Below are 61,970 nucleotides of genomic sequence, written 5' to 3'. Positions count from 1 at the left end.
TTAGCCAGGAGTGGTGGCACACATCTGTAATCTCAGCTACTCAGGAGGCTGTGAGGCAGGAGAATCACTTGAACTAGGGAGGCAGAGGTTGCAGTGAGCTGAGATAGCACCACTGCACTCTAGCCTGTGATAGAGTGAGACACTGTCAAAAAAAAAAAAAAAATTAACATTTGTGGCTGATTCTCTTTTCCAGCTCCTTGGTGGTCTTGTTAAGTTTATTAAAGAAAATCTATTGTAAGGAGGCTGGTGGAGACTGAATCATTCACTCAGAAAAATAAGGTCAGTGAATGTATTCTAAACACACCTGAGTTGGTGTCATTGCCATGTCTAGATTCAAGATGACCTGAAAAAGCCAAGGAAAAGGTGAATTCTGAAGTCCTGCGGTAACCGGTGCCTTAGACACAAAAGGGAATGTGCTCCATGCTTCTCATGGAAAACCAGAAGGGCAAAGACAAAGCAAATATTCTTTAAAGCAGATTGGTTTGGCAGAAGGAAAAATGTACAGGATTTGTAATGTCTTTATCTTTCAGTGCACAAAAAGGAACATGGGTAAATGACACAATGGGAGTGAGTTGGTATTGTCATTAACACATGCGAACATATACTCGTGCACACACACAAGCCACGTAACTCATATATTTTCATCTAGCTTAGATAGACTTTTTTTTTAAATAGCAACTAGGAAATAGAGTTTACTGAAAGGAACCTGGCATGAGAAAAAGTAAGACTCGCTGGCTATGCTGTCATTCAGAGAGAAGAGGAAATGGAAATTACTTGTCATAGAAAATCTAAAATTCCCTGAAGTATCAATGGAAACTCATCCTTCGCCTTATATGAAATTAACAAATAAAAAAAAAGCTAGCTATCGAGTAAATTATTTTGTAATTTGTGACTGTGACTTTTTAAGATTAAACAGATTTCTGCTTAGAAACCAAGATTAATGTGTTGTACATAGCAGAAAATATCTGGAATTTTTGCAGGCAGTTTTAATTAGAGAATGAAAATAATCACTAAATCTGCATAATAAGGAGGGTCATCATTTTTCGAGAAGCTTCTCTAATAAAAAATACTGTTTCTGAGTTTTATTTTTATTATTAAGTAGTGACTGAAGAACTGTACACGTTGATATATGTCTCCATTATTCTGTATTTTTATATTTCTTCGAATTATTAAAATAAATCTGAATAACATTTTTTTTGGTTCTGACATTTTGATTCTGATTGTTAAAAGCAACTGACATGTTCTTAGTGTATTGATCCATAGTTTTTAAAGTCTTGGCAGCAATGATTCATGGAAATTGATTTGGTTTTTGTTTTGTTTTGTTTTTGAGACGGAGTCTAGCCCAGGCTGGAGTACAATGACTCGATCTTGGCTCACTGCAACCTTGGCCTCCAGGGTTCAAACAATTGTCCTGCGTCAGCCTCCCGAGCTGGAATTACAGGTGCCCGCCACCACACCCAGCTAATTTTTATATTTTTAGTAAGGACGGGGGTTTCACCACATTGGCCAGGCCGATCTCGAACTTCTGACCTCATGATCTGCCTGTCTCAGCCTCCCAAAGGGCTGGGATTACAAGCATGAGCCACCAGGCCCAGCCAGTAATTGATTTAAATGATCATGCTAAGGTATTTGTTAGTGCCAGGTATATGTTTCCAAATTAATAAAGCACTTCAGGTGTTTCATCTTTGCAAAATTGCAAGTTAAACTTTATAATATTACTTGTTCCTTATGGAATCAAAATTTAGTGTTGTCATGCAACCTATTTTTAATTTTCTTTTGTTTTCCCCAGAACCTTAACTGTTTTGACATGAATAATCTTTTGACAGGAACACTGAATACTAAGGTACTCACTGTAGGCAAAATTTTTCTGTGATGCCCTAACTCTGACTATAATTGAAGTTATGAGTGTAAAGCACCTACATCTTTTCATAATGTGTGGCATTTAAGTTAGTTTATATTTTCTTCTTACAATTACAAAACCGAGTTTTATTTATCTTATTAAAACAAAAACTTGCAGCAAACATAGGAAATCTTTGATATTGGGCACACATTCATTCAGGGACCAACCTTGACTATCTTTCCTTTCATCAGTAATTATCGTGGGTACTTTATCGCTGCATTTCCTGACTCAAACCTGATAACATCTCCAATTCATGGTTACGCTAATATAGTTTGCATATATCAGGTAATTAGTTCCACCTTCTAGAGTCGCTGAGTCACAACACTGTAGTCAGTCTGTTTCGCTTTACCACATAACGGAAATAGACAAATCATTTCAGCACTCCTACGTGAAACTGCCTCTGGGTAAGCTGAATGTAGGTCACAACTGATAGGTCTGTGATGAGAAGCCACGATTTCAGGGTACCCTGTCACCTGCTTGTTGGATTTAACCTTAGCCTCTCTAAAACAAGGCTTTCTTGTTCCAGTGAAAATTTGCCAACATAATAAAACTAAACATTTTGAAGTGAATAACATTTAAAAAGTATATACAAAAACTTTACAGACCTTATGCCATTTAATCTTAAAACAAATTGGTGAGTTATCTTCATCTGCAAGATGAGGAATACAAGCTCAAAGAAGTTCAATTGGCTTGCTCAAGGTGGAGTTAGGATTAGAACACAGGCTACCATAACCCCAAAGCCAGTTGTTCCCAAATTACTTGAGTATCAGAATCATCTGAAAAATTATATATATAGATTTCTAGGCCATCTCTGCATAGTCTCCCTCTGTAAGTCTATTCATATTTGTGGTTTGTTTTTATTTTCTAGGTGGACTTCAGCCAAGAAAAGAAACTAAACCAAACCATTTTTATAAGCCAAGGAATGCGTTAAGTGGTATAATAAATATTATAGCAGCTTATCTTGAGCTGGCTTTCTGAAGTAATTATTTTCTCTGTCAGGCAAATAATATGGAAAGAATAAGAGAGACTGAGGTAGTGTAGCTACAGTGATGGGCTTATAAACCGCCTCCCAGTAAATGGGAGAAGACCTGATTTATGGCATCTGCTGATTTCGGTGGTGTAAATACTCCTACTATGGCCAATTTCAAACTACTGGTAACTTTAACAACTTGCTAACAACATTCTTGAATATCTAATGATTGGCCCATGAGTCAGCTCCAACATATTACTGGCATGTAGACTGAATAGGGGAGAAACTGAACAATTTCCCAGCATTATCTGAATTGTCCATTATGTGGTTTGAATTGGTGTAAATTCCCCAAACGTTACCCTACCTGTTGGTCTCGTGCTGATTTTCAAAGGTGGCTCAGTGTCCCCCAAGTCCTCATTTCTCAATTTCCACATACGCTTTATATGGATCTAGGGCAGAATGAAACCACGGATGGAGACTACTGGGTAGAGCACTTCCTAGAAGAGAAATAGATGCCATCTTTAAGATGACTGCTCCTTTGCTCTTACCTGCCACATGGCAGGGGTAGCAGCATGGGGGGCTGCCTCCTGTGTGAGAGCATCAGGGTGGGAATGAAACATGACACAGGATTTAAAGAAGCTTGGCTCGGATGTGAGGGCGATCTGGCTGTGACATCTGTCACCCCATTGATCGCCAGGGTTGATTCGGCTGATCTGGCCGGCTAGGCGGGTGTCCCCTTCCTCCCTCACCGCTCCATGTGCGTCCCTCCCAAAGCTGCACGCTCGGTCGAAGAGGACGACCATCCCCGATAGAGGAGGACCGGTCTTCGGTCAAGGGTATACGAGTAGCTGTGCTCCCCTGCTAGAACCTCCAAACAAGCTCTCAAAAAGCTTGGCTCTAAGCCTGAGAGCAAAGGGCTGGGTCTTTCTGTGCCTCCACTTGCCATGGGAGAAAGACATGTATGGTTAGATTGCGGGGTCAACATTAGCAAGAAAGTGCATCAGCATGGAGCTGAAGAGACCAGCAGTCTTTTAGTCCATGAGTTAAGCTCATGGGGCAAGTTGGCTTCTCAGAGACCCCATGTGGCCAGACCCATTGGTGCACAACTCGAGCTAGTCCAATGACACAGACTGTTGTTTGGCCTGGAGTAGTCTGTCGGCAGAATCCCACCTTGGGAAACTGAGTGATGGTGGTTTGACAGATTGGGCTCTGAGCACAATAACATGACTACCACCATCAGATATAAAAGTACCAAAAACATATTCCAAAACCAAATAGAAATAATTCTAGGATCATCTACCATTTTATATTATTTGTTCCTTTGGTAAACTTCTAGAAGTCAGGATATTTTGTGGATGTCTGATATGTGCACGCACAATTATAACAAAAATATATAATCCATCCTTGAGCTCCCTAAGTAGCCAATCAACACTGTTCTGCATAAGGACAAGCTCGTTTTGAATATTAATTTGCTTTCATTCTGGTGGAATCCATTTGTACAATAATTCAATGCTCACATACTCTTTTTCCCGACTAGAAAAGGTAGACATTTATCTTCCAAGAAGGCAAAGTGGAAAATTAACTCCCAAATGAATCAACGAGAGAGAGAATTGAATAACAGTGGGACTTGCAATTTTAGCATACACACTTCAAAGGAGTTAACGTGGGTGGATTTCGAGTAAGGAGACCTAGATTTAATTCACCAGCTTTGAGATCTTGGGCCAGTTATTTTATCTGCCTTCCCATCTGTAAAATGAGGATATTTATGCTTAAATCTCATGGTAACATTTCCTCCTACGTACCAAGCATATTTATCATGTTATTTATCCTTAATCCTCAAAACCATCTTTCAAGGGTTAACCTGGGAGTTCAGAATTCCATGGGGATTAGACCAGAAATTAATATGCAAAACCTCCCATGTATGTGTTTTGGTGTATTTTTTTAAGGGCTATCAAAAACAGATACACTGAGAATCTCAATAGCTGGGGTGAAGATGGGGAAGGGGGCAGGGGTAAGAGCAGGTAGGTGTATGCATTTTAGAAAAACCTCTCCTTGCAATTCTGCAGTTGGCTTCCCGTGTGGCTTGTGAGATTTAATTTAGACAAAAAGACCAAGCCACCAGTTTATAAGATTTATTTGGGTATATACTGAATATTCAAAGCAGAAGTTATATTCAAGGTGAATAAAAATGGAATTACCAGGATATTCTGCAGAGAAATGAAAGCGTATATCTATACAAAGACTTGCACACAAATACTGATAGTTTTTTTCATAATAAACCCAAACTGAAAACAATGCCAAAGTCCACCAGCAAGTGAATAAATTAAAAGGGAACATGTGCACCAAAACATGGATGACTCCTAAAAGTATTATGCTGAGTAAAAGCAGGCATAAAGGATGGCTCCATTTATATAAAATTCCTGTAAACTAATTTATACCGACAGAAAGCAGATTACTGGTTGCCTTGGGGACCGGGGTGGAAGGACAGACTAACTGCGAAAGAACATGAAGAAACTTTTAGGGTGATGGAACATAATGTATCATGATTGTGGTGTTAGTTTCACAGATATGTACATCTGTTCAAATTCATTGAGCAGTAATTTTTTTAACAATTGCAGTTTATTGTACAGAGAAGTATGTTTTAATAAAATAAATAAATAATTGAATTTGCAACCCCAGCTCCTGAATACTAGCAAATCTCAAGGAGCAGTTATCATGTAACTAAGACTACTTACTCACCAACTCAAATGCATGTCATCTGAGTTGCCCTTAGTATGAGCGATAAAACAGTATGGGACCCTCAACACTATTCTCTCCCCCAGGCCACTGAATAAAGTTTTTTTTTTTTTTTTTTTGAGACAGAGTTTCGCTCTTGTTACCCAGGCTGAAGTGCAATGGCGCGATCTCGGCTCACTGCAACCTCCACCTCCTGGGTTCAGGCAATTCTCCTGCCTCAGCCTCCTGAGTAGCTCGGATTACAGGCACACGCCACCATGCCCAGCTGAATTTTTGTATTTTTAGTAGAGACGGGGTTTCACCATGTTGAACAGGATGGTCTTGATCTCTTGACCTCGTGATCCACCCGCCTCGGCCTCCCAAAGTGCTGGGATTACAGGCGTGAGCCACCGCGCCCGGCCATGGGTAATTTTTTTTGGAACATTGTTGTTGGTTCTGTTCCCTGATAGACAAGCTTGAATTCAGTAGACCATATAGAAGTTCAAATCGCATTTTAAATATGGTAATTCAAAATTTAGCACGTATTCCTAACTTCAAAAAAAAAAATCAAAGCTAATTATAAATGGAAGGAAGCTTCCTAAATATGATAGAATATTGAATAGAAACCAAGAATAAACATCTTACTAAATGGCATTCCTGTTCATATCAGGACTGTGACTAATATGGTTACTTAGCATTATTATCCAAGATTATTTGGAAGTCCTGGCTAATACATTAAGAGAAACATAGCATAAGTGATATACATATATATATATATATAGAGAGAGAGAGAGAGGGAAAACATTTATTATTATTATTAGCAGATAATATATACTTCCATAGTAAGGAGCTTCTTACAACTAATAAGAGAATTCAGTAAAGTACCTAGACACAAAAAGCAATAATTTTCTTTTATAAGAGCAGCAACCAATTAGAAATTGGAATGGGAGGAAATTACTCATCATAGACAAAAGGTGAGAGACCTAAAAATAAACAAGAAAAATGCAAGACCTACTTGAAAGAAAAGTGTAGAATTTGATAGACAAGCACTTAATAAGACTCAAATAAATGGCAATATATACTATGAATCATAATATTACACATGTATCAATCCTTTTTAAATTAATGTGTGAATTTACTATAAATATTTGGTAAATCAGTGCATGCATGAATGTGTCAATACGTGATATAAAGTAGACTTCACAAAATTAAAAGCATGTGTTCTTTCAACTACAGTGCTTCCACTACAATCTTTTATGTTGGCATGTGAGCAACTTTAAAAAATGTCATAATGAAAAAAAATTTAAATCTGCAGGGAAGTTTTAGTGACAATCAATGTTTTTTAATCATAAAGAAAATATCCATTGTAAGCTTTAGCTTTATCTGACAAAATGAAACCTTTAATTTCCTTAAATGATTAGAATAGTAAATGCTGGAAATAAGTAGCTCGAAATTAATTTTCTTCCATAAGGGAATAGAACATAGGTAGTATATTGAATTAATCTATAGGGTTTTCCCCTGTATTTGACTTTATATTTTTAGTTAAATTTTCTGTTCCCAAAACTGGAATTGTCTTATAATTGCCTGGTGACAAATTCCTTGCTATCTTTCGTAGCACCTGGAATAGTATGCCTGTACAGTAAGCACTTAATAAATGCCCTTGGGAGAAATTAATCTAATGTAACTAAATAGCGTACAGAGAAAGTGAGGCTTCTTTTGTGATGTTTATCTTGCACTTAGCTACTTTACTAAATTATCTTATTATGGAACAATTGTTCTTAAACAGCAATGTCTGAAATAGTAAGTGAAATACTCAGTGTTGCTGTGGTCACTCACCTTAATCAGGTTGACTCCTCACTCGAAATTTGATTCAGATGTCAAGACAAATGATAGCACACATGCACCAAGAGAATATGAAAATGTTTATTAATCACATAATGATGCTTTCTGGGGAGGGCAGGGAATGCCTCCAGGCAGGTCTGAATATGGCTTGAGAAGAGGGAAGAAACACCACTAGTCTGGAGTGGGGGCTCGAAGGGGACTCAGAGGGAGCTCCCTCGTAAGGACTAGGATTTGGGTGGTTTGAACTTCCCACTGGTGCTAAAGGTACACCCAGTTTTCCCATCAACTTGCCTAGATACACGCAGGATTTTTTTTTTTTTAATCAACCTAGTGCACCTGGATTCTGTTGTTAACTTGCCCAGATAAGGAGCAGAAGGGGAAGAGAAAAAGGTAGTGTTTGAAAGCTGTCCGCAGTCAAACAAACAAAAATGGAGTTAGACTGTTGGTTACAAATGCATTTTTTTAGTTTGAAAATGTGGAATTTCACTTGTGCAACTATTTATTCATTGTGATATGTCCTTAGGACAGTAAAAGTCTTTGTCCTTTACATTGTTATTGAAGACATGGGTCTAGAACACAAACTGATTGTTTGGCCAAGTAGAAAAAAACTCATGATTTCCAGGTAGATTTTACCAGCTAGCGACTAGATACTGCTTTTACTGTGGAAAACATGTAACAACTCTGAGATTCAGTTTTCCTAACAAGAAATGTATGATGTCTTCACTTCATAATGAGGACTGAACTAGCCAATATATGTAAAACACTTAGCACACAGTATAGCACATGCCACATACACAAAAAAGACATTTAATTTTTTCTGTTGTTACTGCTGCTATTCAGAGAAGATGGAGAAACTGACGTAGACATAAAGATAACACTATCTAAATAAATAGAAGAGAATGTCTCATTGTAAAAATGTGAGTGCTTCTCAAATTAATATACACATTTAACACATTTCCAATCCCAATCCCAACCAGTTTTGGAAAGGATAAACAAAATTATTGAGAAATTATAGTATAGAATAAATGTGAGACTTGCCAAGAAAATGTGAAAAACAATAATTAATAAAAAGTTGCCTACAAAATGTCAAAACTTAATATGCAACTAGTAAGATTAAAACAATATGAGCCTGACATAGTAACTAAAACACAGTGGAATGGACTAGGGGGATTTCGAATGCAGGTTTCAATTTAATTTGTTTTCTCTGTAATCCTTTGTATCTCATTCTATACATTTTAAAAGATTACAACGAGGAATGCTCTATAAGACTCCATCAGTCTGTCAGAGGGATACTTAGCACAATAGGGTTAAATTAAAAAGTTTAAGAGCCCTCTAGAAACACTAAGTAGAAATTATTGAGGAAATTAGTAGTCTAAAGCGGCATTACAAATTACCTTAAAGCCCATGGCCTAAAACATTAATGTTTATTATCCCACGGTTTCTGTGGGCTCACAATCTAGGTGTGGCTGAGCTGGTACTGTCTCAGCGTCACTCACAAGGCTAAAGTTTTACCTCCAGGGTAAGCAGGGAAAGGGTAAGCACCTTCCAGTTCATGCCAGTGGTTGTCAGCAGGACTCAGTTCCTACCAGGCTTTTAGAGTGAACTCAAGCTTCACTTCTTCCCTGATTGTTGACACAAATTGTTACATTGGGAGAAGATATTTATGCTCTTGTAACATATAAGACATGAATATCCTTTATATGGGGTATATATGATATATATGTGTGTATATATGACATGACATATATATGATATATATGTGTGTGTATATATCTTATATATGACATGTCATATATACTATGTCATATATAATATAGACTATATATCATATATACTATATATGATATATATACTGTATAGCATATATAGCATATATTTAGAATATATGATATATAAATATGATATATGATATATCCTATCATATGTGATATATACCATATATTCTATCTATAACATATAGAATGTATACACTATATATCATATAAACACTATAAATCAATGTAGTGTATATGATATATAGAATACATCGTATATGATATATGTATGATATATAGTATACATATAGTATATATATCATACATATGCATGATATATATAAGATATATAGCTTATATATAAAGGATATATATAGAGAGAGATGTCAAGAATAAAATATATCTCATATAGATATACATACACACTCATATGACTTTGATGTGAAAATAGGGCATGTGTAAGTTTCTCCTTAATATGTAATGCTGAGCTGTCTCCAAAGCATTTGTAGTATCTTGCTCACCAGCCGGCATTTTGATAGTTCTAGTTGCTTCAAACCTCATCAACATTTAGTATTCTCAAAGTCTCTAAGTTTTGCCAATCTTTAGGTATAAAATTGTAACTCATAGTTTCAATTTGCCTTTTCCAATAACTTGAGGTTGAGCAAATTTTTATGTATTTATGAGCCACTTGTACTTTCTTTTGTAGAAAATTCCTATTTATTCTCCTATTTCTCTATTTTGTTTCTTATCTTTTTTACTTATTCCATATATTCTGTATAGTAATCTTTTGTTATATGTATTACTAGCTATTATTATCTTATTAATTGGTTTTTACCTTAGAAATATTTGTAAACCAATTTTTGGTTCTAGCTTAATAACATCCATAATTTTTTTTCAGAGCAGAAATCCTGTATATCACATGGAAATGTGATGCCATGAAAATGTTTTGAGGGAAATAATGTTTCAGGCTGAGGAATTAAGAAGTGCAAAGACCTGAGGCAGCTTTAAACAAAGTAACTTTTAAAACCATTTTGCTGTGTAATATATCATAAAACTTATTTTTTGCACAAAAGACCTAGAAGAATTGTTAATGCAGTTTGGTTTTCTTTTAGCACTTTTCTGCTCTATAAACACCTTTGAAATAACCACAGATTAATCATAAACAAGCCCTGTAAGTACATTTGCTTTAACGGTTTAGTGCTAGCCCACCACTGTAGTTCAATACAAGTTACTGAAATCTTCCAATGTGATTGAAATTTGCCATTTATATATTCAAAAACATGTTAAACCCTGACTCTCTGTTAGAGATTCTTTTAGGTGATTTCGATAAAATGGAAAACAAACAGGCAAAGTCCCTGTTTCTGCAGAGTATGTATTTATGTGGAGACAAATATTAGACAAATACACAAATAACAATATACTAATATAAATGATTATAAAAGCAATGTATAATATGTGAGCAATTATAAAATATCAGATACAATATTTGTGACAGTGTTAGAAATAAGATCTGTAGAGAAAAGTTAAGCAGAGAATTGACTGGGTAGTCAGGGATTGAAGTGAGTGATGTCATGTTATGTCTGGAAAGAGAATCTTTCAGGCTAAGGACGCTACAAGTACAAAGACCTTGAGACAGGAGCATGGACAACATGCTCAAAGAAAGCAAAGTCAGTAAGGAATGGTAGCAAATGAGACAAAAGGGAGAGAATGCAAGATGAGCATGAGAGCACAGGTCACATAGGGCCTGATGCTGTGTACCCTGTCACTTACTTTAGCTTTATTCTAAGTATGATGGGGAACTTTGGAGAGTTTTGAATTAGAGAATGTTGTGATCTGACGTACATTCTGGATGCTGTGTGGAGAATAGGTGGTAGGTGGCAACATTAAGAAGAGATGCAGTACACTAGTTAGAAGGCACTTGCTTTAGTGCAGGAAAAGAATGGTGGCTCCTCAGACAAGGGTGGCCGTGGTGAGATTGTGACTAGCAGGTATCCGTTGAGGTGGACCCAGGTGAGCTGACTAATAAATCTGTTGTAAGCTGTAAGAGAGGACCAAAGATGAGTCCTAGGTTTTTAAACAGAACAACTGCAAATGTTGGAACAATTTAATAGAATAGTAAATTGTTAAGAACATGCATACTTGGGCTTGGCATGGTAATCAAGGGATCAATATGAGGCATATTAACTTTGAAGTGCTTATAAGCAGTTGAGCAAAGATGCTGAGTAGAAACTGAATATGAGTATAAAGTTTAGGAGAAAGGCAGAGATGAGAGGTCAAAGTTGGGATACATCAGTATATGGATAACACCTAAAGCCGTGAAACTCAAGGACATTGTCGAGAAAAAGAGCGTGAATTGAAATAAAGACCAATCTCTGGGGCATTCTCCCATTTATAAATGGGAAGAAAGGGACAATGCAGCAGGAATGAATAAGAAGGAGCAGCCACCATATTGGAAGAAATCAGAACTGCAATTGCATAGTATCCCAGAAGCTGATTTGGTCAAAGACTTTTTTAAATTGTGAGATTCTTGAGAGCAGTGGTATTCTAGGACTTAGCTATACATAGATACATGTCATAAATGAATGGACAACAGGGTGAAACATCTAAGAAAGTGATAACACTCTCTCCATCTACTGGGTTAACAAGGCACAGATATTAGAGATTTAACACCCTAACAGGAACAGAACATCGCTGACCTACTTTTTCTCCCTCTGTTTCATGTAAATTGCAGATTCACACATTGCCAGCTCTTAACAACATAGCACTCTTGCTCCCAGAGAAGCAGCCGTAGATACTGGAGGCTGTTAGAACTAGAGGTGATACCCAGCTGTGCCCTGTCTCCACCATGTGGACCACCCACCAAGCAGAGGCTTATGTGTATCCATCCACTGGCCCCAGCATCATGTGTTTCTTCTGCACAGGAGGCCACTGGTGAGGGCTGCTACCCCACCCACAGCGAGGCTCTGCTGCTCTCACATCCTGCCTCTTATAGTGGATCTTCTCACTGACCCAGCTCAGAACAATCACCCTCTTTAGCCTCTGCTCCCAAGGCCTACAGTCTTAGCATCCAGCCTCAGTATGTATCAGTTGGACTCTCTCATTGGGAAACTGTTGGCATCTGTCTCCATGGCTTGTCAACATTTAGTATAGCTTCCTTTATTTCTCTGGAGCTAGAAGATCTAACCAGGAGTAATTTATGTCACAACTATCTTAAAGAATTTTTTGTATAATTATGAATAATTATGGGACTTTTATTTGTTTTAGACTTATGCTAAGCCACATTGGAAACAAGCTGCTTACCCATGAGCAAGTGCTGCATTGCAGTATGTCTGAGTTAGCAGAGCCCTTTGTTCTACCAGATAACCACAGCTTTATTGCCCAATCCCTGAGAATGCCATACCCTGCATGCGGAAGCTAGCTCAAGTACAGATGGTGATTAGGAATCATTATTTTAAACTTCTTGATTTCTTCCTGCACATTGGCCTTAACAGGTAATTTAATAAATAGAAAAAGATGTGATTTTTAAAAATCCTCCTTCCTCTCATATTTAGAACTGTGTTCCAGAGATGCATTTTCATAGGGGGCTACTCTGGGTCAATTTGGGACTTTTGACAATCTGGCCATTTGCTTCCCTGAAAAGAATAATTAATTTGCATTCCCAAGTATAGAATATAGGAAGGCCCATTTCACTATATTCTCAGCTAAATTTGGAATTATCTTTTCAAAGTCTTTGCCTATTATGACTGGTAAAAAAAAAAAAGTTACTTTGTTATAATTTTGATTTCTAATTTGGAACACCAGTGAGGTTGCACACTTTTTCTTATGCTTAACTGTCTATTTTGAAATAGTTTTCTGATAACTACTATCTAAATCAGATTTATTCTTGGAAGGTCAATTGTAGGCTGCAGTAACAACAACAATAACTCCAATATTTTCAGGAAGTAAATTCTGGAAGAAACCTTAAGGAATTAACCTAAATACATACCGGAGAATAGCTTATTCATAGAGCAAGTCTGGTACGCTGCAATGTTCTTTTATTAATAGTAAAGTTGGGAGCTAGAACCTTTGGTTCCTGATGCTATTTTTTCTCATATTGGTTATATAGTTTTGATTTTATTTGTGATATTTGTCTGAGGCTAATGATGTAACTTGGGAGGAAAGAACTGAAAGGAAAAGATTCCTTTAGTAATTCTCCTAAAACTTTTATTTTAGAAAACCATTCTAGATTAACTCAGAAACTTTAAAAAAATTCAATAGGCTTTTGGGCAATAGATTGTGTTTGGTTACATGGATAAATTCCTTAGTGTGACTTCTGAGCTGCTGGTATACCCATCACCCAAGCAGTGTACACCATACTCAATGTGTAGTCTTTTATCCCTTATCCCCTTCCCACCTTTCCTCCTGAGTCCCTCAATTTTTTTTTTTTTTTTTTTTTTGAGATGAAGTCTTGCTCTGTCACCTAGGCTGGAGTGCAGTGGTGCGATCTCTGCTCATTACAACCTCTTCCTCTTGGGTTCAAGTGATTCTCCTGCCTTAGCTTCCTTAGTAGCTGGGATTACAGGCACACACCACCATGCCCAGCAATTTTTTGTATTTTTAGTAGAGATGGCTTTCACCATATTGGTCAGGCTAGTCTTGAACTCCTGACCTCATGATCCACCCGCATCCACCTGCCAAAGTGCTTGGATTACAGGCATCAGCCACTGTGCCCAGCCCATTGTATCATTCTTATGCTTGTGCGTCCTCATAGCTTAGCTCTTCAAATGGTGTGACTTTTTTAAACCTCTAGGTCTACCTGGGCTTTCTTGCATTTGTTTATCAGTGCCTACATTTTATAACAGAAAAAACAAAAAAACACTTATTTTCTATTTTCAGGTGAGAGTTAATGATTTGAGGGGTGTGTATGTAGGTAGATAGATATAAAACATGTATACAAATGTATTTGATGGTGAAAAAGCTGAAAAGGTTGGATACAACTTTCCATTTCATCTCCATTTCGTTCTCTTTCACCTCCTCTTCTGTTTTCCCACACAGAACAGCTGCTCAGAAACTTTTCCCTTAGGAAACCTCTCAGCCAACACTCAGATTCAGATCTTCTGGCTTTCAGCTTCTTTTCCTCCTGTGCTCTTTTTTCCTCCCTCCATTTTCAATTCATTCTCTCTCCCTCTCCCCCTCCCTTCATTTTACTCTCCCCTCCCCTGTCTCCCTTCTTCCCTCCTCCATCTCCCTTCTCCCCTCCTAATTCTCAGTTTCAAGAACAAAGGAAACAAACCAGCAAAAGAAAGAGAGAGAGGGGAAGGAAGGTGGATAAAAAAGAAATCCATTTAGTCAGAAGATGAAAATACAGAAGGCCATGTACCTTCACAAGTAAATATTTGAATCTTGTCACACATTCAAATTAAAAAACTATAATAAAAGAGAATTACAAATGCTGAAGTTAGTCCACAGATGAAGGTGGATAAGCCCCAAGCCAAAAAGTGCAAGATCTCTTTTTGGCTTGGGGCATAAGAAATAAAGAGGAGGAAGAAAAGGAAAAAAGTAGTAAAAACAGTTGTAATATTAACTATAATAACAATGATCATCACCGTCATCATCAGAGTAGCAGCAGCAGCAATGATATATTCAGCAGTGCCTGTATTTCTAGCAGTGAATTGGGCAGATTGTTTCATTTTTTTTGTTTCATTTAATTTTCACAACAGATTTGGTGTGGGGGAGAAGAAGCTACTGTAGTCTCAATTTAGCAGATGAAGAAACTGAGGCTTGTGGCAATTTTTAATTATCTCAAGTTTATGCAACCAGGAAGTAGTAGAGCTGGAATCTGAAACCAAGCTGCTTGATACAGGCTGTGCTCATTCTGTTAAGTTGCCTTGCCTCCGGAAGAGGTGGTAGAAAGGGCTGATAACGCTGGTGGTTTTTGTTGGTATGGTTGCTAAGTCTCCTCTTGCACCCTCTTTTGGTAAATTCCCTCTGACTCTTTTCCACTCCTTGTGGTACCTCTGGAGAAGACACCAGGAAGAGGGCTGTACAGACATGCCTGCCTATCAGAATAATTGTGCCATAGCACATGATACAAGTCTGGCCAGCCAGTTGTTATTTTCTGGGACCTTCTATTTCTAGATGCTGCAGGTAAAACTGTGTTCTCTCCTCCAGCGTCACTATGCTAGAATAAGGTAAGCCTGGATCTGCTTTGCCCTCCACGTTTCCCTTGGCCCCCCAGCCAACCCATATGCGAAGACAAATGGTTACAAAAAGACAGAATGAGGCCAACCCACAGGAAGACAAAAAACTGAAAAAACGAACACCAGAGAGCTGCGCAAGTGTGGAAAATAACGAGCAGACTCTTATTCCCGTCCCATAGCCAAATCAACCCCTGGACTTCCAATGTCCTAAGCCAGCAATCCCCGTGTCTTACGTAAGTGCATGGAGGTTGTGTTTCTACCACTTACAACTTAGTTGTAACTATGGCAGCCTTAAAGAATGAGAAGGACTTTGAGGGGCAGCATACTCGCGAAAGAGAGAAGGAAAGGAGTAAAGAGAACAGAGCAGAGAGCTCAGGGCCGTTTTGGAGAACAAAACACCTCGGTTTGGCATCATTGTAAGTTTGTGAGGTGGACAAGTGGGAGTGACATCTGAAGAAACAAAAGTTGGGGGGTGACACTGGAAGTTGCAAGCTGAGTCCTCATGAAAATGTCACTGTTGGTATTGAGTGTGTGAAAATGGAGGCTAGAGTAGGACACAACCCAGAGGCGTTAGGAATATTGTTGGAATTTATTGATTAGCCCATAGCATTTTCATCCATAAAATGCTTTTTTAATCTATTTTTTGTTTGCATGTCTTTAGAATAGGCACACACAATTTTCAGTGGTCCCCAACACTCATTTTCTCACACATTGTCTACTTTCTTCATGTATGGTGTCTACTGTCCCTGGAAATAACTCAAGATACTAGATACTATTCCTACTCTTTGCCTTTTCAGTTCCTGTCATTCTAATCTGGCAAAGTTAAAGTGCAACATTCTTCTAAGTCCTTTACATCACATTGTATTATTTTTATGTGCTGGGAGAGTCCTGTCACTCTTGGGCATTTGATGATTTCATCAAATCATTATGGTTATCATGATCATTTTGGACTGAGGAATGCCCTGTGCTTTCCACGCTGTCTTTCTAAATCCTACCCAAGTTGGAGAACCTTCCTGACACCCCAAGTCCACCAGGTACCTCCTCTGATTCCTTCAAAATATGTTTTTTTAATTGACCTACCCCCCATTGATGGCTGGCAAATTGCTCTAGAGCTCAAGTTCATTTGCAAGTTTAGTGCTTAGTTATACTTTATACTTCTTTTTCTTATCTGTTTCATATACTTAATTTCTGCATATTCAAGGAGATTGTCAATTTCTTAAAGGCAGAGATTATTTCTTAGAACTTTTCATATCTTTCCATAGTGTCAAGGACACCAGGGGACTCTCCAGTAAACTTAATGGTTTATGATAATGTGTCAAGTAATCCACTGTCTGCCAAGAAATCTCAAGTTTACTCATGAACTGTTGGGAGGAAATCTATCTCCTTTCATCTTCCAGAGTTTTGTTATAACATTCAGCTATCATGATAGAATCAAATTTTGGTCAAGATTCAGCTTGAGACAGAATATTTTAATGAATACAGATGGCTTCTAACTTGAATCCAGATCCTCCAAGTCAGAAAAATGGAATGTTCTCAGCTTCTGAGAATGCAAAAAGCCTTAAAGTTTGAGTCAAAGTGGGGCGTAACTTTGATCTTGCCTTCTATGCTCTACAAGCAGTCTTTATATTCAGATGTCTAAAGAGAAGAAAATAAGTTTTGATCTAGTAAGATACATCTTCCAAGGACTCCTGGCTGATTTGTTTCTGTGAAAAGCTTCAGCAACTATATTATTTTCCATTTTAATTAACTTTGAAATGAAAAGGAACCTTAAATAAAACATCTTTCGAATAGAAGTTGAGACTTGATTTTAGGAAAAGAATCATTTTCCAAGGCACTTGCTCTCTCACTTTTTCCTGTTCACCCATATTCCACTAATTCTTAAGGTCTATTTCAAAACTTTCTCTGCAGAGTTCTTGCAGCCATAACAATCTCTTTAAGGCTATTAACCTCAAGTAGTACAGGACGATAGGTATGTTGATAGGTTCATTCACATTGTGTTGAAGGAGGCCTAACGGTTGAGTCCTCTCATGGATATGTTTATACAGATGGTTCAACTTATGATTTTTTTGACCTTTACAATGATGCATGAGTTATATGCATTCAGTAGAAACTATACTCCAAATTTTGAATTTATTTTCCAGGACTAGGGATATGTGGTGTGATAGTGTCTTGCAGTGCCGGGCAGCAGCGGTGAGCTGCAGCTCCCAGTTAGCCACACGATCATGAGTGTAAGTAGCCGGTATGCTACAGTGTACTGTGTTGCCAGAGTATTTTGCCCATCTATAGGCTAATGTAAATGTTCTGAGCACATTTAAGATAGGCTCAGCTAAGTTGTGATGTTTGGTAGGTTAGATGCATTAAATGCATTTTGTTACTTACAATAGGTTTATCAGGATGTAACTCCATCATAAGTCCAGAAGCATCTGTTTTATAAATGGAGTTTTCCACCAGAGGTATCACACATTGAAATTTCAGGCACTGCTGTACTGGCATGGAGAAGACAATTTTGGGTAAAATAAAGGAGCCTTGTGACACTCCTTGAAAAGCACAGGGTAGATCATTACTTTGCAGAGCACCACTGAATTCCCGTTCATAGAGCCTTGTAGGCTGGCGGCTAGAAAGCAAGCAGGGCTTAGCATCTGTGGAAGAGTCGCCCCACATTTCACTGAGTTCATGCACTTGTATGTTGCCCTCAAACTTTTGACTGCAAGAACAGAAATAGGAGTGTAACTTCCAGGCATCTGCAAGTCTTTGCCTGGAGGATGTAAAGCTTACAGCTCCTAAGCCTGTAATAAGCTTTTTACCTTAAAGTGTTTCCTTCTGCCCTCCAGCTATTTTAACAAGGACTATCATTTCACACACTGTTGTCCCAAAAATGTGTTGGTCCTGCATTTAGATGGGAAGAGCTCCCAGCTCTTAAGTCCATAATGGATTCCCATATTAAAACATTTGCTTCACCAGTCTGGTGATTGCGTTCCCACCATCATTTCACATACGTTGTCTTGAAACGTGATGGTGTTTGTAGAGCTCCACTGCATCTACTCTGAACCCAAGTCCTGCACTCCATCTAATAGGACATGGGTGAGATGGTCTGTACTTACACTAAGAGTTGACTTATAATGGATTTTTAAAAACATTGCTTGACTGTGTCCAGAGAAATCCAGTGGTCTTACAAGGCTGGTGTTCCTGATTCTCCCATGTACTCTGAGGTTAAATGAACAATTTGCACAAGATCTTTTGGAAGACATTGTAGAAATCCATGCCCTTTTTTTTTTGAGGCAGAGTCTCACTCTGTCACCCAGGCTGGAGTGCAGTGACACAATCTCAGCTTACTCCAACCTCGGCCTCCTAGATTCAAGAGATTCTCCTGCCTCAGCGTCCTACCACACCTGGCTATTTTTTTTTTTTTTTTGTATTTTTGGTAGACATGGGGTTTCACCATATTGGCCAGGCTGATTCCAAACTCCTGACCTCATGTGATCCGCTAGCACAGCCTCCCAAAGTGCTGGGATTACAGGTGAGAGCCACTGCGTGTGGCCAGAATTCATGTACTTCTCACAAAGTGGGATGAGGAATGTTTAGTTTATGGAAACCATGCATAATCTGATATTCCTCTGTAGATAAGTGACTGTCTGGAACATTTTCATCATAATAGTTTATGTTGCTGAATTTCTAGTATATGACCAGCACTTCACATTTAATACCCTCAACAAACCCAGGGGGAAAGTGATAATATCCCAAGTCTATCCAATTAGTAAGGTCATACTTTTAGAACTGAGATTTAAACCTAGGACTGAGTCAAAAGTCTTTCTACCATATTACATGGCCTGTAGGCATGTATGTTGTTTTAAAGCACCAATTCCTTCCAGGATAGAATCTAAAAGACAATCACGTTAAAGAAGGAAGAGCCACTTAAACACTTATAGAGGATATGGCATTGAAATGGCAGTCGAAAAAACCTGGTTTTGCTCCCAATTGACTGTGTCATCTTAGACATGTCATTTAACCTCTCAGAATCAATTTCTTCAACTAGGCCTGTTTTCTCTTTTATAAAATGGATGATTTGAATTCGATGATTTTTAAGTTTGCGTCAGCCTCTGTGAGGTTTTGTGATTCTATGAAGTAGTTTTTAGTTTACTCTCTAAGACATATTTTTTAACTCCTTGGATCCCTAAGAGATGGTGTTGAGTTTGAACTCATTTTCCATATTCCACTGTGGGTTTCTTTTACCCTATTTGCCCTCACTGCCACAGAGCCTCCGTTCTTGACTTTGGGGGAACTCGCCCCCAGGGTCTGGTGTGTTGGATGCCATATGACCAGTTATCTGCTTCAGGGACCCTTCTTTTATTACATTAGTCTTCATCAATACTTCGCTCCCAGTTGGGCATCCTCAGGGCCCAGGGTCAAGGGGAAAGTGAAAAGGAGGTCTTTTCTCAGTGGTCTGACCTTATCAGGTAGAATGTGCAGTTTCTGCATTCTGCCTCACTCTGTTCAATCTATATTGGCCTCAAATATACCATATTAAGCACCTGCCTCAGGGCCCTTGCACATACTATGCACACTGCCTTCAGTGATCTCTCCAGGTAGATCTCTTCCTTCAGGTCTTAACTCAAATATCTCATTAAACCCTGCCTTGGCCATCTTATCTAAAACTCTAAACTATCTCCTTTCCACCACCACTCCTCCAGTATTCTGACCCTTCCCTTACTTTTCTATAGTATGTTACACACACACACACACACACACACACACACACACACGCATTTTGTATACAAAGATTTATATATATATGTATATATAAAGACATACGTAATATGAAGACATATATATAAAGCCATATATATACATATATGCACCTAACATACTCTGGACTTAGTATATATATTAGTGTAGTATATATATATATATATATTATATATATATATTATATATATATAATATATATATATTATATATATATAATGTGTATAATACACACACACACACACACACACACACACACACATAAAGCCTCTATATTGTGTCTATATTGGATACTGTGTATTTTAGGTAATTTTTCATTGCTCATCTCTCCCATAAGTATCCAAGAAGTTCCATGAAAGCATGGATTCCTGTGTGTTTTGTTCACCATCTACCTCCAGTGCCCAGAACAATGCTTGGCCCATTGTAAGTATCTAGTAAATATTTTTAAATGGAATGCCCAGGATACAGTGGCTGTGGAGTCCTATTATCCCCTCCTTTAAAAATCCTACTTCCTCAAGGTATCCCAAAGGAAAATTAATATTTATAAACTCAAATTTTCTGAATATTACATATGACATATGAATAAAAGCATCGTTAGTAAACTTTAATATTTTTAGATTTCCTTTAATTAAAACATAAGAACAGCATTCTTGTGAAGCAAATACTATTCATTGATGACAAGTTTCCTGGCCCCTTTTCCAACCAGGCTGCAGCCATTGTGCCCTCTTCTATAGAAATTCTGAAGCTGCCACTGTGAAATAGTATTTGTTTTCTGTTTTATACTTAACCTTGAGAGGAGAAAGGGGAAATAAGGAAAGAAGAAAAAAAAAACCCTATACTGCCACTATAATACTAACAATGGAGTGAAATAGGGTATGAAACTCAGTTACATGTATGTGAGTAATTCATTGAAAGAACTTAATTCAAGAAAATATCTAATACATTATTTATCTTATTTGACTCTCTAAATTGTTTGCAAGGTCATTTCTACTCAACTTTGAGAAAGTGTCTCTATTCTCAGATCACTAAGTGCTCAGCATTCAATAAAAAATGGTCTCGGTGAACTTCTCACAGTGTGAGCTCCAAATCGTCCTCGTTCCAAGTGAGAAATTATCTTTTGAAAAATGAAAGATAAGAGACCTACGGGTTATATAAATTTTTCAAAAGCTTTAGATAGATGATGAAAAAGGGCAGATCATATTTTTCCTTGGTAGGGGGCCCCCTCCCCAATTAAAGTATAAAATAAGAATTACCCCAAATCTTAAGCCAAGCTTTAAGAATAAAATGACCATTATATTTTTCTAAGAAAATCATTAAAGTTCTACAGAAATTAAATCATTAATGCCTGCCAATTTTACCAGATAAAATATAAAAATCCCCCCTCACACACACGTGTGCACACACACATAGACACACACAGTTACTGATACACATCGCCATTTGACCTAATACAGAGTAGATGGGTTTATTAGAAGGGCTTTTGATTATATAAATGGCTCTAAAATCCTGATGGTTTAACATAATAAACATTTTTTAATTGCTCAAATCACTTTCCAATGTAGTTCGCAGGTTACAGGGGAAGGGTTCTTCTCCATAGAGTGATTTAGGAGCCCAGCTTGTCCCCCTTGTGACACAGCCATGTTAAAAATGTAGCTGCAAAGCCACCAAGGAAGATGAAGAGAGAAGCGGATCATGCAGAGAAATAATTTATGGTTCACATCATAGGGAGAAAAGGTTCTACTGGCCAAAACCTAGTCATGTGGCCCCACCTCACCATCACGAGTGAGAATATAGCTGGCTTCTTTGAGTCTGACAGAAAGAGAAATGGGCCCTGGTACTGATTACAGTGGACTCTGCAAAAACGTGGTTGTATTTGTATAGCTGCATAGTTCTGAAGTTTTGGATGTGGCTTTGCCACAGAAGCTCACAAAGCAGCCTTCCCCAAATCTCCCTCAACACTTCAGATGGCCTAATTCTCAGATAAGAGAAAATGCTACATTTACTATTTTGTTGTCTTAGCACAGGTCATAGTGCTAGGAAGAAACGACATTGAGTGAAAGAAAAATGGTTGGATTGAGAATGAAAACCATAGATTCCGCTGTTTTTAGCCAAGCCTTCTCTGTGGAGTTGTAAGCCTGGGAGGATTATCAAGTCCCTGGCCCATAAAAATAGCCCCATTCTCCTAACAGCAGACACAGGCCTGTTTCCTTTTTCTGATAATATTAATAGTTATAAAGCAGGTCTTTGACATTTTGGGTTACGATTTGTTCTAAATACCAGATAAAACAAAATATTCCTCTGATTAAACTTCTCAAAGTATTTCACTGTTCTGGGAGTAACCCGTGTGATCAGTGGAAACTGGCTCTATTCTCAGCTACTTGTGAGCCCTGAGGAGTTTCTCCTTGAATTCTTCTGAGGGTTCTTCCAGGAGCCTTAGGCAGGTAGCTCCCTCACATACATGTACTGACTGGTACTCTGCTATATTCAAGAGGGACCCAATGCAGATTCCCAGCGTTCTCTCTCTCTCTACAGCTCCTTCCTCTTCAGTATGCTGCCTTGAGAACTCTAGTGATGTCTGTCTACCCGAAATCTCAGCTCCATGTCCTTAATCGAGGATGTTCAGCAAGCTTTCCCTGGCTTTCCCCGTCTTGTGCTGTGGGGCCTGGAAACTTTTGCAGGCAGTAAGCTAGCATAATCATGGGGCTCACCTCATTCTTTCCTGCCTTGCAGAGATTATTGTCTTTCATTGCTTGATGTTCAGGGTCTTGAAAAACACCTTCATATATTTTGTCCAGTTTTTAAAATTGTTTTAGCAGGAGAGTAAATGCAGTCCCTGTTATTACCATCTTGGGTGGAAGCAGAAGCTTCCCAGTATTACTTAAATGCACTAGCAAATTCCCTAACCTTTCAGAATATAGGGTGTTTTATTTCTGCATAATAGATATTAATTTATAAACCTGCATATATTGTTTTCTCCCAGGCTGACTCATTATTTTTATTGACTTTTCCACTTAAGAAATTCTCAGTTTGAAACCACAACATGTCAAAGCACTTACATTCTCTTCAGTTTGTTTTTTCTTTTTAAGGAGCAATGGCTATCATTTCTCAACATTTCCTTTAGGTAGTAACACATCTTTTGAAGAGATTTGTCAAAATAGCCCAATAAACATTTAGGCTCCCAAATATACTAGAAGGAAAAGATGATGCAGAAAGTCCTCTTGTTTAAGGACTCCCACGTGCAAGTGCACTGGCCTAACATAGTTAATTCTGTTTTCAATTTGAACACTGAGAAGGGGCCAGAAATAGCCCACAGGCTTTTCTGAGCCAGTAAAAGGTACAACTCACTTGAGAATGTGATCTATTAGGAGTGCTTTTTGCCTGCATCACTGACTGTTTGGCTGTTCACACTGGGAAATGTGTTCCTGATGCTGACAGCCTGGCAGACAGACCATCTTGATCAAAGACCTAGTCACAACATTTAGTGCTTTCTGGAAGCAACCTGAGACATTATCAACGGAGTCCCAGATTCTCATGAAAGACAGATGCCTGGTCCTTGAGTATTTTGAACACATTTTAGAAAGCACCATTATGGCAAATTACATTCAAGAAATTTGTTTTTCTAACATAAAATTTTAATTTTGGCCATTTGAACCTGATCTTTAGACTCAAAGTGGTTTCATATCTGCTGAGTCATAACTGCTCTTGGTACACGTAGTCTACCTAGGAAACTGTTTTGATAAGTTGGTTTCTAGATTGGTAACCTGGGAGCCATACCAATTACAGACATGTCTCTCGGTAAAGAATTTGAGTCAGTGTTTCATTGTGTAATAATCTGAACATGATTAAATATTAGCTCTTTAGTGCAAATGTAAAATGCTTTGACATACACTCATTTTGCAACAGCTTTTCTAGAAATGTTCCTATGATTCTACAGGATGGTGTATTTATCCAATGATTCTTACATCTGAACCCAAATCTATCTGAAAGCATCTTTTCAAACATGTTTAGGAGAATTAGAGAGAAACTAAAACTCTCTTTTTGCTGTTGAAAATGCAAAATTCTTTTGACTTTTTTTTGTCTGTTCAATCTTCCCTTACTCTCCTATTTTTCTAAAAAAAAAAAAAAAGAAGAAAGGAAGGAAAGAGAGAAAGGAAAGAAAGAGAAAGAAAGAGAAAGAAAAAGAAAAGAAAGAAAGAAAGAAAATTTCCCCATCCCTAGGGAAGACCAAGACTGGTTGCTTGTTATACCCATATACCATTTTCACTGAGAGTGGGGATTGGCTTAAAGATGGTGATATGATCTGGATCTGTGTCCTCACCCAAATCTCATGTTGACTTGTAATCCCTAGTGTTGGAGGTGGGGCCTGGTAGAAGGTGATTGGATCATGAGGATTGTTTCTCATGATTTAACACCATCCCTCTTGGGGCTGTCGTGCACAGTGAGTTCTCATGAGATCTGATCATTTGAAAGTGTATGGCTCCTCCCAGGCTTTCTTTCTTCTTCCTGCCTGGCCATGTGAAGTGCAGGCTTCCCCTTCTGCCTTCTGCCATGATTTTAAGTTTCCTAAGCCTCCCTAGAGGCCATGTAGGTGCTGCCATGCTTCTTTGTACAGCCTGCAGAATTATGAGCCAATTAAACCTCTTTGCTTTGTAAATTACCTAGCCTCCCATGCAGCTTTGTAGCAGTGGAAAAACAGACTAATACAGATGGGGACATGACCCAAGCTAGGCTAATCAAAGTCCTTCCTCAGTTCTCTTCTAAAAGGAACTTTAAGGAAAGAGTCTTTTCTTCTCTGTCTTGTCAAAACTTTGTTAGGATACACCTTTATGTAAGGTGAGGGAGGGTGTGTATGGACTGAAAGAATAAAGCTGCCATGCTTAAGAAGGAGAGAAGAGATAGAGAGAGGTGTGCTGTTGGTGTCTGAGTCTTTGTTTCCGTCCTTTGACCTTCTGGAAGTTTGGGAATCTGGACCAACATATTACTGTATCTTACACTATTTGACATTGAGTTTTTGTCATTTGACTATATATTAGAGTGCTAGTACAAGAAGATAATGAAATAAATTAGCTTGTATTCTGAATAAAGACATCACTAATAATTGTAAATAATTTTCAAGCAGAGGAAAAGCTGTTAAGAGATTTGTTATGCTAACAAGAGAGATAATTAAACAGGTTTTAGAATTTTTGTGACAAATAAATGAAACACATGAAAAATGAATAAAAGCCAAATATAGTCTTTTCCTTATGAATAAAAGACAAAACAAAAACACTAATATCAAATAACGTTTTATAATCTTGTCCAGGCCATTTGGTATTCTTTTGGTGAAAGCCCTAACGTTGTACAAAATATGAGAAAACAAAAACTGTTAAGAGAAATTCTCTTTGCCTGAGGTAAAAATAAAAATGAAATGAAGAGCTGTAGAGTGTCAAAGCTCTAAAAGAAAAGAAACAAGCTCTCTGGGCAGTTGAAGGTCACACCTGTGAGATACTGAAGCAATTTTCAGGGTTGTGCTTCCAAATTTTATTCCTTCTTTCTTTGCATGGCTCTCCAGTCCTACCTGACCCATCTATTACACCTATGTTCACTGCAGCTCTCAGCTTGGACAGAGCCTTTCCTGAACCTTTATGGTTGCCTTCTTTAACTCCTAGGCATCATTCATGCTGATCTGGTACTTTGATTAGCTTTAAAGTAATAATATTGATTTGTTTTTTCATTATAAAAGCATGCCAAAAAACTCTTAGAAAATAAAAAGGATCATCTACACTCTCACATCCCAATAATAACTGTTAAGAGTGTGGTGTATTTCCTTGCATAGTTTTTGTGACCATTCGATGTAATGGGAATCTTACTACACACAAATGTGCATCTTCTTTTTGCTCAGAATATTGAAACAAAAGTATTTTCTTATGTTACTCTTAGCTCTTCATACCTATATTTTATTTACTGGCTGAAACATAGTACTGAATATTTAGAGATTTCTCTCTTTATGAGTTCAAACGATAACATAGTCATCTATGTGTATAAACTTTTTCTGGCAATAATACTTAAAAGTTTATATGTAAACTTTTAGAAATAGAATTGACATGGAGGAATGCTTCACAATGTCACATTTCTTCTAGATAATAGAAATAATAAATAGAATAGAGTAAAATGAAAGAATTGTTTTCAAAAAACTATTAGAAGAAAACATCTGATGTTTAAAAGAAAAACAGGAAAGGTTTTTTTATTATTTTTTTAAAATTTTAATATTGACCAAGCTTTCCAAATGTGAAATAAATAAATGTATCCTTATTCTGGTAGAATTTCTGAATAGTTTTATAAACAGGAAAAAAAATTGGTCTTATAGACAGGAAAAAAATCAATGTGGCATCAGACTTCTAGTATTTAGTGTTTTGGGGAATGCAATATTAGGAGACTGTTCAGTGAATAATGTTTAGAAAATTCGCTTTTTATTTTAAAAAACATAAAAAAGTTCTAGGTTGGTTAAAAAAATTAACTAAGTGGTTCAAGATCATCTAAAAGATAGTTTTTATATTGGGGAAAGGTAGGGAAAGTATAAAGAATGATTTGACTATGTAAAAGTTATAAGCTTACATGGTAAAAAATAATCCCACCACAAAAGTCACAAAAAGAAAAACACATATTTATCAGATATGTGATGGGCAGAAAGTTAATATCATTAACATATAACAAGATTATATACATCAATAAAAATCAAACCACATCCCAAAAGAAAAATTGAAAAAAAGAATACTGACATTTGAGACAGAGAAATATCCAAAAAAAATATAAAGATATATACAAATAAATGTTCTTTAAGATAGAAAAAATATCTTTAGCCATCTGTTCAGTAAATATCTTTTAAAATGATGTGGGCAGGCTAGTGTTTCTCAGACTTGTACAAATGGAGATTCCTGAACTCAATCCATTTTGATCACTGTGTGTAGACTGGCTGTAAAACCCAGTGATATACATGTATAACCCTCTAAGGCAGGCAGTCCTACACACATTTCAAGAAACATTGGCCTAGAGATTTTAATAGTGAAGAGAATAGGCCCTCACTGTTAATTTTTGGTAAGGTTATAATTTTTCATAACCTTCTTTGAGGAATGTCTGGCAATGACTGTAAAAATTTTTGATGTGCCTTTTAATTTAACAATGCTACTTAGAATTTTAGGAAAATATTTGTTGTACATTTAAGGAAATTATCTGATAATCGTGTTAATAATATATATAAAAGGGTCTTGGTCAGGGCATTATTTATATTAGCAGAAATGTCAAAATACCCTAAAGGTCTAGAAGCAGATTGATTGTATTAAGGTACATTCACCTAATAGAATAATAGGCTGCCATATAAGGGATAATATATAGCGCCATTAAGTAATTTATTTCTGCATTGCAGAAAAAAACATGAGGTGCTAAATATGTGTATATTGGAGTGGGGCAATATAGGACAATGTACGTGTCTTGATTCCAAGTGCGTATATATGTTTAAACATACACAAAAGGTGGCCAGGCACAGTGGGTCATTCCTGTAATCCCAGCACTTTGGGAGGCTAAGGCTGGTGGATCTCTTGAGCTCATGAGTTCAAGACCAGCCTGAGCAACATGGTGAATGAAACCCTGTCTCTACAAAAAATACAAAAATTAGCAGGCAGTAGTGGTGCATGCCTATAGTCCCAGCTACTCAGGAGGCTGAGGTGGGAGGATGGCTTAAGCCCAGTAGCCAGAGTAAAGTTATAGTTAGCTGAGATCACACCATTGTACTCCAGCCTGGTCAATAGAACCAGACCATGTCTCAAAAAAAAAAAAAAAAAAAAAAAAAAGAAAAATACACAAAAATGTGAAAAGTTATACACAATACTTAATAATGATTCTGTCAGGATTTTTATGTCTATTTTATACACTTGAATATTATATAGTTTTTTAAAGTGTCTGTATGTGTGGTGAATAAGCAATAAAAATACCTATTTTCTTTCAGGTTGTTCTGTTCAAAGAATAAGTAACCCTATACTCTATTCACAGTTGAGAGGAAACATTTTGGGTGGTTAAAGAATGTGGATAAACTTATCTCAGGTAGAAGCAGGTTAAATTTATAAGGAATGACTTAAGCTTGCTTCTGTGGATAGAGTAGGATTCAACAGACTATATTAAAAAACAAGTACCTCACAAATAATTTGATTCTTCTAGGGATAAGCTGCTTCAATCCGATTTTTTAAACTAAATTTAGAGTGTCTCAGAGGAGAAAAATATTCCATTAACTAGAATTGTAAAGCTTAAACCAAAGTACATCAGAGGAGAAATTAGAACATGTATTACCAGGAAATACCTTTGCAGAAGAGAAGTTTCTCTATGACTCTCATAAAAAGAACATCATAATAAAGTGAAATTAAACATTGATAATCTTTGTCAAAAAAGGCTACATAGTGAGATATAGAAAATGTATTATAATTAGAAAAAGACTGCAGCAGATTTCATTAAAAGCTACAGTTCTAAGTTCAAGAGCAGAATATGTCTTTAGCTTTTAAAATTTAATTTGGTTTATTATGGAAGAAATAATTAAAAAGTAATTTGAAATCACTAACTTTCATTTTCTTAAAGTCCAACAGCAAGATGGCTCAAGGGAAAAACCAGGGCAGAGAGGCAAACATTGGATAAAAAATGATTCCTAAGGGCTTACCAACTCATAAAAACTAACCTTTCTTGGGAATTAGTATGTAACTCCCCTTGCAAAGATGAGCAGTGTTTAATTTTAAAATGGCAACTAAATAGACAGAATAGCATGCTTATTGGCAATGTATATTACTATTCATTACGGGTCTGCACAGTAGAGTTGTGGCAGTAAGATCCCATTTAATTGCAAGTAACATACCCAGTTCAAATTAACTTAGAAAAGAGGGGAGGAGAATTTACTGTTTCATGTAAGAAGAAAATTCAAGAGGCAGAGCTTGTGGCTTACAGCAGTTGCATTCAGGTACTCAAACATCATCTTCAGAATTCTCTCTCTTTGTCTCTGCCTTCCCCTGGTTTTATTCTCAGATGGACTTTATCCCTGGGGAGGAGTCCTTGCCAGGAGTAGTTCCAACCTGCACTGTTTCTCGAGCTTAGCATCCTAAGAGCTATTTGTCCAATAGCTTTAGCCAAACATCTCAGGAAAGGCTCTCACTGGCCCATCTATCATGTTAAATCCTGAGTAGGAAAGCTGGGGCCATTTGAATGACAGCTCCCACCAGGTTCCCCAAATGAAAACTTGCTCGATCTTTTGAAAGTAACAGTTCTATATATCAATCAACCTTTTTGTCTTAAGGAATTATACCACATCCTAGGCAGTCTGCTAAGAACCGTATGAAAACAGAAAAGTGTGTTAGACAAAGTTCGGGCATTTGTACCTTAACATTAAGGTGAACAAATATACCTGAGGAAGATGCAGATAAGTAGTGCAAAAGGCACTGAGAGTTTCTTTTAGGAGGTAAGATTTGAACCAGATCCTGAACACTGCTTGAAGAGGCAGAAAAGAGAGGAGAAAGGCAAAAGCAAAGATTGGGAGGTTACAGAAAATATTTTTGGTGTGTTCGGTTAACAGAGTTTTCACCATTGAGTAGTCTCATTGACCACTGAGTAGTTAACAGAGTTTGACCATTGATTAATTCTTGGGTTCTTGGGTTGTTCTATTGTCTCATGACTGTAGACTTCAAGGTCTGTTTTAACTGCTGAGGACTGTTCAGGGGCAAACACTTAAATATAAGGAAATAGATGCATGGGCAGGACTAAACTTCCCTTCTAGAAACTATTGTCTACATGTTTCTAGAGGGTTTTAATTTTTTTCACTTTTAAAAAATGTTTATTCCCTTTAACCCAGTTATTTCACTTTCAGGAATTCTTCCAAAAAAGAATACAAAATGCAAACAGCTGTTTGTGCACTTAGTGCAGTATTATTTACATTTTGAGAAATTAGAAAATCTAGAATGGACAAGAAAAGGGAAATATGTAAATTAGATTACATTTATATACAAGTATATGCAGTTATTGAAAAATCTTGTATTAAACTTTTCAAAATGTTAAACTGCTTATTGACATGTTACTTATAAAAGCAGTATGCAAAATTTTGCAGACCTTAGTGAAGGTTTTTTCAAATGACTTGTAAAAATAACTAAGTGAGTAGGTGGTTGTGCCGGGTCTGTCCCACAGACCCTGGATACTTGAAATGAGGACTCAGACACAGGTGTGCAGTGTAAGAAAAGCTAGGGGGCTGCCTGGCCCTAGTAGCATCAGCCACTGAGAAGCTGGAGCTGCTAGCTTTTATTCAGTACAGGCATAATGCTGAAAGCCTGGAGCAAACACAACCTGTAGGTAAGGAACATTTATTGTTCCCTTTCAGGGAACAGTCACGCATGTGGATGATCAAAGGTCAGTTCTTGGTCGACATAAGTAAACAAGTCTGTTTAAGATAAATTCTCCTACACTCCCTTGTACCTACTCCTTGCCCTCTGCCTCAGGGTTATAGAATAGCTGCCTTCAGCTGTTATCCCCTAAAGCTTTGGAGCCTTCTGACCTTCAGAACTGCTCCTTTCCCTATAGTTTCTCCCACCACTCTGATGATCTCCTACATGGGTAGGTATGTGTATGTATATATATATATATATATATATATATATATATATATGCAGAGAGAGACAGGCTGAAAGGTCAGAAAGGAAAAAGAGAAAAAATAGAAGGAAATAATTAACAGTAGTAGTAATTATTCATTATTTCAACAACCACTTACTAAGCTTCTATTTGGCCAGCATGATGGACACAGTGGTTGGCATCAGAGGTCAAAACAACAATGGTGTCATAAGGGAAGCAAGAAAGAAAAGAAGAAATGAGAAAGCTGACCAGAGTATGTACAGTCAAGGAGAAATTCACATGTGCAATTTACATGGTGTAAAGAAATTGGTTAAGGGCAGAGCTAGCCTACCCTGGGAGATGAGGACAGCCTTCTCTGAGAAAGAGGTGATTGAGAATTAAAGGCAGAGTAGAGAATTAAAGGCAGGTGGGAAAGAGGGTGGGAGGTAGTAGGACAAGATTGCAATGTCCAAGGTAAAAACTAAGGAAGAACAAGGCACTTGAAAAGAATTGAAACTACGGACTTGTACCTGGAGACTTAGGAAGTGAACCATGGAAGATGAAGCAAAAATCATGGTTGGAGCCAAACCAAGCAAAGCCCAATGTGGACACTAGATAGTGGATTTGGTAGAGTATTGATGTATTTTTCCCCTCTTTTTCATATGTTTCACTATATTTCACAATTCTGGCATTGAATATATATGCTTCTATAATTAGGAGGAAAATAAGTACTTTGGAAGATGGGACAGAGTAAAGAACCGTCTCATTCTCACAGCAAGGAGACTGTGAGCCACTTTATTTCACTGGGCTCTGGGCTCTTTTCTGCTGATGACAGGGTGTTGATTTCCAAGAGTCCTTTTGACTCTGTCACCCACCCTCTTGTCTTGTGAACACTAGAAATGAAGGCAATACTCATCCTCGGGAGCCATCTTCCAAGCCGGCCTCTGTCTCTGGTCTCATTGCTTTCTTGAACTTGTGTGAATGGCTGGGTATTTCTTTCTCACTTTGTTCTGAGAAGGGATCCTCTTTGATTGCTTAAAGAATTAATCATCCAGGCAAACCTGGAGTTGGGCAAAAAAGGAACACAGGGGGAAAGCCTACTATGCAGTAATTATTGAGTAGCTTCTATTTAAAAGCCACTCTGCATAGCAAGACAAGTTAGAGATTTATCAGGCATGAAGTAAGACAACTAGGTGAGTGAGAGTTGCAGGTAGCAAGGGCAGATCATGAATGATCACAAGCTTGAGAATCAGAATGGAGAGGCTAAATCACTCCCAGCTGTATCAAAATGAGGCAATTGTGGCTTTTGTGAGCTCCCTTTTGACTTTTTTTTTTTTTTTTAGATGGAGTCTAGCTCTGTCACCCAGGCTGGAGTGCAGTGGCACGTGGCACGATCTCGGCTCACTGCAACCTCCACCTCCAGGATTCATGCAATTTTCTTGCCTCTGCCTCTGCAATAGCTGGGATTACAGGCATGTGCCACCATGTCCGGGTAATTTTTGTATTTTCTACAAAGGTAGAGACAAGGTTCCACCATGTTGGCCAGGATGGTTTCGGTCTCCTGTCCTCAAGTGATCCACCTACCTTGGCCTCCCAAAGTGCTGGTATTACAGGCATGAGCCACCATCCCTGGCCCCTTTTGTTTTCATTTGAATGCCTTCCTCACCTCAGAGGGGATTAAATTAGATAATACATATTGAAACACTTGACTCTTAATGAATATTTAGTAAATGGCAGTGCCCATCCCAGGGGACTTCAGAGGGGTCCAGGAGCTGGCAGGAAGTTAAGAAAGGTTTCACAGATATATTGGCACTTAAACCGGCCTTTTCAAGTTTGGCTACATGTTTAGAAGGCTGAAGAAGAGGGTGGAAGATACTGTCATCAAGGGTGGGAAGCAGGTGGAAAAGAAAAAGGCAGAGGTAGGAGAGATAGCAAATAATCAGAGAACTTTAATGAGGGCAGATGGTGCAGAGTGAATATTTAGTTCTTCACAGGGCGGTAGGAAGTGAGATTCAGAATACCACACTAGGTTTGGACCACGAGCTTCCAAAGGGGATGCTGCTGTGGTGGGAAGATCTAGTCCCTCCCTTTATTCTCTCATTTCTCCTTCTCTTGGCCAAGGGACGACTTCCGTAGACCTTCCAGAGAGGCTCCTCTTTTCTCCCTTCCATTTCCATAGAGCAGCATTGTAAGTTGTATGATGCCTGGCATGAAGTAAGTGTCCCCCATGTGTTTGTTAATTTGAATTGAAACCAAAGTTGAACATATTTGTTAACTTAAAAAAAATTACAAACTCATTTAAAGAACCCTTAACTGATATTCCTCAACTCTTTGGTGCTTGAATATTCAATTCCTCGCTTTCTGGAAGCATTTCTATATTTATGGAACAGAACAGGACTAAAGAACGATGTTGTTTAAAGAATGTGTTCCTTTTATAGAGAGCCTTCCAGAAATTTTTAATAAGAGAGGAAAATGTATTAAGTCTGCATACAGTGTACTTTTGGCAGAATTACTTGGCATTAATTTCTTTTCAGGCAGCTTTTCCATGTTGTGACATGACATGGCATTTTGTGAAATTATTCTTTCACCATCTTGCTTTAGATTGCATTTGGTAACTACGAAACATCGTGACTATTCCCACATGGGTTTCCATGGAGCGTCAGTAGCTTCTACTGAATTTACTTGAAATAGTGCCATAGAATATAATCATAGTATATCCTAAGATTTTTTCTTCCCCCCAACCCAAACTTTTAAAAATTACTTTTTAAGACATCATCTGTTACATTGACGTAGGCATAGTATGTGAACCAGGCTATGAGTACAAGTCCCTCTAAAATATCTCTGGTCTTAACTTTCAGCCGCTTTCCAAAATCCCCAAAGCCTGAAATCTCTGTTCTGCTGTGGCCAGAAGAGGACCTGAAGCAGAACTCTCTCTAGATTACTCTTTTTCTTCATCTTTTTCGCTCTCCCTCTACTGGCATGAGTATATTAAGCTCTTGAACCTTGTAGAAATATACACTAATCTTTTTCTTCTCACTGTGCTAGGGTCAATGATAGGCTTAGACTGCAAAGTAATAAAGAAATCTGAATTCCTTGAAATGGCTTACCTCTCAGGTGGGGTTCTCTTCAGAGATTTGAGAATGTAGAATATAAAGAAGGAGAACAGCAGAAAAGGAGCAGAGAGTTTGTTGGTGGGAAATAGTATCAATTATAAGTACCGCCCCTCAAAAAATCCAAATATAATGAAGCTTGTGTTCCTTAAAGAAAACAGTGAATGTGTCTATTTTTTAAAATTCCACTGTTACTCCCAAAGCAACAAAATTCTAGTGATAGAGAATCAGACCTTGGTTGCTAGAGGTTAGGACTGAGGAGAGGGTGCAACTCTTAAGGTGTAACACAAGAGATGCTTGGTGACAACAGGACAGTTCTGTATACTGAGTGGGGTTATGGCTACTAAAATCTACATACATAATAAAAATTTCTTAGTGCTATACATCAAGAAGGAAAAAGTATGTGTAGAAACTAGTGAAATCTGGAAACAATCTCTATTTGAATTCATAGAATTGTACCAATGTTGATTTCTTAGTGTTGACAACTTACTATAGTCCTATAAGATGATATCATTGAGAAAGCAGGGTGAAAGAAACATAGGAACTTTTTGTGAGTCAAACTATTTCCAAATAAGTATTTTTTTAATTCCATGATTTTTCCATGATAGAAATATAAAGCTCAATTTTTATCCCATATTTCTGATGAGCAAATCGAGCCCGATGCCGATGTGAGCTGTTTGGAATCCCTTAGAGCCTACATCCATGACCAAACCAAATGAGTCCATTTGCTTTTTTTTGTAATTCAGGAGACTGGCCTGTGGTATCAGTAGAACTGACTGTTGAAATTTTCTCCACCAACAAGGTTGGGGATGGGATACTAGAGAAGAGGTGGTTGCTCTCATTTAATAGAGGATGTGAATACTTTTTTTGTGTATCTTTGCTAGGATACCTGGGATTAACAACTCTACTGCTGTTTTAGAGACTTTAAGTGACTGGGTTCCTAATCAATAAATTATGCTCACTCTAGCTTGCTCTACGTTTTCCACAAAGCAGTGAGCAAGACCATTAAGCAAGATTTGCCAAAGGCCCTGTTGAGTTTCTTCTGTTCTGTTCCATTGTGTGGCCAGTGCCTGGCAAGCAGAAGGCATTTCATAAATATTCAAGAGTGATATGGAGTGACAGCTCCCTGAGGTTTGGGACTTTGTTTCATATATGAAGCACTTATGAATGAATCTGGTACATAGAATAAACTCATACACTTGTGTTATAGGAAGAAATGTATTCTGTTCCTCAGATACTATTAACAGGACACCGTTCATCCTGCCTTTGGAATGGGCCTATGAGAAACTGGTATTGACTTCAGGATAACCAAAAGAAGCCACAGGAATCAGCCAACAATCAATGATTAAGTCATGGCTGTGATTTTCCCTAAAATCTGGGGATAACAGATATGATCATTACAATGTAGGTAAAAAAAAAAAAAAAAAAGAACTTGAGACTGTGCATACAACATGATGGTTTCTGAAACCTGAAGAAAAATGCAAGTCTAATCTTCACAGTGGCTCCCCTCATACCTCTCATTCTTTGTTTAACTTCCTGTCTCAAGATTTATCCTTTCTTGATATCCCTTTCGATTCTATCCTTTCCCAGAATCTTCAAATTACAACTTCTGAAAGCAATATCTCTGAAAGCAATATCTTCAGAAAAAGATGTTTCCTTTTTTCTAACAAATCAACACCATGTTGAGGGACCTCATCTCTCTTGTCGAAAACAGTCCTCTGGGCATTGTGCTAAGCAAGAGAGCTGGTCCCCTTTAGTGTGCATGCAGCCTCTTTCATGTAATTCAGAGCAGATCAGACTGAAAGTATTTCATGTGTGGAACAACATGGAAGTGATGAAGAGGCAAAAAAAACAAGACTGGCATGTTTTGGGGATAAGAAGGCAGAGTTGATTGGGGTGAGAGTGCTTTGTAGAGAAAAATGGCAATGAAGTTTCTCTGGTAGAGTGGATTTTAGAATACACAGCAAAAGAGACCAGGATCAGTGTGGTAATGGAGAACAGTAGGGAACAGATAAAAGAAGAGCATACCTGATATCCCAGGAGGCTCTGCCTGGTCTGAGCCCTCCCTTTTTCCAGCTTCACCTCCCACAGTGCCCTTGGCTCTCTGCAACACCAGGCTTTTTTCAGTTCCTCTTATTTTTCCTCTTAAAGTCACCCTATCAAAGTTTAAATTGAATGTTGTTTAGTGAATTTATTAATTTGCACAATTATCCCCGTTATCTAATTTCAGAACATTTTATCACCTCAAAAAGAAACCCTGTACCCATTAGTAGTCATGTATTTAAATTCTTTTCATAGCAAAATACTATTCTGCTGTGTGTATCTGCCATACGTTGTTCATTTCTCAGCTGACTTTTTAGTTATTAAGAATAATGCTGCTGTGAACACACATGTACAAGTTTTTGTGTGAACATGTTTTGAACTCTCTGGGGAATGTCTAGTTAACTCTTACTCTTTTTTCAGATCTAAGCTCAAGTCTTTCTTTCCTCATAGAAATCTCTGATCCAATGTGCTGCCTTACTCCTTCCAATTAATAATATATTCTGTGGTACCATATGACTTTCCTTCAAGAACCTATTATACATATGATTTACATTATTTGGTGGATATATAATCAATACCAATAAACGTTTGTTCAATTAATTCAAAAGGTTCGAGTTTGGAAACATAGATTTGCCCCATTTTACAGCTTCTTATTCAGATAAAATCTTAAGTCTGATGTTTTCTACCAAAGATAGTAACAGTTCACCATAAAATAAATACCAGTGTAGAGCAATCATTTGCCTAAGACCATCTGTAATCTAGAACTGCTCAAAGACCTTTGCCCATTTTTTGCATGTTTAAAAATGTTTTATGTAACTAAGAAGAAAAGCTTATAAGTGGGGAAAAAATTAACAACATACATAATGCTTCCCACGCTATTGAACTTATTTGAAAAAAATAGATAATGAAATGCTTTTACAGTGTGTTCTTGACAAAGGCATTTGTAGCAGCAACACATTGTAACTTTCAGCATTTGCAATTCTCTTGGGATTGAAACAAAACCATCAGGACAAATTAACCCTTGAAAAAAAATTTTTTTTTACTGTAAATGTTATGTCTTGAGTGAATTCTACATTATATGACTGCGCAGCCAAAACTCTTCCCTAAATACTCTGAATATAAAATTAGCAGCAGATAAAACCTTTTGCCTTCTAAGTTGGATCCTATCTTAGCATGACACTGATCATGGAAAATAACTAGATAAAATTTTTTAATATTAAAAGTATTCGGGACCAAACAGAGTGGCTCATGCCTCTAATCCCAGAATTTTGGTAGGCTGAGGCAGGATGATCGCTTGAATCCAGGCCAGCCTGGGCAACATAGTAAAACCCCATCTTTAAAAAAATAACAAACAAAATTAGCCTCACATGGTATCACATGCCTGTAGTCCCAGCTACTTAGTAGGCTGAGGTAGGAGGATCACTTGAGCCCAGGAGGTTGAGGCTACAGTGAGCTGAGATTGTGCCACTGTACTCCAGCCTGGGCAACAGAGCAAGACCCAGTCTCAAAAAAAGAAAAAGTAAAGGAAAAAAAAATAGAGTAACCTGTACATCAGGTATACTTTAGTAACTTTAGGAATTTAAAGCCAAAAAAAAAAAATCCTTCTTGGAACTTTTCCTATAAATTGTTGCAGTGTGTGCATGCATACATACATTATGTGTGTGTGTGTTGGGGGGGGGGCATGTGTATTAAATTCTGTTTGTATTGATTTTTTGTTATTTTCTGTCCTTCATACCCCTTTGTACCTGTCCTGTTGAGGCAGAAACATTTGTCTGAAACCACAAATTCTCATAGTTTTCAATGCTTACTACACATGACATCTAACGTTTTCTTTAGAAACACATTCCTTGGGAATACTTCAATTTTGCTAAAACTTTTGGTTTTGTTTTGAACGTTTTATTCTCAAATGATTGCAAATCCACAGGAAGTTTAAAAAATACCAATACAGTTTTTCCAATTGTGTCTATTATGTTAAAGCACACATAATATAAAATTTACCATCCTAACCTTTTTTAAGTGTATAGATAGCTTAGTAGTATTAAATTGATTCTTAATGTTAGGGAACCATCGCCACCATACATCTTCAGAACTCTTTTCATCTTTTAAAACTAAAACTCTATACCTATTAAATAATAACTCCACATTTGTTCCTCCCTATAACCCCCCTTGTTTCTATGATTTTTGGCTTTTTGTTTTGTTTTTTTTGAGACAGAGTCTTGCTCTGTTGCCCAGGCTGGAGTGCACTGGCAGGATCACAGATTACCGCACCCTCAACTTCCCAGGCTGCAGTGATCTTCCCACTTTAGCCTCCTGAGTAGCTAGGACTGCAGGCACAGGCCAGTGCACCCAGCTGATTTTTGTATTTTTGTAGAGACAGGGTTTCACCAAGTTGCCTGCCCTTAGCTCAAGTGATCCCCTCACCTCAGCCTCCCAGAGTGCTGGGATTGCAGGTGTGAACCACAGTGCCTGGCATGTGTCTCTGATTTTGACTTCTCTAAGGACCTCATGTAAATGGAATAATACAGTATTTGTCTTTTGGTAACTGGCTAATTTCATTTAGCATGATATCGTCAAGATTCATTCATGTTATAACATATGTCAGAATTTCCTTCCCTTTTAAGGCTAAATAGTATTTTATTGTAGGTATATACTATATGTTTTGCTTATCCATTCGTCTATTGTTGGATGCTTGGGTTGCTTTCATGTTTTAGCAATTGTGAATAATACTGCTAAGATCATAGCTATGCAAATATCTTTTCAAGACCACATTTTTCATTCTGTTGGAAGAGGTAAAATTGATGACCATGTGGTAATTATATTTTTATTTATTTGAGGAACCATCATACTGTTTTCCACACTGACTGTACTAGTTTACATTGCCACCAAGATTGCACAAGAATTCCAATTTCTCCACGTCCTCACTAACACTTCCTAATTTTGCTAATTTCTTTTTTTATGCATAGTAGCCATCCTAATGAGTGTGAGATGACATTTCACTGTAGTTTTAATTTTCATTTTCCTAGTGATTAGTGATGTTGAACATCTCTTTATGTTCTTATTGGCCATTTGTATATGTTTTTTGGAGAAATGTCTACTAAGTCCTTTACACATTTTGACTTGGGTTTTTTGTTGTAGAGTTTTAATTTTCTGTATTTTCTGGATATTAATCTCTAATCAGATGTGAATAGCAATATACTTTTTATTCTTTTTAGTTTCTTTTGAATAACAGTATATTTTTAATCAAAGCTTTGATTTTAAAATTTAACACTTTTGAGACAGTTTAAGACAACATTTTGCTAAAGATTCATAATTTTTCATACATTTAGAAAATATTTACGGAGCATCTACTCTGTGCCAGGCACTTTTAAAGATTATTTTAGACATAAGTAGTGATCAGTTAAACATCTACTGCAAGCCCTACCAAACTGCTATTTCTTCAGGGTAGAGTCGACTGGTGTGAATACCAATCCTATGAGCTACTTAGGTAGTTGTAATGATGAAAAAATAAGGCTCTGGGTAGTTGAGAGGCATGTCCACATTTTCTCCCTAATCTCAAACAGATCCAGGAAGGGAACTCAGATGTTCTGACTTCCAGATCAAAACTCCTACCGCAGCTGAGATCCTCATCTCTGCAAACATTCATTTTTATGCGAATAAAGAATGCAAGAAGATTTAAAGGTAAATATTTTCCCGATTGCGAGAAAGAAACAAACAAAAAACCTCCCTCTGTTTTCAAGACATTTTTAGGCTTATTAGTTAAATAAAACAAATGGGATACCAATTAAAAACTATATCGATCTATTAAAGAAGGGTCTGTTTCAGAAAATATTGTTAACCTAGCACTGGGTAGATATATATGCTGAGCATATGGATATAACACAGATACATAATCCAGTTTGAATTTTGTGAAAACTTAGTTATTTTTCCAGGATTTTTACTCTTTTAGACTGGCCTACCTCCCAGTGAGTTGGGAATTAATTGGTAATGCTTTGTACCTTTCAGAAAAATTGAGCGCCTCACTTGGCTTGCCCTTTTATTTGACATTAAGAAATCGGTGGATATAAGGCTAAGGCAAATGGATTCATCTGGTGATAGGGCAAAGTAGTGGGCTGCACAATAAGAGAGTCTTAGCAAAATGGCTGATTTACAGCCTGCTCACCAGAGCGAGACACTTTCTGTCCAACTTTGGAGGTTTAATAATAGCTTTATGATGGTCACTACTGGTAGCATGGCTGAAATGTTCTGGTCTGGGAACTGCGGGGAATTTACAAAGTCATGAACTTGGTGGGTGAGAACCTTAATAAAAATTGAAATTTGACTCTGTCAGAGGTTGAATTGTGTCCCCTCGAAAAAGATACGTTGGAGTCCTAACCTCCAACCTCAGAATGCGACTTGAACGGGAGATAGGGTCCTTACAGAAGAAATCAAGTTAAGATGAGGTCATTAGTATATTCCCTAACTCAGTAGGACTAATGTCCTTATAGAAAGGGGAAATTTGAACACAAAGACAAGCCTACATATACAGGGGAATGCCATGTGAGTGTGAGGACAGCTTGGAATAGATACTTCCTTCACAGTCCTCAGAAGAAACCAACCCTACTGACCCTCAAGTTCAGATTTTTAGCTTCCAAAATTATGAGACAATAAATTTCTATGGTTTAAGCACTCAGATTGTGGCCATTATTACAGCAGTCCTGAAAAACTAATACAGGCTCATGCTCCTTGCTGCCTTTTAGCTGATAATCCACCAGTATGCATAAATTTACTGAGACCATGTTATGTGAACACCTTTGGAGTAGTGGTAAAGAATTGAAAAGCACAATTCTTGCTGTTCAAGTGCTTTACAATCTAATTGAGGGCAAAATATATAATCTTAGGAAACTCAAAGTAACAACACAAGATAATATTTGATTAAGTGAATGAAGTAGAACTCTCAAACCTAAGTAAAACAAAACTCCCTTTTTGGTAGATTTTCTTTTATAACATTATTAAGAAAATTGCATACCATAAAATTCACCCATTTAAAGTGTACAGGATGCAAGTTGCTGGTTTGCAAAAGAAAATATTAAAGTGTACAGTTTATAGTATACTCTATACAGTTTTTAGCATAGTATAGACCACACTATGACAGATGGCATAATATAGATTTGTGATAGCACAAATCACAGATTTGTATAACTATAACCGTTATCTAATCCCAAAATACTTTGATCACCTCAAAAAGAGACTCCATACCATTAGTTGTCACTCCTCATTCTTAACCATGCCCCAGCCCCTGGCAACCACTAATCTAATTTCTTTCACTATAGATTTGCCTATTGTGAGGATTTCACATAGATGGAATCCTACAGCATATGACCTTTCGTGACTGACTTTTCACTTAACATAATGTTTCAAAGTTCACCCACATTGTAGCACATATCAGTACTTCATTCCCTTTTATTGCTATAGGGGTAGCAAAATTTTACCTCTACCCTTTTAGGGTTTGTGGCTAGACGTGAGAATTAAATAGACATTAGACAGATGAAAAAAGCACATATGCTTATGTATGTTTTATGTGACACAAGAGACCTCATAACGAAATGAAGACCCAAAGAACTGGCAAAACCTAGATGCTTTTATACCAGATGTAACAAAGAGAGGCAATTGTAGAAAAGTGGCTAAACCATACAGGTAGGCTAAAGGAAGATAAGAATTATTTTTAATAAGGCCTGCTTGTACAAAGTCTTTCTACTTTAACTCCCTGTGAAGGACTGCTTTTCTTTCTGCTGGTACAGTGAGAGCATCTTTGACACAGAAGTTTCTGTTCCCTGCTTTCAGGAAGAAAGGAGTAGATGAGAATGCCTTTCTTGCATCTGCTGCTTTTAAAGTGCCTTTAGCTCAAAATAATCTTTATGTCAAAAAGGCATATTATGGGGTGGCATATTCTGTCACTCTTCATTGCCAAATAATATTTCATCACATGGCTACACCACATTTTATTAATCCATTCATCAGTTTATGGATATTTGGGTTGTTTCCATGTTTAGGCTGTTGCGAATAATGCTACTGTGAACATTTGTGTGCACATATTTGTATGGTGTCTTCATTTCTATTGGATAGATACCTACTAGTTAAACTGCTATATCATAAGGGTACTGTAAATTCTATATTAAGCATTTTGAAAGAAAAAAAATATTACCTAGTTTTAAATAAAAAAAGTATTACTCCTGGTTTTTTTTAATGCTTATTGTAATCGCTACTTAAATACATTTAAACATCAGATCTATCCTGTCTAAAATAGGCCTTCTCCCCACAATCATTCAAACGCACAATCCTATTTAATCTTTGCTTGAGCTACATTAAGTAGAATGTGCATGTTGTAGTCCTATGATGATGTAAACTTGGTACTACGCAATGACTTGCTCCACACACGCAGTAAACTACATAATGATGTACTGGTAAACTACAAACAAGGCAGCAGGATCTGTCTAGCTTATTAAAGATGAAACTGGGTAGGAAAAATAGCTCCATTTTATTGGTGCTTGGGAAGCACAGTGAACAACAACAACAACAAAAAAAAACTGTATGGCTGCTTATTCATTAGTCTTTCCTACTAATGTCAAATTGACGGTACCTAGAGTTAAATAAAATTCCAATGCTCTTACTTTTCAAAAAAAGAATAGAAATTTGCTTGCTTATTTATGTATTCCTTTCACTAGATATTTGTTTATTACTACCCATTGTACATTCCTTACTAGAATGAATATGAGGTAGGTCAAAAACCTTGTCTGTCTTGTTCATTTCTCTATTCTCAATAAATATCATTGTACCTGGCACAAAGTAAGTGCTCAATAAATAGTTAGCACAGAATAAGGAATTAAAATAAAAACTTTATTTGAATACCTTGAGGATCCTAGAGTTTCTTGATGTGGATAGGATGTCCTATATAAGAGGTTCCCCAAAAATGAAGGCTAAGAGCTCATGGAAGAAATGCGACTTGAACCGAACCACAGATCTCAAACAAAGGACAGCATGACCAAAAGGTCAATATGTCAGGGTCCACCTGGAGTATTCAGAGTCTCACTATTACACTTTTCATAAAATGGGTAAAATATGGATTATTTATTCGACTTCTTTGTGTTGCGTGTCACATAATATAATGTCAAATTTACTTAACAAAAAAATCATGTATTGACTCATGTAACTATGATGTGCAGGATTAAATAAATCTCAATATCAACTGGATACAGAAACCTTTATGGCATCTTCAGGGCTTTGACTCTTTTTCTGTCTCTCAACTCCTTTCATCTCTATGTGCTTATTTTGATCTCTAGTAAGTTAGTTTCATCTGTAGGGTGATGTGGTGCCTGATCACCCCAAGCCTATGTGTCATCATGACTGATGATTCAAAAGGGAGAGAGAGTCCCTTTCTCCAACTGCCCATATAGCAAGTCTCAGAGAAACTTGCAACTGATACTATTTAAGTCCCATGCCTATCCCAACAACCAGGTGGATAGAGTTCTGATCGGCTGGGCCTGGGTCACACGAGAGAGGGTGCATATCTTTCATGTCACATGACAGAAGGGCTTTCACTTCACCCAAATGAGATGAAATAGATTCCCCACTGAAAAGAAGCATTCTGAGACCAGGCACAGTGGCTCACGCCTGTAATCCCAGCACCTTGGAAGACCGAGGTGGGTGGATCATGAGTTCAGGAGATCTAGACCATCCTGGCTAACATGATGAAACCCTATCTTTACTAAAAATACAAAAATTTAGTCGGGCGTGGTGGCACACACCTGTAGTTCCAGCTACCCTGGAGGCTAAGGCAGAAGAACCGCTTGAACCTGGGAGTTGGAGGTTGCAGTGAGCCGAGAAGACACCACTGCACTCTAGGCTGGGCGACAGAGCAAAACTCCATCTCAACAAGCATTCTGGTCTCAGAAGAAGGGTGAATGGTTCTGAAAAGACAGACAATAACAACAACAATGATAACAGAATAATTCTATAGGCATATAAAACTTTCTGGGACACAGAAACTAGACTTTTTAGACCAAGAGAGGATGAAATTTATATGCATGACTGTGCTAGAAAACCCTTCCTTACAATTTCTCTTTTAAAACAGACATATTTCTAAAATCCAGCAGCAAGGTTTCTTTTTGAAGATGAAAAGCTCTGCATATGGGCTGCAAACTTATGATTAACTGAGCGTAGGATTTGATAAAGAGTTCTATATTCATTTTGTCTACACATTTTTTTAAAATGTGAGTCTCCCTAAAAGGACTCATTTTCATTTCTCTGAGCTCTTAACACAGAAACATTCGTTTCTCATGGGAAGAGTTCACAATTGCTTCTCCATGTTGCATCCATCTGAGCATCACTCCCTGGGGGAAACTGGCATCTGAGAATCTAGGCAGCTTTCCACTGTGTCTGTCTATTTTAAGTTGTTTTTCTTTGAGAACCCAAACAAGAAATACCATTAACGGGAGCACCAATTAGAAAGCCCCAGTGAAGAAAAAGGGATTAAATAAAATAATACCCATCCTGAACATTTACTTCCATTATCCTACTGTCTCTCGAAACGGTATTCTTTAATTGAGGTCGAATAATAGATCTGCTGTTTTAGTTAGCCCAATGAGCAGGATTAATAAAACATAAAAAGTAGATAAACAAGACCTGAATACTTTTTTGAATGGCTGATCATAGAATTCAGTGTCTTTGTTGGTAAGCAAGAGGACAGTGCTTTGACTATAGATCTGTCTCCTTCTTTATAAAAAATGCGCTCATTAAATCATTCACAAAATATAGAGAGAGCACTGCCACACTTCTCGCACCAAGAAATGGGCACCTATATGTTTTGTAATTACTCAGACTTTGTCTCAGTGAGTATGCCAATAGGAAAGGAAACTGACAAGAAAAAAATTATGTCAGTAGGTAGGCTTATATAGGAGGCAGGAACATATAAAATCAAAGCAATTAATTTCAAGAGGAAGATAGGATAAATCTTGGCTAAGTAGGTATCATTTAAGTTGGGATTTAAAAGATCCCTATGTAATAGGCAAAGGAGTAAAGATGTTCTCTTCTTCAGTGTTCTATTTATTCATTTGTTCTTGATTGTTCTTAATTCAAAATAGGTACAGTGTGCCCTTACCATGGAGAGTAATGTTCATTAAAGAACATTTCCAACCCAACAGTACATGTAATCTGTGCTACATGTTATTCTCATTAATGAGGCTAAGAATTCTATAAACTGATTATTCTACTTTTTTTCAAAATTAGGTATAGCAGCCCAGAACTTAACAAAATGTAAAATTCTCCACCTCTGACACTTATGGACTTGTCCTATCTCCTCTACTTGAGTCTGTCTACCCAAGGTAGTTCTCTCCTGCTTGTTGAAATGACTTAAGAAGTCAATACACGGTACATCTCCTGGTGGTGAAAATGTTGTGTTGTGTTCCTTATGATTCAGTTCCTTGTACGTGCATGATAGAATCCACTGTTTTTCTAAGGTCACAGTAATTGGCAGGTGGAAGAAGTCCGTGCTATCAACTTTGAGGAAAGCTCTGGCTGCCTTGCTGCTTGACGGAGCAGTGAGAGAGATGAAATCTGCATAAACTGACAGCGGGATGCATAACAGCCCAAGCCATCAAACTGTATTATTTTTAACAAACATGCATTATTCCCCCTGAAAAGTAAAATCTCCTCTTCATATTTTTCTTTCCCCAAATAGTGCATTTTCCTCTTTGGAAATGGCTCCTTTACCTCTCCTAGGCACTCAGCACCGACATTTATTGCCCTAAATGATGGATGGGTTCATTCCCCAGCGGCTCTTCTCTGCCTCTTGTCAGCGGCACTAGACAAGCTAGTAAAGCTCTTCTGGTCTGTAGGGCTCTCTGAGACCTGTCACTGCCTCCTCTCAGCTGGACTGGAGTAAATCCTCTTAAATCTATTGACCTGGCCTGAGCCCTCCTCTCTCTTAAGTAGTTATTTCTCCTTAGCCTCTTTTATTTCCCTGCAGATTCAATTTCTTGTGAAAGTATTGGGTGCCCACTTTGGGCCAGTTGCTGTCTCCATGTGACGGTTAGCTCACCAGAAAGGTAGGTTTCTGTAGATGGCTCAATTAAAGTGAGCATTCTATTCCTCATTGGAGCTGTGATCCATAAAGGGATTGTGTTCTACATCCTTACATTTAAAAAAACGAAGCATTTTGAGTCAAAATTAACTTTAACAATCTCACATTGGAGACCAACACACCACTCTCAATAGGTTCAACATAACCAGATTTTCCTCCAGAGTTGGAACAGATTGCTATTTCTTCATTTGTACATGAGATGAATTAATTTGTTTTTATTTTAGTAGCCATCGTATAAAATCACACTTAGCAGGGCAAGAGCCTCATGCTTTAGAAGCAATGGGGAATTAAACTCAACTGCAGCATCAGCCTATGGCTGCTTCAGCACTCATGGTCACCTAGGACGTGTGCTTGTTTAGCAGAATGGCCATTAAAGTGACCCACACTCATCAACCCCTCTCCCCATCCCTGGTTTCTTCTCCCTCCTTTCTTCTCCCTCCCTCTCTAGCCTCCTCTCCTTCCGTTCCTACCCCATCCCTCCATGTGCGTTCTTCTCTCTCTCTTCTTCTCCCTCTTCTCCATTTTGCCCTCCTCTTTCATCACTCTTTGCTGCTAAAACACTTGACTCATAAACTTGATGTAGGTTGTTAATCCCAGGAGTCAATTTGTCTTCCATGCCCTGCTGCCCTGGATTTAATTATGTTTGACAAATGTTGGCTGCACATCCTGAGTGTGGGGGGCCTTTTCTTTCAGCAGAGCCTCATCTCCTGCTCCCTCAATACGCAGGCAGAAGGACTCCCTTTCTTGATTTCAGTACCTGCATCTGCTTCAGATTTGTCCCACCCTTCCGTCCCTTAGGATTTAGCTAGCCCATGTGTGATAGGTGCTTCCAGAACATAGTTCCAGATATGGTGCTCTGCAGGCTACAATAGCAATGTCCTCTTTAATTTTTTTCCAACTCTGTCTTTCCAGTCCTATTTCCTTCATCAGTGGAAAAATACCTTGCTCCTTCCTACTTGTCAGAACTTCATCTCACACATCTTTCTTCTGCCCAAAATGCTCTTTTCCTTCTGCCTATCTAAATGATATTCATTTCTTAAGGATCACCTTAAGTACTAGTCTCTTCTATCAAGCTTTCTCTGACAAAACTATTGATTCTTCTTCTCAACTTCCCCAATACTTGTAGAAATCTATATATTCAACACTTAGTGATAATTCAATGATCTTGTTTATTCCATAAGGCCCTCATATGTTCATAGTCCAGATGTATTTAGCAAATATATTTATTCTGCCTACATCATGTTTTTAAATTTTTTAATTTAGTTCCTCATGTTATAAGATGAAAAACTGTTATATCTAAATTCTGATTTCCTGCTTCTCTTCTCTGCTAAAAAAGGAAAATTTGCAACATTGGACCTGCATTTCCCCCTGGCAGAAATCAGACGCAACAGAATAGTGGCTGCCCTTCTTCCCACTCAGCTGAGGCACAGGCTCTCCTGTACCAACAGTCCCATCCAACTCCCTTTCTTCATTTATAGTATCAGCCCCCCTACTATGTAAAGTCCTTAATACAATGTCTGGCAATAACTGCAGCTGTGTTCATAGTCCTGATTATGATGTATCTCACATTTGTTACTGATTCATTTCTTATCTACTAACTAGACCGTGACTTCCTTGAGAACAGGGACCGTATGTGAGGAGATGATCAGAGACTATTTTTCTGGGGGAAAACTCATTGGGATTGGTAAGAGATTTTCTAATAGGCAAATAATGTTACTTTAGCCTTTTATTAGTGAAATAAGAATAAAGGAGGGGAACATGCTCCTGAGTAGAAAGATTTAGGAGTCCTAGTTGCCAAAACAAGAAAAACAGCAGATCAGTGTGGCATTCTGTCCCAAAAGAAAAGCCTAGAAGTTTAAATGAATGAATGTGTCTTAAATCAGACCCATTTTTTTTTCTATTTCAGTCATTTAGTCAAGGAAGAGTAAGTTAGCACCTCTGATATGGCATTCATTGTGTAGGGTCCTAGAGATTCAAGGATGCTTAAGATAAGACGTCTTTACAATTGTACTAAAAGTTTATCAAGGAAAGAAAAAATACCCCAGAAATTATTTTTCAGGTTTATGAAAATATCCCCTTTGTTTATATTGTTTATTCTTATCTCCCTGGTTACTACCAGAAAAACCTACTTCAAGATTAGAAGAAGCTAAACAAGATGATATGGAAGCAAGTGGAGAAGCTCATAATTTAAGAGCTAAAATTCACACCAGGAATCATGAAGTACACAGTCCTTAATGGCAGACAGGGAAATTGAGGCTGTGTGTGGCAATGTACCACTTACATCTCCTACTAGAGGGACCATAGTTGACACATTACCAGCAGGTGTCCACTGGACCTGCCCCCATGTTCACACCAAGTTCACACCTCCCCGAAGCTTGTCCTAGCAATGACAGCTGCAGGAGGTGATACTAGTGGGGATCTATTCCTCTGGAGCATAGGACTCTCCATCAGCCTGGCCTAACCTTTCTTATAACCCAGATGCAATTCTCTTTCCTTCCCCCAGTCCTTTTCTGGATGTCATACCTGCATTGCAGTCTGAAGCCTCTCACAGCCACTTCTGTTTCCTCCCCTTTAAGCTTCACTGGCATTTCCTCATTCAATTTCTTGCACATGTAACCCTGTCTTACTGTCTACTTCTTGGAAACCAAACTGACCAACTACATGATTGTAAGTGACATTATGCTCAAGTAATGTCACCTGAGCATATTCACACAGCTGGTGAGTAGCACAGCTAGTGTCTGGACCCAATATACTTCACACCCAATCTAGTGATCTTTCCATTAAACCTCTGTCCTGCCATGATCCAAGATAGGGAAACTCCTGGATGGAAAAGATGATGTTGAAAGAGGGAGAAAGAAATGGCCAGGCTAGGAGCCGCTGTTCTTAGGAGAAAAGAAAAGTGGATCCTGGGAAAGAGCCTAGACCAGAAACATCTCCTAGGTTTCGAACTAGCATGTGGTCCACATATTTTCCTCACCATATCCTATTACTTTTCTGGGAAGAAGCCAAGTGTGGTGAAAATAGTACCAGCTTTAGAGACACAGATACCTGGATTCAAATTCCAACTCTGCCATTTATGAGTGATAGTTGAGGTCATAACTGAAAATGAAGGAGGAATTTACTAGTTGAAGGATTGCGGATGGGAGATGCATTCATGATAGAAAAATCAGCATGTGCAAAGGCTCCTGGGTGAGTAGGAGCATCACTCCTTTAGAAAAACTAAAGGCCACAGTGGAGGGAGCTTAGAGAGTAGGGTGAAAGTGGCGTAAGATCAGGCCAAAAGAGTAGGCAAGGATGAGAACACACAGGGCCTCACAGGGTACAACATGATCTGTGTTTCCAAGAACAATTGCAGAACATCATAGGACTTTAAACAAGTGTATAGGGTTCAGGGAAGGCAAAGGATTAGATTTTCCACTTGAACCTATCACTTTAGGTCTGCTGAAAACAGCTGGAGAGGGCCAGCGTGGGATGTGGGACCCTGTGGAGACAAAAGCAAAGGAAGATGGAAGATGGTGGCTTCATCTTGGGTGATGAAGACCAAAGGAAGTGGGTTGATTGAAAAGGGGATCGGGAATTTAAATCGACAAGATTTGTTGATTGATGGAATATGTGAGGGGTATGGTAGACTCCTAGGTTCAGGATTGGTGTGACTGAATTCCTTGTTGCGTTTAGGCGTGTGCTGCACCTGTGATAAGTACCCATTGAATACTTGCTGTTTGATGGAGAACAGAAGCTAGAGGTGTTCATCCCACCAATCCTGGAAAGAGGAGTGATTCCAATTTGCCTCACCTCACAGAGCTGGCACAGAAGGAAGAGGCAGGTGTGTGCCCCAGAGTAGAAGTGATTTTTTTGGCAAGGAAAGACATTGAACTGGGGCTTCAGATCCATCTTGCTGACCTTATCCAATATGTTCTCCTGAGCAGAGGGGAAGAAATAAGGTCATGGCATAAAGGCCAGAAATGATGTAATGACAAAACATCTTCAGTTAGCAGTTCCACTCTGGCTAAATGGCAATAATCAGAAAGTAAATTTGAAAAGCAAAGAACAACTTCTTTTTTATCATAGTCCTATGTCTGACACCTGGCTTAACCACAAGCCAAATTCTTTATTAAGCTTTGATGTCTGTTGAATGCCTATTCTGAGTTCCAGGTACTGTGAATTTATGGCATTAAGCATTTCTTGGGAGATGGACATTGATCACATATTTGCACAAATAATAAATAATTGCAAAATGAGATGAGTGCTAGGAAGAAAAGATGTATGCTACTGAAAAAATATCTAAAGGAACTTTTGGCCCAGACCGTAGGGCCAGGAATCTGAGCTTTAAAGAACAGGTTGTCACTGATCAGGTGAAAGCGAAAGAGGATGCCTTATGGACAAGGATTTGAAGAGGAGAGAACAGCCTAAGCTGATTGTATGACATCTATTGTTAGGACTTGCTTTACCAATGCTTCTCCTCTTGCTCCAGGGAATCTTCCCATTAGAAAAGCAATGCAGTGAGAGTGGGGTAAGATAGTAGGAAGCTGTAAGTGAACTACTGTGCAGGATCAAGGCTATGAACAGTAGCTTCACATTCTGCAAAATATCTCCATGTTTAATGAGAACACCAGTGTGCCTTGGATAGTCCTCACCAAGGACTGCAATTATGACTTTTTCTTTTTTTTTCCTTTTTCTTTTCTTTCTTCTTTTTGAAAAAGAGCCTGGCTCTGTCACCCAGGCTGGAGCACAGTGGCACTATTAATGGCTCACTACAACCTCTGGCTCCAGGGCTCAAGCCATCCTCCCACCTCAGCCTCCCGAGAAGTTGGGACTACAGGTGTGCACCACCATGCCTGGATAATTGTTTTTTCTTTTTTTGTGTGTTGTTTTTTGGTAGAGACAGTGTTTCATCATGTTACCCAGTTCTCAAACTCCTAGACTCAAACAATCAGCCCACCTCAGCCTCCCAAAGTGAAGATTATAGGAGTAAGTCACAGCTCTCAGCCTGACTTATTTTCTTAAGAGGGCACAACATGGGTGACATGAATGCTAATAATGAATAAAAGCAAATGTCAACCACCTTCATTCTGTAGTCTAAGGAACACAGCTATTTTCCCATCATACTGTAAGCTTCCTGAGGAAGACTGTATCTCTGATACCTGATTCCCAGTCACCTAGCAAAATGTCTGACTTGTCTGTTAGGAAATATTAAATATTTCTTTTTTTCCCCATTTATTTTATTGCATTTTAGGTGTTGGGGTACATGTGAAGAACATGCAAAATTGCTGTATAGGTACACACATGGCAGTGTGATTTGCTGCCTTCCTCCCCATCACCTACATCTGGGATTTCTCCCCTTGCTATCTCTCCCCAGCTCCCCATATTTCTATTTGAATTTATATTGCTGAATTTTTCTCACTGTTTTAGAATGTGTGAAATTAATTGAAAATGTATCTCCTAAGGCTGCTAGGAGTTGCTTCTCAAGTCCTTTGGGGTTCATTCTCTTTTTGAGGATTATAGTAGATATCTAGATCTTGGATCATTTTTCAACAAATGTTTATTGAGCATTTAATATGTGCCAGATACTGTGCAAGGCATGTGGATATAATGTAACTGCTGAGACTGGAATATGGATAAGCAATTATAATAAAATCTGGTGGGTCTTAACACACAAAGAAAGTAGAAGAGAAAATTTCAAATTAGAAGTAGCCATTGCTTTTTGTGACTTCAATATGCCTAAATTTTAGTTACCAAGGTCTAGTTAAATAAGTCCCCCCAAAAGCATGGATCAAATTGCAGTTACCCTAGTCTATCAACTGTAAAGGCATAAAGTACATAAGTGCATTTGTAAAAATCACAGAATACAACCAAGCACAGTGGCTTATGCCTGTAATCCCAGCATTTTGGGAGGCCATGGTAGGCAGATCACCTGAAGTCAGGAGTTTGAGACCACCCTGGCCAACAGGGCAAAACCCCATCTCTACTAAAAATACAAAAATTAGCCAGGCATGGTGGCATGCACCTGTAACCCCAGGTACTTGTGAGGCTGAGGCAGGAGAATCACTTGAACCTGGGAGGTGAGGGTTGCAGTGAGCTGAGATCACACCACTGTACTCCAGCCTGGGTGAAAGAGCAAGACTCTGTCTCAAAAATAAATAAATAAGTTAATTAATTAAACAAAAGTCACAGAACAGTTGTAATTTTTCCCACTGGTTGTACAGGTTCAGTTTGTGTTATCATTTTTATAGACCTGCACTACTTTGCAAAGCAAGGAGTACCTGTACTTTGGTTTGTTTTCATAATGAACTTTTATATTAATGTATAAAATATACAGGAAAATGCACACACAAATCATAAATGTACAACTTCTTGAATAATCACAAAGTAAACACTTCTATGCAACCCTACCAGCATAAAGCAGAACACTGCCTGCATCCCAGAAATCTCTCCTGTGGCCCCTCCCCAGTGGTAAGCCCTGTCTTGATTTTTAACAGCATAATTGTTTAACAGCATTTTGTCTGATTTTGAGATTCATGTAAGTGGAATCAGTCAGTAGGTACTCTTTTGTGTCTTTCTCTACTCAGTATAGTATTGGTGAGAATTGGCCATACTGTTTTCTTGGGCACTAGTTCATTTTTATTACTGTTCAAAATCCCATTGTGCAAATTTGCCACAATTGAAAAAATCCATTATGCTGTTGATGAACATTAATGCTGTTTCCTGCTTGGGGCTATTATAAATTATGCGGGAATAAACATTCTAATATGTCCCCTTTGGTACACATGTTCACACATTTCTCTGATTATGTACTTAAGAGTGAGGTATGTAACTTATAGGTTAGGCACATGTTCATCTTTTAATAAGTACTGCAATTGGTCTTCCAAGGTAATTGTACCAATTTTTACTCCCGCCTAAAATACGCAATTGCTCCACATGCTCACCAACATTTTACATAGTTAAGTGTTGTTTTGGTCACTTGTTTTGTTTTTAAATGTCATTCTGGTACATTTATACTGATAAGCCATTGTGGTTTTGTTTGCATTTCTCAATGACTAATAAAAGTGAGTACTTTTAAAAATATACTTGCTGGCCATATGTATGTCTTCGTTTGAAAAGTGTCTGTTCATGCCCTTTGGCCAGTTTTTACTGGGGTTGTTTCATTAGAGGAATGCAAGTAAGTCAAAACGACAATGAGAGACCAACCATTTCACACCAGTCACAATGGCTATTATTAAAAAGTCAAAAAGTAAGATATGCTAGCAAGGTTGTAGAGAAAAGAGAATGCTTACATACTGTTGGTAGGAGTAAAACTTAGTTCAACCATTGTGGAGAGCAGTGTGGCAATTCCTCAAAGAGCTAAAAACAGAACTGCCATTTAACCCAACTATCCCATCATGGGGTATGTACCCAAAGGAAAATAAATCATTCTGTCATAAAGACTCATGCATGTGAATGTTCACTGCAGCACTATTCACAATAGCAAAGACACAGAATCAACCTAGATGCCCATCATTGACAGATTGAATAAAGAAAAGGTAGTACATATATACCATGGAATACCATGCAGCCATAATAAAGAACCAGATCATATCTTTTGTGGGAACATGGGTGATGCTGGGGGCCATTATCTTTAGCAAACTAATGTAGGAAAAGCAAACCAAATACCACATATTCTCTCTTCTCTGTGAGAGTTAAATGATGAAAATGGAAGGGAACAACACACATTGTGGCCTATTGGAGGGTGGTGGGTGAAAGGGAGAAAGTCAGAAAAAATAACTATTGGGTACTAGGCTTAATACCTGGTGACAAAATAATCTGTACACCAAACCCTCATTACTGAGTTTACCTATGTAACAAATCTGCACATGAACCTCTGAACCTAAAATAAAAGTTTTTTTTTTTTAATTGAGTACTTTTAAACTTATTTATTGGTTATTTGCATATACTTTTATGTGAAGTAACTATATTTTGTATTTTTAAATTGGGTTTTTTTCTTTCATATTTATTGGAGTTCTTATATTTTATGGACATAAGTTCCTTATTAACTATTTTATCTTGATCACTTTACCAAGAGTGTCAATCTTGTAAGACTTTTCTCAAATAACCATCTTTCCACTGTTGATTTTATTGTTTATTGTTTTTCTAATGCACGTATTTCTGCATATTTACTTCTTTAGGGTGTGTTAATTTAGGATACTTACACAATTTCTTAAAATATATATGTAATTGATTTTCATTCTTCTTTTCTAATATAAATAAGGCTGATTTTGTCACCATACATATGACTTTAAATGTATTTTACAGTTTTTTTATATTTGGTTTTTTATTATCATCCAGTTCAAAATATTTTCTAATTAATACTGTGACTTCTTGATTTACACATTTGCTTACAGGTAGAAGGCTTAACTACCAAACCTTTAGGGGGATTCCTCAGTATCTATATTAGTGATTCCTAATTTAATTCTACTCTGGTCAGAAGAAATATACTCTATGGTCTGAGTTCTTTGCAATACATTGATATTTGCTTTATGCCCAACAATATTGTCAATTTTGGTATATGTTTAACAAACACTAGAATAATACATATTCTGCTGTTTGTTCTTTATTTTGTTTTATTTTAGCAAAAATATGGCCAGGAATGGTGGCTGATTCCTATAATCTCAGTACTTTGGAAGGCTAAGGCAGGTGGATCACCGGAGGTCAGGAGTTTAAGACCAGCCTGGCCAACATGGTGAAACACCATCTCTACTAAAAATGCAAAAGTGAACCTGGTGTGGTGGTGTGTGTCTGTAATTCCAGCTACTCAGAAGGCTGAGGCACAAGAATTGCTTGAACCCTGGAGGCAAATGTTGTAATGAGCCAAGATCATGCAACTGTACTCTAGCCTATGTGACAGAGTGAGACTTCATCTTTAAAAAAAAAAGCAATAATCTGTATGACATTTAGGTCAGTTTGTTGTGTTACTCAAGTGTTTTATACCTTACTGATTTGGGAATTGTTTGTCCTATTAAGTACTGATGAAGTGTATTAAATTCTCCCACCATGGTTGTGCTTTTTCTTTTTCTTCTTCTTTTTTGTTCAATCAGTTTGGGCTCATCATTTTGAGGATGTTTTGCTAGGAACCTACACAGCTATAATTCTGATAGTTTCCTAGTGGATAGACACTCTTATCATTAGGAAATGCTTCTCTTTGTCCCAAATAATGCTGCTGCTTGTAAATTCTGATTTGTAATTAGTATTGCTATAGCACCTATTTTTTGGTATAGCTTTTTCTAAATTACATGTTATATTTTTTGCCTTATTTTATTTTCAACCTTTTTGTATCTTTATATTTAAGGCATGCTCTTGTAAGCACCGTAACATTGAGTTTTTGAAGTCTAATCAGGCCCTCTTATCTCTAATTTGGAGCATTTATTCTATTTTCCTTAATGTCACTACTGAAGTATTTAAATGTACTCTCTTACTATTTGTTTTCTATTTGTCACACCAGTTGTGCTACATTTTCTTTCCTTTTTGGCCTTTTATATAAAGTATGCTTTTATATTAATTTTTTCTTTGTTTTGCTCTATGGCTTTTAGTCATAGTTTTATTCTTCTTTTGGTGGTCACCCTAAATGTCACAACACTCATATTGATGAACTAGGGTCTAATATAAAATAAGAGTTTTACCATTCATCACATTACACAAGAGTGTCTTACCCCCTCTAAACCTTTTTGTTTTTCATTGTGGCAAAATATGCTTCCTCCTCACCTTTTGTACTATTGTTATAAATGTTTTTAATTCTACATATATTCTAGACCCCATAAGACATTGCACTTAGGGTTTTATTAAACAGGCAGCATTTCTTAGATTGATCCACACATGTGTCCTTCCTGTTACTCTTCATTTCCTTCTGATAAAGTAAGAGCTTTGTGCTTCCTTCTGAGGTTTTTTCCCAGAAGAATTCCCCTTAGCAATTCTTCTAGTGAGGGCTTGGTAGCGACAAGTGCTTGTAAGTGTTGTCTGTCTAAGAGCATATTTTTTCACTTTTATTTTTTGGGTATGGTTTTCCTTGTTGAGAGAATTTTCCTTAAGCATTTTGAAAATGTCATTCCATCGCCTTTCAGCTTCTATTGTTTCTGTTGAGAAGTCAAATACTAGTGTTACTGTTCCTTCTTTGAAGATTATGCTTAGCTTTTTTTCCTAGCTTCCTTCAAGATTTTTTTCTCTTTGGCTTTAGGCAGCTTTACTGTGATATGGTTATATATTTACTTTGTTTTGGGTTCCTAGCCATTCTTGAATATATGTAGCTTCTAGCATTTCTTAATGTACTTTGTCTATTTGGGGAAATTCTCAGTCATTACATTTTCAAATATTATTTCTGCCTCATTATCCTATTGTAATTCTAAAAACACATGCTAGATCTTTTCATTGTCTTCTAAATATCTCTTATGTTCTTTTCTGTATTCTCTATCTTTATTCTCTGTGTTTCAGTCTAGGCATTTTATCTTAACTATCTTCTAGTTCACTAACCATTATCTTCTTATATCTAATCTCCTTTTAAACTTATGCTTTGAGATCTTAATTTCTGTAATTTTTTTTTGAGATGGAGCTCACTTTGTCACCCAGGTTGGAGTACAGTGGCACAATCTCAGCTCACTGCAACCTCCTCCTCCCAGGTTCAAGCAATTCTTCTGCCTCAGCCTCCCAAGTAGATGGGATTTCAGATACCCACCATCATGCCTGGAAATATATATACATATATATGTGTGTGTGTGTGTGCGTGCGCGTGTGTGTGTGTATTTACATACATATGTGTGTATATATATATATGTATACAGATATGTGTGTGTATATGTGTATATATAGTATTTATATATATATAGTATTTTTATATATATAAATACTATATATATGTAGTATTTTCATATATATATATATATATATAGTATTTATATATATAGTATTTTTAATAGAGACAGGGTTTCACCAGGTTGGCCAGGCTGGTCTCGAAATCCTGACCTCAGGTAATCCACCCGCCTTGGCCCCCCAGAGTGCTGGGATTACAGGTGTGAGCCGGCATGCATGGCCAATTTCTATAATTTTTAATTGTAAATTTTTATTTAATTCCTGTTCAGTTTTTAGTTCTCAACAAAATTTCTGATTTTGTTCTTTATGTTTGTAAAGACATCTTTTCTTCTGGTATGACTACTTATTTTGAATAAATGTTGAATAGTGGTTAAAACAGTTTGGAGCTTTGTGTGAGTTTATATTCTTCCAGAGGAGAAGTAAGAAAGGGCCATAGAGCAAATATCAAAGCTAGAAAACTTTCAGGAAAATATCTCAGACAAATGAAGATAACAGTGGGATTATAAAATGATTTTTTTAAAATAAGACATAAAGATGTAAGGTGGTACCTCAAACACTCTTTTAAACAAAGCCTTATAAAGATCTTAAGAAAAAACTTCACTGATGCTTTCTGCTAAACAATCACAATCAGGTTCCTATTCATATTAATTTTATTATTTAATGGTAGTCCTATGAGGCTCCTGGGGTACAGAAAGATAATTATTTCAAAGATATTTGTGAGTTTGGCTTTTAATAGAAAGCTTGTAAATTTATACGCAGAAAGGCCATTATACTTTTAAAAAATTATATCAGCTTGTTTTGAAAAGAACAAAGATATCGCAAAATTGCTGAGGCAGAAAGTAGACGAAGAATGATACTCAGTTGCAAGCACAAGCAATTTCTCCTGAAAAGGTAAAGATAATTGAGAAGGCAAACCAAGAATCCAGAAGGAAAGTTAAGTTTCCTGGAAAATAACCAAACCTTATTTAAAAAATTGGAAACATATATCTGGTTGGATTCATACTTGCTATGGACCAGAAATTGCTCCTACCTCCTGTTTTCCTCTTTTTAAGACAGAAATACGTATAGTGATTATCCTATGCCTGTCCACACTCACATGTGGGACAGAGGGCAAATACATAAGGATTCTCATCTACACTAGACCTAGTTTAGATGACAAGGTCCTGAACTTCAAGTTGATGTCACAGTAAGAAGAGACTTTGGGGACTTAGGAGGAAGAGACTAGTGCATTCTGCAAGTGGAAGGAATATTAAAGAATTTGTATCCAGACGGAAGACTGTTTTCTTTAAATTTCAGTAAATCTTTGATAATCTTTTCATTGAATGGTAGGCTCTATATCCTCTCCCTTTGAATCTGGGAAGGTTTATGTCTACTTCAACCAACAGATTTTGAAAGAGGTGGCATTATGTGAGTTCTCTGAATAGACCAAAAAAGGCTATGTTCTTCCCACCTGGCCCTGTTGAGGCACTCCAGGAGAAGCTAGCTGCCATCTAAGAAGTTAGACTACTCTAATCCCACTATGCTGGAGAGTCCCATAGAGCTGCTGTGGTCAACAGTTTCAGCTAAGCTTTCAGCCAAAAGTAAGCATCAACTGCTGGTTATGTGGGCACACTATCTTGGATATACAGTCCAGTTGACCCAGACCAATTGGCAGGTCTAGTCTCTGCCAACATTTGATTCCAACCAAGTGAGAAATTCTAATTTAGAGTACCCCCTTTTGAGCCCTTCCTGAATTCCTGACCCACAAAGTGTTAAGCAAAAATTTGTGAATGGGTTTTAAGTCACTATGCTTTGAGATAATTTATTATGTAGTCATAGTAACCATTCACTAGATGTGGGGTCAGGAATCTACCTTTTAACAAACATCTCTAAATGATACTTTTACATTTAAAAATCCTAAGGTTTTTACAACAGGGTGTCATGTGCACTGAATTGAGCTTTTGCCGCTTCTCCTTACCACCCGAGTAGAGATAGCCAGAGAACAAAGAAATCAAACCAACCTCTGTTCCTAGAAGTGAAATACAAACAATCCAATACCTGAATAAGGAATAATGTTGTGGCTAATGGGAAAGGCAACTCCAGACTTGCCTCAATTCTTTGATTTAATGTTCTGGGAAGAGATCGTTTTCTCTCATAGGATGTACCCCATGCTGTTAGCTCAAAATATGTGGAGCATAAAAAATGTTACTTCATTCTTTTCTTACTCCTGCTGCTTCCTTGGGCCAATGAGAGGGAAGAAAGCAGGGTTTGAGTCATTCATTACCCGAAAGGTCCGCTGTGCCTGTCTCTGAGGAAAAGACATTCCTGAAAGGGATTTAGCATTAAAAGTGTCTTTCACATAGGTGAGAAGATGAGTTATATTAGCATTTGCGTGCAGAAAACTCAGCATTTTTCTAATGTTTTATAATCATATGTTGGTTATTTACAATCATTTGAATTGTGCTGTACAATCCTTCATTAGTTCTAATGAACCTGCACACCTGGTAACTTTTAGCCTCAATCCTCATTGCTCTTATATGCTTTCTGCCAGTCATTAAAGATAATAGGGATATACAGAGAAAAAGAGTGTGTTTGTCAGATAGAGAGAGACCAAATGCAGGTGGTGATGAGATTTGAGTTATGCACCTGGGCTCATTCATTTCCTTCCCTTTGGACTTTAAGGGGAAAAAAGATTTTAAGGCTTGAAGGTAATGCTTCTTTTCTCAATCTCTTATTATCTGATCTAGTGCTGGCTTTCCTGATGGTAGGAAAGGAAATAAGATGGGTAACTGTGGATGCTAACAATATCTATTATCTTCAATGTGATGTCCTTACAGGGAGTAATTTGCTATATTTAACTTTCCATCTCCACTGATTTGAGTAAGACTCTATCTACCAGCTGCTTAAGTGTTCAACAAACAACTTAGGCTCCTTTAATAACACTGATCATTTAATTTAACAACTCAGGTATAGTTCCATTTGTTTTCTTCTTTTTTCTTTTCCCTTTTTCCTTTCCTCCCAAGACATTGAGGCTGTCATAATCCTATAGAATGATATAGATTTGGACACAGAAAATAAAGGTATGCATTTATGGAGGAATAAAATTTTTAACCAGGCCACATTTTTAAGAACAATTCTTTACTATCTACTGTATGGACCCTGAAAATAATTATCATCTTGTGAGGAAGATAATTTCTTTAAAATTGCTCCTCTGTGTTTATATTCAAAGCTGTAACAGATGAGAAGCAAAGTTCAGGTAATAATGCCAACTGTAGAATTTCTTTCTTAAAATCTTATCTTTTATTTTTCTTATTATTGTTAAGTAGAGTCCTACATAGTTAAAGCATTAACTTAAGAAAAAACTGGCTTTGCTAATTAGTTATTAAATAATAAAAATAGGAGAATTTCAGCTCTGGGTATTTTTTTCCTTTTCTTAGCTTGTCATTTTTCTGTTAATAAAGTTATTGGCCACTATTTTAGCATCATGGAACCTAATGTACTTAGTGGATTCCAAAAAAAAAAAAAAAAATCAAAAATCTGCCCATATGTGTGAATGTATCAAAAAAAAGAAAAAGAAAAACATTATTTGCTCTTCTTCCCAACAGAACATTTGAGTCTGCATCTGTAAATATCTATTTGGATCTTGCACAAAAATAGAAAGAGAAAAATGAGAGAATAATTATATTTTGTATAGACTCATTAAAATAATAGAAAAGAATTCCACATTCACAGAAATGGTGTGATATGTGAGAACCGTCCATTAGAAGATTGCAAATAAAGGGAAATTGAATCGATGATAAATAGTAACACTACCTGATTCTAGACCCAGGGTACATGGTAGTATAGTATAGGAGAAAGCCCCTGGACTGGGAATCAGGCTACCTGACTCTACCTAAGTCTAGTTGAGTGGCCTTGGACAAAACACTTCAATTCCCTGAATTTTGGAATCCTTATTATAAAACTATCAATTTGAGCAATATGGTCTGTTTAGTGGATTGTTGTAAAGCTGATCCTAAGAAATGAAAATTTAGCTGAATAATTATTTGCAGGACATTTTGTAAATACTTACAGGGAAAGCAACTGGTATAATTTGGATAACCAGATTGAGGCCCACTGAAAATAAGACCTTAAGGATGTGACTAAACAATCTATTGTAATGGGTAATAATTTTCTATTCATCTCTTGATTACCCACGGATAGATATGAAAGCCAGGTTCACTGCCATGATTAAGATAGAGACAGGATTTCATTCATTGTTATGACCTAATAAGAATTTCATAACAAAGTATGCAGCTTTTTCCTTGTCTATTCATCTGTTGATGGAGATTTAGGTTTGTAGGGAGCTGGAGTAGCACACTCCCTCTAGCGGGATGAGCAGCAAGGATGCTGTGAACTCTGGTTGAACTTCAGGGAAGTGAAACCACAATAGGAGGATGTGTATGTCTTGGGGAAGAACAGATGGGCCTAGAGAGATAACCAGCTTTTGCTGACCTTGCTGCAAGATAGTTTTTAGCTAAAGTATGTTAACTGAAGTATGACAATAATACCCACAGGCTGTTCTAAGTAACTGCACCCTCCCTCTGCTATGTGCTTTGTGAACATATAAAATAAAGTACACTGAGACAGGTTGGGGCCAGAGAGACTGACATCTTCACCTCCTAGACCGCCTGGCCCAGCTTTTTTGTATCTGTGTCTGTGTCTGTGTCATTCTTTATCCCCCACCATTCCCTCTTAGGTCCTTGAACCCTTGTGCAGCATGGGACGTGGCACACACCAGAGGTTGATTCCATATGTTAGCTATTTTGACTAGTGCTGCAATAAACATGGGGGTACAGGTATTCCTTTGACCTTCTGATTCTCTTTACTTTGGATAATACCCAGTAGTGGAATTCCTGGATTATATGCTAGTATTGTTTTTAATTTTTTGAGGAAACTTCATACTTTTTTTTCATAATGGCTGCATTAATTTACATTCCTACCAACAGTGTATAAGAGTTCCCTTTTCTTCCTATCCTCACCAGCATTTGTTAATTTTTGGTGTACTGATGATAGCCATTCTAATTTGGGTGAGTTAGAATCTTGTGGTTTTGATTTGCATTTTCCTGGTGATTAGTGATGTTGAATTTTTTTGTATATTTTGAATTTTTTTGGTATATTTGTCAGCCATTTGGATGTTGTCTTTTAGG

At 37.5% G+C, this 61,970-nt stretch overlaps 1 long non-coding RNA gene across 1 annotated transcript; it reads left to right on the top strand.

Annotated features, from left to right (window-relative positions):
- Positions 1–1,508: 1,508 nt before the first annotated feature.
- LOC108295920 lies at positions 1,509–26,661 on the top strand. Its single transcript, XR_005198293.1, has 3 exons — positions 1,509–3,692; positions 16,247–16,250; positions 26,648–26,661. It is a non-coding gene; the product is annotated as an uncharacterized LOC108295920 (long non-coding RNA).
- Positions 26,662–61,970: the final 35,309 nt, after the last annotated feature.

Source organism: Cebus imitator, unplaced genomic scaffold, assembly GCF_001604975.1.
Source record: "Cebus imitator isolate Cc_AM_T3 unplaced genomic scaffold, Cebus_imitator-1.0 Scaffold667, whole genome shotgun sequence".
NCBI classification, from domain to species: Eukaryota; Metazoa; Chordata; class Mammalia; order Primates; family Cebidae; genus Cebus; species Cebus imitator.
This window is presented reverse-complemented; position numbering and strand designations above follow the sequence as displayed.